General features: G+C 37.5%; 7 protein-coding genes across 7 annotated transcripts in view; 3 read left to right on the forward strand and 4 right to left on the reverse strand.

The window, feature by feature from the left end:
- Nucleotides 1-18,817: 18,817 nt before the first annotated feature.
- shcbp1 (SHC SH2-domain binding protein 1) lies at nucleotides 18,818-36,228 on the reverse strand. Its single transcript, XM_079867394.1, has 13 exons — nucleotides 35,885-36,228; nucleotides 35,457-35,642; nucleotides 35,258-35,373; nucleotides 34,919-35,127; nucleotides 33,271-33,366; nucleotides 32,557-32,787; nucleotides 32,033-32,210; nucleotides 31,049-31,169; nucleotides 27,029-27,160; nucleotides 25,850-25,968; nucleotides 25,512-25,598; nucleotides 24,677-24,818; nucleotides 18,818-19,664 (listed from the first exon to the last, which is right to left on the reverse strand). The coding sequence occupies exons 1-13, from the start codon at nucleotides 36,084-36,086 to the stop codon at nucleotides 19,318-19,320; spliced, it is 2,166 nt and encodes a 721-aa protein (XP_079723520.1). The 5' UTR covers nucleotides 36,087-36,228; the 3' UTR covers nucleotides 18,818-19,317.
- A 2,018-nt stretch (nucleotides 36,229-38,246) lies between these two features.
- pop4 (POP4 homolog, ribonuclease P/MRP subunit) lies at nucleotides 38,247-43,250 on the forward strand. The gene is made up of 7 exons (XM_079866856.1): nucleotides 38,247-38,334; nucleotides 38,521-38,573; nucleotides 38,891-39,111; nucleotides 39,221-39,298; nucleotides 39,401-39,462; nucleotides 39,673-39,774; nucleotides 41,410-43,250. The coding sequence occupies exons 1-7, from the start codon at nucleotides 38,328-38,330 to the stop codon at nucleotides 41,544-41,546; spliced, it is 660 nt and encodes a 219-aa protein (XP_079722982.1). The 5' UTR covers nucleotides 38,247-38,327; the 3' UTR covers nucleotides 41,547-43,250.
- A 1,215-nt stretch (nucleotides 43,251-44,465) lies between these two features.
- On the forward strand, nucleotides 44,466-46,088 carry plekhf1 (pleckstrin homology domain containing, family F (with FYVE domain) member 1). Its single transcript, XM_079867400.1, has 2 exons — nucleotides 44,466-44,607; nucleotides 44,823-46,088. The coding sequence occupies exon 2, from the start codon at nucleotides 44,832-44,834 to the stop codon at nucleotides 45,702-45,704; it is 873 nt and encodes a 290-aa protein (XP_079723526.1). The 5' UTR covers nucleotides 44,466-44,607; nucleotides 44,823-44,831; the 3' UTR covers nucleotides 45,705-46,088.
- A 9,130-nt stretch (nucleotides 46,089-55,218) lies between these two features.
- Nucleotides 55,219-58,489, reverse strand: LOC307155585 (protein C19orf12 homolog). Its single transcript, XM_079866336.1, has 3 exons — nucleotides 58,355-58,489; nucleotides 57,875-58,057; nucleotides 55,219-57,124 (listed from the first exon to the last, which is right to left on the reverse strand). Exons 2-3 carry the CDS (start codon nucleotides 58,032-58,034, stop codon nucleotides 56,856-56,858), a joined length of 429 nt encoding a protein of 142 aa, XP_079722462.1. The 5' UTR covers nucleotides 58,035-58,057; nucleotides 58,355-58,489; the 3' UTR covers nucleotides 55,219-56,855.
- A 1,837-nt stretch (nucleotides 58,490-60,326) lies between these two features.
- LOC307155584 (protein C19orf12 homolog) lies at nucleotides 60,327-61,951 on the reverse strand (the record flags this gene model as incomplete). Its single annotated transcript, XM_079866335.1, has 2 exons — nucleotides 60,327-61,685; nucleotides 61,792-61,951. 2 exons carry the CDS (start codon nucleotides 61,949-61,951, stop codon nucleotides 61,420-61,422), a joined length of 426 nt encoding a protein of 141 aa, XP_079722461.1. The 3' UTR covers nucleotides 60,327-61,419.
- Nucleotides 61,952-65,058: 3,107 nt separating this feature from the next.
- Nucleotides 65,059-69,339, reverse strand: LOC307155196 (protein C19orf12 homolog). The gene is made up of 4 exons (XM_079865742.1): nucleotides 69,266-69,339; nucleotides 66,412-66,576; nucleotides 65,883-66,076; nucleotides 65,059-65,591 (listed from the first exon to the last, which is right to left on the reverse strand). The coding sequence occupies exons 3-4, from the start codon at nucleotides 66,040-66,042 to the stop codon at nucleotides 65,311-65,313; spliced, it is 441 nt and encodes a 146-aa protein (XP_079721868.1). The 5' UTR covers nucleotides 66,043-66,076; nucleotides 66,412-66,576; nucleotides 69,266-69,339; the 3' UTR covers nucleotides 65,059-65,310.
- The window catches only part of LOC307155195 (tumor protein p53-inducible nuclear protein 2), a 6,819-nt gene continuing 1,689 nt past the window's right edge, over nucleotides 66,960-72,089 (forward strand). Inside the window, exons 1-3 of the mRNA XM_079865741.1 lie at nucleotides 66,960-67,036; nucleotides 69,261-69,456; nucleotides 70,745-70,909. Coding sequence (XP_079721867.1) covers nucleotides 70,780-70,909 — 130 coding nt within the window. The 5' untranslated portion in view covers nucleotides 66,960-67,036; nucleotides 69,261-69,456; nucleotides 70,745-70,779. The remainder of the gene's footprint in view (nucleotides 67,037-69,260; nucleotides 69,457-70,744; nucleotides 70,910-72,089) is intronic.

The following is a 72,089-nucleotide window of genomic DNA, read 5'->3' on the forward strand; positions in this document are numbered from 1 at the left end:
AGGTAGATTTAGGTCATGTTTATCATAAAACAAACCAAGTTTGGTAAGAATATGCTAAAGCATTGCGGAGATATAGCCTCACGCCCATTTTGGCATGCTCTTTGATGAATTTGTTTGTGCGTTATTCAAGAACAGTTTGACGAATCAACTTGAGTTCCATAACTTTTTGTTGGCATGGTCTTCTAGGAGGAGTTCGAAAAAGTAGGTTAACATAGGGTCAAATTGACTTGAGCCAAGGAATCAGAGGAAAAAATCATTTTGTTTCTAGCCTTTACGGTTAAAATGTTATTAGCAGAATCGTAAGTGAAACTTTGGACAGTTTGTGGCGCTAGAGTTATTAAGTTAGAGACTAGAAAATTGCTGCTGTTAATATTCAGACTGTTTTCCATCTGTGTGGCAAATTTTATATCTTTCCTACAGCAGTTCTACGGGCTTCCATAGACTTTCAGAGCGGAAGAATAATAAAAATAATAGGAACGTCAACGGATACAATAGGTGCCTACGCACCTTCGGTGCTTGGCTCTTAATAAATATAGCCAAAAGAAGCAATTGGGGTCCAAGCACCAATGGCCCATGTGGATGATTACATGATACAATTGAAATGTATCTTATTCACATGGTTTTTTAGCAAAGTCCAACTTGAATCTTCACTGATAGTGTGATGAAACGGGTTAAAGCAACACACATCGAAAGGTGCATCTGATTTCCAAAATAAGTAATTAAATAAGTAATTAATGGTTATTATCCTTTAATAGAGTGTTCTTGCTCTCTCTCAATTAAAAGTGTAAAAAAAAAAGTAAAAAAAAAAACCTTTTGTAAAAAACATTTACTGTCGAAAGATATGTGATCATACAATATATGTGGTGTACTGTGTGTGTACTAAATTTAAATGAATCGTATGTCATGATAGGACAATTTACACTGATGCGAATGTGAAGATATTTTCAGCACGAAACTTTATTTATCTAAAGAATTTATTATAGAAGATATTTTTATTTATTTATGTGTGGCCTTCTGACCTTTTAAATTGTGTATTTATGAGAACTGTTGTGCTTAAACTCTCTAAATTTTTGTAGAATGAATCTAAAACCAACATTTGTTATATATTAAACAAATATATAAAACATGAAATATTTTTGTACAAATGATTATATATAATATATATATATATATATATATATATATATATATATATATATATATATATATATATATATATATATGCTAGAACCATCCCTAGATGCTGTGTGCATAATTTGGTGAAGATTGGACTAACGGCTTATAAGAGAAGTTAAAGGTGCTCTAAGCAATGCTCGGTGAAGTCACTTCTTGTTGACGTTCGAAGTATTGTCAAACAAAATGGAGGCTAGCTCGACCCTCCCTCTTCCTCATCCCTACATACAGAATATACTGTACATCTTAACGTTAGTCGTTGTCTAGGACATCTCTCCTCTAGCTAACTTCCCTCTTCATGTTTCTCCCCCCCCCCTCCCCACACCCCACACCCCCCTTCATGTGCACGCGCACTAACCCCCCCAACCCCACCCCCAAATCATACTTGTCGGTTATTGGCTGGAACACTGTTTGTTATGTTTCGTGGTCCAGGCTGAGCCAGTTTGTTTTTGTTGCCGTTTGTGGAGCCTGGGCTGTCTACAGAGACCATGTTTTTTTACAGTGTGTTCAGGGGACAGGCAGCTAGCGGATAGTGAGGAGATGTTTGCTGGATGTGACAAAAAATGTTTTGGCATGTTAGATCACCTTTAAAAACTTAGGATTTTAAGAACTTTGTAAATGGTGGAATATATTTGTAGGCCTTAATTCAATGATTTAGGAAAAAAAAAAGAAAATGATTTTGTTCCTAGCCCTTAGGGCTTCAAAGTTATGATCCAAAAAAGTGGTGCATGATTGGGGCCATCCAGTCTAGTATGGGGTCTCTACGATTTACGGTCTCTGGCGACCATTCCCTTTATAGGTCATCAGAAGAAGGAGAATGAGAATGAGAATGAGAATGAGAAGGAAATGGAAATGGAAATGGAGAAGAAGAGGAAGATGATGGTCATCAATACAAACACAATAGGGTTTCCAGTACCTTTGGTGTTTGGACCCATAGATATATACAGTAGATTCCTCATTTGTGTCTGTTTCTATTGGCTGCTTTACATAAGCCATCCGCCATATTGGAATGGCCAAATTCGGTCCATGACCACTTGAGAGCAAGTCGACTGTGCATTTGCAACCTACTTATTCACATGTATGAATATCTATATCTGCAATAGTCTTTAGCAGATGATTTTCACATTTAGTTTATCATTAATGTGACAATTATGCATATAGTTATAGCATAAAGTTACACAAACACACAAACCAACATTCTCACCTCTGAAAAGGTTATCCCCTATCCATCTGGAATTTATAGCTCAGTGGTTTTTTACAGCCATAGGCTGCGTTGTGCTGTGGCATTTTCATTGACAATTCATTAATTTGTTAGTGTGAGTGATAAACAGCATGAATGTGGATCTACATATACATATCTATGCTTTGACCCCTAATAAACCCATTCGGGGTTTTTTTAAAGCAGGGAATCCTTTTTTTTTTTATTAAAATTTTTATTAGAAATTCAAGTAAAATTATGTAATCACATGTCCATAAAAATGCTGGAAATTGTGCAAACTTGAAAGTAAAGTGTAACTGGAGCATGTAGCTTTCTAAATTCAAGTTAAACTCATATTCAGATATTTAAATTATTTCAGTATCAATATATAATTTTTTTAATTGTAAATGCTATTTTTGATCAAGACAGCAAAAACTAAATTAAAATTGCAATGCATTTATAATACAATATTTTTAACCACATTAAATAATGTCAAAATAATTTTTTTTGTATGTGAATGTGTGAAAAGTGACAATCTGAAAGCTGACACTTTGTTCTGTTAAAAAAAAAAACTGTTTGCTTATCGCATTTCTATCACAAATGATGTGCTCCATCAATTTTGGCTTTGTTATCTCATGTCAACTGGAGAAACTACTTCTACAAAGATACGCCTGACATTTCTGGTTATTATTAGACCTGCCAAAAGAAGTTTGTCATACACAGACAATATAGCTGGCAGAGCAAACCCCCCTGTGTGTTTTACACTTCTGACCTGAAAACGCTGGTGTAATTAGCCAGCAGCATCAAAAACTCATCTTGAAAAGATGGAGCTGCATTGTGAAGCCTGCCGCCTGATTCCTGACATCTAACAGCAGTGCACGTGTCAAAGAGGTCTCTTTATTGGCAGATACACGTGTCAGAAGAAGAAACCACAAGCTCATAATGATAATTGCCCCTTTCACTGTGCCACATGTCTCCTTTTCTAAGTGTCAGAGCTATGTTCTTCCCACTTACAGTACACTGCCTCAAGGTAAGAATAGAGTAAACTGGGGTAAGACCAGCATGAAGGTTAGCTGAGGGCCGGAGCCAAACAATATGGCTAATAAATGAAGGTATAAGCACTCACTGCTCAACATGATGTTTGCCCACCCAGTGTTAATAAGCTCTGAAAGAAGGACATCCGCCCTGGATTCAGTGGGACAACAAGAGACAAGTAGAATAGTAAAAAAAAAAAAATAATTAAAGACTTGTTCACAATAAGATCAATAACATTAATTTAAAAAAAAAAAAAATGTTTAACATGCTCAAAAGCATCACGAAAATATTCCACCTCAAAATGATAGATGAATTATAAAGTCTATCGTTGTTGTTGATTTGGCTCTATTTCACTTGGCCATGGTCTTTGGTGAGAAATTTGTTCACAATTTTTTACTGGCTATTTTAGATTAACTCCTGGGAGTTCATGAAATAGACTACTAGATTTTATAGAATATACATTTTGTTTACTTTCTTTCAGAAAAAATAATCTGCCAAACTGAATGTTTCTGCTTGCATTACTCCTACATGCTTCTCTTCATTCTGGATGCTGTGTGTGGAGCACTACTACACAGAAGTTGGCGGAGTTGGTTGTGTTTCCACACTGTTCTATGCCCGGCAAACAAACGTCCAAGCTCATAGTCGACATTAATAAGACACTGAGGGATTTTTTATGGTCAGTCTGTCATATGCACTGAAACTAACAGATACTAAGATTGGAAAAAAAAATTTTTTTACATTTTGATCAATTGAATGCATCCTTGCTGAATAAAAGTACTATTTTCTTTCAAAAAAAGATCTTACTGACTCCAAATGTTTGGAAAGTAGCGAACATCAAAGTTAATGACTTGAATAGAAAGTGTTTACATGCCTGTGAGCATACTGAAATTGTCTTCTTTCAACAAAAAAACTACAGTATTTTCTGTTACTTTATAATAATAAGCCTAATTTGCAAAAGAGTGTGTGGATAAATAGATCTATAGTGCTTTTTCCACCATATTTTCTGCTGAGTTCAGTGCACTATGGCTCAGTCCTGAAAGTCTACTATGTGCTCGTTAATACGTGTACCAAAATAAACATGCTCTGCTTTCACATACTGTGTGATAAACGCCTTATCTTTAAGGAGCACAAAATGTGTCAGAATGGAACAAAAGCATGAGCGCATTGAAGTTAAAAACCAAGAAGTTGTAGTCATGTTGGTAGGATTTTTAATTTTTCTCAAGGCTCATATTTCACTGTTGTGTCTGAGGGCATGTCCAAACAGAAGGTGATGATTTTCTTACCTCAGAAGGGGACTGTGGCTGTCCTCCACCTCAGGCCTTTGAGTCTAGATCCAGCAGATGGTGACGGACTCGGGGTGTTGACACCTTAATGAGGGCAAATGGAGGAAAATATCAGTGGGAACAAAAAACCCTGCCAGGAGACAATCTGCAACAATCAGAACCGAAACAGCCTGGAATAGAGTGTTTGTGCCACAGTGGTCCTTGCTTGAGGGCAATTTGTAGAAAAAAAAAAAAACATTAGCTAAAGTTTAAAAGAATTGTGCATTGCTTATTCAAGAAATAGAAACAAAGAAATGTTACCATTAAAGACTGGCATCAATAATGTATGTGTTTACATGTTGTTTTAGATTGATTAGAGAGGTTTAAATAACAGTAATGCAATAACACTGTGAAAAAGGAACACAATCCTGAGGTTATTGTATATAAATGCTGAATACCACCGGAGGCAAAGAGGCCTGCAATAGGTTGCACATAAGAAGAATCCCATGGCTCACAGCTTCCCCACACTGCATGTGTTGTGGACAAAGTCCAAACACACAAACACCAACCCAGCAAACTTGGATTTTTATCAGCAGCTCTGCAGGCCTAGAGATATTCAATGTCCTTTTTAGTGGTAAAGCAAATGTTTTACTATTATGGCCCGTGGGTATGTAAGACCCTAGGCGAGATCATGAAAATGGGTCCCACTGGTAGATAGCTATACATAACTGCCCAGCCAGCAATGACATGTGGGGCCCAGATGAGGGCTTCATGGGCGGCAAACGTGGGCCCCATTATGGGCTTGCACCCGGGATCCACATTGGGGCCAGCCGTGGAAGCCCAGACGTACTAAAAGTGGGACCTCTAAGGGTACTGCATGGGTCTTAATTGGGCAATTCATGTCAGACCCATTTGGGCCCCACCTGCCCAATGGGGTCCAAAGTGGGCTTTGCAACATGGCTACACAGATGGGTTTTAAGTGGGATCTGTAAGGGTCTTATGTGGGTCTTAACTGGGCAATTCATGTCAGACCCATTTGGGGCCCACCTGCTTAAAGGGGTTTAAAATGGGCTTGCACCCGGGATCCACATGGGGGCCAGCCATGGATGCCCAGATGGGTTTTAAGTGGGATCTGTAAGGGTCTTATGTGGGTCTTAACTGGGCAATTCATGACAGACCCATTTGGGGCCCACCAGTCTGAAGGGGTTTAAAGTGGGTTTGCACCCGGGATCCACATGGGGGCCAGTCGTGGATGCCCAGATGGGTTTTAAGTGGGATCTGTAAGGGTCTTATGTGGGTCTTAACTGGGCAATTCATGACAGACCCATTTGGGGCCCACTAGTCGGATGGGGTTTAAAGTGGGTTTGCACCCGGGATCCACATGGGGGCCAGCCGTGGATGCCCAGGTGGGTTTTAAGTGGGATCTGTAAGGGTCTTATGTGGGTCTTAACTGGGCAATTCATGACAGACCCATTTGGGGCCCACCAGTCTGAAGGGGTTTAAAGTGGGTTTGCACCCGGGATCCACATGGGGGCCAGCCGTGGATGCCCAGGTGGGTTTTAAGTGGGATCTGTAAGGGTCTTATGTGGGTCTTAACTGGGCAATTCATGTCAGACCCATTTGGGCCTCACCTGCCCAAATGGGTCTAAAGTGGGCTTGCACCCGGGATCCAACCATGGCTACCCAGATGGGCTTTAAATGGGCTCTGTAAGAGTCTTATGTGGGTCCTAACTGGGCAATTCATGCCAGACCCATTGGGGCCCCACCTGCCCAAAGGGGTTTAAAGTGGGTTTGCACCCAGGATCCAGCTGTGGATGCCCAGATGGGCTTTAAAAGGGACCTGTAAGGGTGTTATGTGGGATCTTAACCGGGCAATTCATGACAGACCCATTTGGGCCCCACCTGCTTAAAGGGCGTTTAAAATAGGCTTGCACCCGGGATCCACACGGGGGCCAGCCATGGATGCCCAGATGGGTTTTAAGTGGGACCTGTAAGGGTCTTATGTGGGTCTTAACTGGGTAATTCATGTCAGACCCATTTGGGCCCCACCTGCCTAAAGGGGTTTAAAGTGGGCTTGCACCAGGATTCAACCGTGAATGCCCCTATGGGCTTAAAGTGGGCTCTGTAAGGATCTTATGTGGGTCCTAACTGGGCAATTCATGCAAGGCCTATCTAAGCCCAAACATGCCAAATGGTTTAAAGGAGAACTCCGGTCAATTTTAACATTGAGCTCATTTTTTTGTACATTTGGAGTGCTGTCAGTACAGAGAACAACGACAAAAATCGGTGTTGCCTACACCGAGTTATCCTCTTTTTAAAATGTGCACCCTGTTGACTTCAATGGGGCAAGTTTTAAACCTGCTTTTTGCCTCTTAACATCCTTGATGTGTCATTACAAGTGCCCAGCTAATGTGAGTGATTCCTTCAGAGTGAACACGGGTGAATCTGACTGCAGTAGATGTGAAAGATATGAATAAAAGTGATGTTATTTCAGCAAGCGCACATACCTGTATTTACATCCTGTTTTCGGTCAAAGTCCATAGTAATCGATTGTCGAGTTCACGCGCATTGGTTTAGTACCTATGATCATGTGCGTGAACTCGACAATCGATTACTATGGACTTTGACCGAAAACAGGATGTAAATACAGGTATGAGCGCTGGCTAAATAAATATCATTTTTATCCATATCTTTCACATCTACTGCAGTCAGATTCACTCATGTTCACTCTGAAGGAATCACTCACATGACCTGTGCACTTGTAATGACACATCAAGGATGTTAAGAGGCTAAAAGCAGGTTTAAAACTTGCACCATTGAAGTCAACAGGGTGCAAATTTTAAAAAGAGGATAACACGGTGTAGGCAACACCAATGTCGTTGTTCTCTGTATTGACAGCACTCCAAATGTACAAAAAAATGAGCTCAATGTTAAAATTGACCGGAGTTCTCCTTTAAGGAAACAATCTAAGAAAACACTTTGAACTGCAAGAAATATATTGTTAAATTGAACAACAAAAATGATCTTTAAAAAACAATTTAAATGTCACAATGTAACGGGTACCGTAGCAACGGCACCGTGGATAACAGATTAATTCCTGTAAAACAGGAGAGAAACGAGGAGACAGTATTATCAGTTTCGAGCTCTCTGCAGTAATTTATTTTCTGAATTTTCTTCAGCAATCACATCTCTATTGTTAAGTACCATTGTATGTTTCACATATTACATGTTCAGTGTCTTTTTAACATTACAATTAATTTTCAGTGTCCATGTCAATGCAAAATCCATATTAAAATAAACCTCTTTCCACCAAATGCATGTTCACTTACTCTTCATGCTTGTATTTTATACTATTTATCAAAATGAAATGTAAAGACAATGGTAATATTCACCAGCTTTTTTTTTAGATACTTAGAATATTCCATTCACAGTATTTTATCAGTATCATGTTAATACAGTACTGCAAAATCATGCTCAGAACTCATAAAGTGCTTAAAGCCCATACACAAAAGAAATATATTTTCAGGATATATTTTGGAATATATGCAAATATTTGAAATTGGCCCAATAAATATATTTCATACTTATATTTCATATATTTTTGTTATATTTCAGAATATATTTCAATGTATTTTTTTCTGTATGGGTCCCCAAAAATGCCAAAAATATATGTGGCATATATTCCAAATACATTGAAATATATTCTGAAATATATCAAAAATATATGAAATAATATAAGTATGAAATATATTTATTGGGCCAATTTCAAATATTTGCATATATTCCAAAATATTTCCTGAAAATATAATTCAAATATATTTCTTTTGTGTATGGGAGTGTAACTTTTAACCTCATTTTAAACTGTAAACATTTTTGTATAAACTCATTGAGCAAAAAAACATTTCCAACAGATGGTGGGAAACTGACATACAGTGAGCTAAACATATCTGTTAACATTACAAGCTCAAAAAAATATCATATACACGGGGAAAGTGTGTGTTGAGCTGACTTGCTCTCTAGTAATGTCTCTCGACCGTTACTCTGTAGGACTTTGCCCTCTCGTTTCAACTCATTTCAAACTAAATCAAAAACAGACCCTAACGAAACTCATTTCACTAAAAACAGTTCACTCATATCTCACATACATTTCAGCATAGATAAATGCTACTTCTGGGGTGTTTCTATACATTTACCCACCTGTAAAACAGGAGAGAAACGAGGAGACAGTGTTATCAGTTTCGAGCTCTCTGCAGTAATGAGAAACCCGCAACTCACGCAGCTACAGTAACTCGTCACTCTACACTGCCCCTACTGGCCTGGAGCAAACACTACACAATTCACTTTAAGTCACGAAAATTCACATTAAAAATAAAACAATTGGGATACTTGTTTTTTTTTTAAATACAATCACTTGTTTCAATTAAAAGACAATAATTGTGAATATTCTTAAAACACAAATACAACACTGTTGTGGTCGTCACAACAATATACCGGTAAACAAATCAAAAATATATTTAAATTTTTTAAAAAATCTCTGAAAAAAAAAACAGCTCTCCAAAAAATACAGTAATACAAAATTGTTACATCGAACAACAAACATAATCTTTAAAAAACCATTCAAATGTCACAACATACCGGTAAATAAATCAAAAATATATTTTTATATATATTATCCCAGTTCAAACCCATGGCCACTTGGCCCATAAATATGACATGCAAGACCCATATATGTGTTCCCAGATCAAACCCATGCCCACTCGGCCCATAAGTATGTCATGCAAGACCCATATATGTGTTCCCAGATCAAACACATGCCCACTCGGCCCATAAATATGACATGCAAGACCCATATATGTGTTCCCAGATCAAACCCATGCCCACTTGGCCCATAAAAATGCTATGCAGGACCCATATATGTGTTCCCAGATCAAACCCATGCCCACTCGGCCCATAAATAAACCATGCAGGACCCCATGTATGTGTTCCCAGTTCAAACCCATGGCCACTTGGCCCATAAAAATTCTATGCAGGACCCATATATGTGTTCCCAGATCAAACCCATGCCCACTCGGCCCATAAATAAACCATGCAGGACCCATATATGTGTTCTCAGTTCAAACACATGCCCACTTGGCCCATAAATATGACATGCAAGACCCATATATGTGTTCCCAGATCAAACCCATGCCCACTCGGCCCATAATTATGTCATGCAAGACCCATATGTGTTCCCAGATCAAACACATGCCCACTTGGCCCATAAATATGACATGCAAGACCCATATGCGTTCCCAGATCAAACACATGCCCACTTGGCCCACAAACATGACATGCAAGACCCATATATGTGTTCCCAGATAAAACCCATGCCCACTCTGCCCATAAATATGTCATGCAAGACCCATATATGTGTTCCCAGATCAAACCCATGCCCACTCAGCCCATAAATATGTCATGCAAGACCCATATATGTGTTCCCAGATCAAACACATGCCCACTTGGCCCATAAATAAACCATGCAGGACCCATATATGCATTCCCAGTTCAAACCCATGCCCACTCGGCCCATAAATGTGCCATTCAAGACCCATATATGTGTTCCCAGTTCAAACCCATGCCCACTTGGCTCATAAAAATTCTATGCAGGACCCATAAATGCATTCCCAGTTCAAACCCATGCCCACTTGGACCATAAATATGCCATTCAAGACCCATATATGTGTTCCCAGTTCAAACCCATGCCCACTTGGCTCATAAAAATTCTATGCAGGACCCATATATGCATTCCCAGTTCAAACCCATGCCCACTTGGACCATAAATATGCCATTCAAGACCCATATATGTGTTCTCAGTTCAGACCCATGCCCACTTGGCCCATAAAAATTCTATGCAGGACCCATATGTGCATTCCCAGTTCAAACCCATGCCCACTTGGCCCATAAATATGGCATGCAAGACCCATATATGTGTTCCCAGATCAAACCCATTCCCACTTGGCCCATAAATATGTCATGCAAGACCCATATATGTGTTCCCAGATCAAACCCATGCCCACTTGGCCCATAAATATGTCATGCAAGACCCATATATGTGTTCCCAGATCAAACCCATTCCCACTTGGCCCATAAATATGTCATGCAAGACCCATATATGTGTTCCCAGATCAAACCCATGCCCACTTGGCCCATAAATATGTTATGCAAGACCCATATATGTGTTCCCAGATCAAACCCATGCCCACTTGGCCCATAAATATGTCATGCAAGACCCATATATGTGTTCCCAGATCAAACCCATGCCCACTTGGCCCATAAATATGTCATGCAAGACCCATATATGTGTTCCCAGATCAAACACATGCCCCCTTGGACCATAAATAAACCATGCAGGACCCATATATGTGTTCCCAGTTCAAACCCATGGCCACTTGGCCCATAAAAATTCTATGCAGGACCCATATATGTGTTCCCAGATCAAACCCATGCCCACTCGGCCCATAAATAAACCATGCAGGACCCATATATGTGTTCTCAGTTCAGACCCATGCCCACTTGGCCCATAAAAATTCTATGCAGGACCCATATGTGCATTCCCAGTTCAAACCCATGCCCACTTGGCCCATAAATATGTCATGCAAGACCCATATATGTGTTCCCAGATCAAACCCATTCCCACTTGGCCCATAAATATGTCATGCAAGACCCATATATGTGTTCCCAGATCAAACCCATGCCCACTTGGCCCATAAATATGTCATGCAAGACCCATATATGTGTTCCCAGATCAAACCCATGCCCACTTGGCCCATAAATATGTTATGCAGGACCCATATATGTGTTCCCAGATCAAACCCATGCCCACTTGGCCCATGCCTGTCCCTTATGGGGCCCATGTAATTAGCTCATATGGGCTTCCTATGTGGGACTCGTACTACAAAACCTACATGGGACCCGCTGATTTCACCCAGCCAAAGCCCATGCCCACACAGTACCCATGGAACCCGTAGTTAACCCATCTGGGCCCCACGTGTCATTGCTGGCTGGGTGTGCATAAAGGTTTATTTAGAGCAACAAATTCAATGTAAACAAACAATAATTGAGGAATGTGCACAAAAGAGAATAACGGCCTCAATGAAAAACGATTTTGTCCAAGTAAACAGAAGTGAGCAGTTAAATCAGGTAAAATGACAAAATACAAAACTATATATACAAAGACCTCTTAATGAGCAGATCTTTGCAGAAAAGTTAATTGCTAATATTTTAAATTCTGTGTGACTTTGCATCTCTACATCGAAAGTGTTTTATTATTTCCTCTATATTATTCTTGAGAAAAGTTTTAACCTCTTCAATTCTTCCATGCAAAAGTGCCATTAAAGTACCATTAAAAAAAGAACAGCAACGACGACTAAAATAACCACAAAGTGTTTCCTTTTTTTTTTTTTTTTTTTTTTGCATTTCTGTTGAATGTGAAAACTGAGCATTTTTGAGCAAGGTGTAGATTGAATAAATAATACAGATTGCTGTGTTACTATTATTGTTTCAGTTTGCTGCTATTATTTATGCTGTTATTATATTTGCGGTCACTTTATATTCAACTAGGCTAATGTGTTCTCTGGTTGTGACTAATATTGTGGGTTATGTGTGAAATGTGTCTAAGCCATTCTGTTGGGTTTGATACGACCTCTAAAGAAAACATGCAAACACACAGCAAGTAGAACAGACAAGTTTTTAAGCTAAATATATTTTTAAATTATTGTAAACCCTTAAGAGGGTCACCTCATACACTATCAGCAATGGAAAATGTATTCTTGGTTAACTTCCAGTGTTTCCCACACATAGACTATTTCGTGGCTGTGCGCCACAGAATCAACACCGGCCGCCAAATATTGCGTTTCGTTCTAAAAAAGAAAACGCTATTTAAAACACGCAGCGTATTCATTCAGCTGCATTTCCTTTCCCTGCTCTCCCTCCGTCTCTCTGTCACTCACGCGTCGGATATTTTTTCCTGAATTACCGCTGGGTGTGAATTGTGCTAAAAAAAAAAAACTAAATAAAAAAAAACTTTTTTACGCCTTTACGTGTTCTTCAAGACATCTCAGGTATTTTTATAAGGATAATATTTACTGTATAGTATAATGCAATGCCAGTCGACATAACCTTTATCACTGTATGTGAGGAAAAGGTCAAGTGACTGAATAAATAAAAATAGACCATCTTACAAAGGTCCCCAGAATGTTGGGAGCCCAAGGTGACCACCAATAAAACGGGCCGGTCTTGCCTGATTGCCACAAATTACACTACATGGAATATTAATACCTCTCAGTACTCATGTCTAGACATTTAGCTCTGTGCTGGCCTGTTTCTATGCAGCCAAACATTTAGTAAAAGAAGAATCATTACTTCTCACACAACTCAGGCAAAGGCTATTAATTATTAATGAGCTTAAATCCTGCAATCATGAAAGAGTGTAAATTAATATTGGTGAAGCATTTCTTACACAATGCCATATCACTTGGACAGTTAGCCTATTGGGACAAAATTTTGCTTTTTGTACTACTCGATGTCTTAGACGTGTTAAATGCACCAGTATTTTTGCCACCATTATGTAAAAACAAAGCTAGACAAAATCTAAGACCATTACTACATTAAATCTGCACAGTGTGCTTTAACTCTTGTATTCTTTCAAAACAAACAGGGAATACAGAATAAACCTGTTAAAATGGTGCAACAGTGAGAGGCTAGATTTTCAAAGAGCATGAAACACAACCTCGATTTCTGCTGTTTGATATGTCAAAAATTATATTTAGGTTCTTCAGACAGCAAGGCAAGGAAGAGAATGAAAGAATTTTGTAAAGATATGAGACGAATGAAGATAAAGGGCAAGTGATTCGGTTTGGTTAGGTGTACAACATCCAAAATCCAGTAAAAAGATCTCTCTCACCTGTTACACAAGATTATTTTCGTATTCCTATGCTGAATTGATTAATCAGTCTAACATATTTTTGAAACACTGACAACAATGTAAGTGCAACATTGGTTGGCATGTAAAAAATTCCTGGATACAGAGATCTGTGGATATGCAGTCATGTTTTTACTTGCTAAATCACAATTTCCGGGGGTTCTTAAACCAGTCCTGGTCTCCTAACTCATATTTTCTTTCAAATATTGAATTATTAGATCACATTTGCAGCACCTCTCACAAAAAGTCACAGCTTCAATTACAAATATATGAGCACAGGCATCAGATCTCTCAGGAGCCCATCAATATTTTTGTTAAATTTACACCTGACGCTGACTAAGCTGACACTGACTTGACAGAAAATTGGTAAAAGATTAGTTATAAAAGAACTCTTCATTCAAAAAATATTAGGACCCAGAATTTGACAGACTTAAAAAGTCATCTAAATAAAAAAAACTAAAAAAAAACTTTAAAAGGGGTCAGCTCAGAAACTGAGAACTTTATATCACTAAAGACAGCCTTTGAAGGGGAAAAAAAACAGTAATTTGTGGCAGGATGGGCTCTCTAGATTCCAGAGCCAAACTCATTGAACTCACAGCGTGAGCAGTAATGGAAGTATACACATTTTTCCGCCATCCCTGGCTGCTGTCCCTCCTCGGAGATGATGAAGAGAGGGCTGATGGAGAGAATGGTCAGGGCGGTGGTGTTGATGGGGGTGGGGGTGCATGTCGATAGCATCCAAAACACACTGGCAGGAAAGGCAGACTATGAGCTGACAATTACAGCCTTTAATCCTGAACAACAGAATCAGACCTCCCACCTCGTCCCGTGCAGAGTGACAGATGGTTTGAGATATTGCAGTCATTAAAGCTCGGAAACTCTGGCAAAGCGATTCTTGAAGAGTGCGCAGACTTTATTGATCGGAGCACGTGCAACAAGCTCATCCTCGACACCTTACACCTGACCCCCCCCGATCTAATAATAGAGAGTCAGCGGTTATGGAGGGCATGAGAGAAGAACAACTTGAGCTTCTCATGAGGACATTAATTTATTATTATCTCTTGCTGTTCACATTTCTCTAGCTGGAAATGTATTATATTCAGAAAAGATATTCAGATGTCTGGCGGATTAGGGTGGTTGAGAAATGTTTTCTTTTAAGACCTTCAATGGTGTTATTGCTTTCTCTTGTACTCTGAAAATACTCTGACTCATTAATATAATGGTGTGAAGTCACTTATCTTGAGTGGCCAGCTCCTTTACAGATTTGGCAATAACAGTCTGCTGACTGGACGCTTGAGCCAATATGGAGATTTAAATGAAGGAGTCCATAGAGGATTCAGACCACTCATCCACTTTGGCCTGGAGATAATGGGCCACCATCTGTGACAGGTTTTCTCAGAGCTCAAAGCTGATCGCACCAAACATTAAATGAGGAACTGATGCCCCATTTTATTTCAAGCATATTCCACATGCTTCTGCCACTTCAAACAACAGGACAAATGGATTTGGAACTTTTGCTATGACCAGTGTAAACAGCCTCAGGCTGTTGCAGTGCCTATTGTAGACACACCCTGGCTGCATCCAAAAGCTGAAAAATACTGCCTCCGCAGGCAGAATGCGGAGGTAGAAAGGCAACACCGAATCCAATGACCCTGTCACATCCTGTCTCCTGAGAAACCTTCATCTGATGAATTTTTGAAGGCAGCATGGATGTATCCTTTGATATCCCACAATCCGGTACATTCTATTTTGTGACGGTTGAGCTAAAAAGATATGGCATCTGAAAACTGCGGTTGGTGGTCATTTTGTGTGTGTAAATGTAAATTATTTACCTACTTTTCCCATGTTTGATGTCATTTCTTGTGAGAAATTAGGCTATATTGTAGTAATTAAATATTTGCTTAGTTTTCACCAAAGCTATTATGTTGTAGATCATTAAAGCGTCATGTTGCCTCACGAGTCTGTCGGAAATCAGTGAAGTATACCTTTATGCACAAACGCTGCCTGCAAATTCATTGCCTGATAAGTCAGCTGCTTTCGTATGCAGTCCCTGTATACAAGTTAAACAGGGATATTTTTTTTTAAATTCTCACTTCAATAAAATCTGTTAGCTTTCCCACCTGGTCACTTCATGCATTTTCTCTGATAGGACAGAGACCACATGTAAATGTCCTCCGAAGCGCTTTCAAAATTTAAATTCAATCACTCAAACCACTTCAGAAGAACACATTCCAAACGAAACTGGACATGTGTAATGCATCTGGTTGATGAAACCACATATGTAAATGTTACTGCCCAATTGGACAAAAAATAAAAATGTAATAGGAATCCTAATTTCAATTAGCTAATTTCAAAATTAGCTAATTTCAATATATAACATAGGACTATCCTATTATAGGATAGTCCTATGTTATATATTGAAATTAGCTAATTATAAATAAAATGCAGCCTTCGTTGGCGTGAACTCCATTAAATTTGCATAGCGCGTGAATTGAAGATCAGAATTAAGTTATATTCGTTTTGATACAGTCAGTGGACAAGTGTAACGTTAAATGGAGCAGTTTTAACAAATAAGATTGCAATACGATCAGTAAAAACACATGAAGTGACAAGTGTAAAAATAAGTTACATCTTTGTTTGGCACTGAATTACTGTTCCATATAACGTTAGCCTATGATTTGGCCAAGTGCAAGGCCAGGTTATCAAAGTGGTGCAGATATTCAGACAAACAGCAGTGTGATAAGTTATAAAACAGTTCAATAAACAATGTTGATGCTGAGTAACATACGAACACAGTCCACGAAGATGTCCTCCCTGCAGCGGTAGTGGCACTGTGTCTTTATATGAATCTGAATATTTGAATTATATGAGTGTCACTTTTCGCCACCTATTGGTGCAACATAATAATCAGTGTAATCAGCAGAAAGACTCAGAAAAATAGCTACAAATACAGACTGACTGGAACACTCAAATATAGACAGTGAAAACATTCGGTGAGATGCATGCCTCAGTTCACATTTGAGGACTGGAACTAACTGTTGTATAAAATGATTTGAACTACTTACAGTGAGCATCCTTCATATAATAGGCTACTAATAATTAAAAAGAGTGAGAATATTCATTTGTCTGACAAACTACAATAGAGTGGTGCAGATATGACATCAATTTGCAGGCCAAAACAGGACTGACTTACCTGTAGCATTTTAGCACTTCCGGTTCCATTCCGAAGTCAATGGGTTATTTGAATGGGATTTTGGTGGCTGAAATGTCTGTGGTGAAGACAAGCTCAAGACACTTTCATGTTTTATTCTAAGACAGAAAATACATCAATATTACCTTACACGTGATTTTTTTAAGCTGTTATGTGTCTTGAAAAAGGCGGTTGCTAACAGTCCACTTTTACAGCCTCATCATGCATTTAATTGTGCTCTTATAAACTATTCTAATTCAAACTTTCTGGGAAACTGTTTTAAAATAAAAACTGAAGCTTAGTAATGGTGACGTTGATGTCGTGGGACCGTGGTGTAGTTTGTTTATGGCCTACATTTAGCTTTTTACTTATGGCGACTGCATTTAGGTTTCAAAATGATCTTGGACAAAACGTGCAAGTATCATAAACTTATGTTGATCACAGAGCTTGTTTTTTGCGATAATCCAATGGCCTATAGAAAAATCCTATTGTTTTTTTTGTTTTTTGTTTTTGCTGAGGGAACCAGGGTGATGCTAACTGCCGATTGGCCTACAAAGACATCATACCTGCACCACTTAGGTCAAGCAAAAACACACAAAACAAAAAACACCTGACAGAATTTTATTTCTGACTTTTTCAGATCTGTCACTCATATCCACACTTCTTGAATCGAAACTTGGTCAAAACTTTGCAGCCTCTCTCACTGAATGTTTAAATAGTGAATCCTAAAACTCCAACCTCAAGAGAAGGACGATGCTCCTTGACGTTTAATAAACAGACAGCACTGCTAATTAACAAGGCTGTATTCACCACTATCTTGTATTTAAAGTCTACACGGGCAGCTTGTTACTCTAGCATTCAAATGCAGCATCACAAACTTTGCAAGGTGAAACGCTCATTGTCATAAATTAATGAGCTACTGGTGGATATTGTAGGTCACCTTAGTATTGAGGCAGAAGACAAGGGAGAAAAACAAAGAGAAGGTGGTGGTTTACAGTCATAGGGGACGCTCAAACTAACTGCACCTTCAATGGCTTTGACAGTCACCCTTACCCCGAACAATGGATGTTGCCATTGTTCCCTGGACCGCTCTGAAGGACACGACTTCAAAATGGGACACTTTTTAGAGTCCTCCATGGCTGCAAGCTCTTGCTTTAGTCTGTCCAGAATGTGACACTTCACTTGAAGTTAAAACAATCGCCACAAAAGAGCCCGTCACTTCTTTTCTTTTCCCCTCCATTTCTGTTGCATCTAAAATATGCCAGAAGAATCAGTAGAAGGAAAAAAAGAAATCAATACACCCAGGGTCTTTTTTCTCCTTCAAAAAGAAAGGCGTGTGTGTGGTTGTGTGCATCTCATCGATTCCGCTCAAAGACTTTGACCTATACAACAAACACAGATATCTTGTGAAACTAAGAAAAACGTATGAATGGGTTATAAACAGGAAGAGAATTCCTTAATTCCCATAAGTCTCCTTAAATAGAATAGGACTTAACTATACGCATGCTTCTATGTTGCAGTTTAAAGCGACAGTTAATTAAGATTCATAAATAAATTTGGTGTAATACTGAAATTGACAAGGAGGGTGTATAAGGATGGATAACTGAACAGACAAACCATTAACATTCTTTAATTGTTCTCCATCTCATTTTATTCAATTAATTTGTATTGTTATATTTCACATTAATGCAGTTCAAAGATATCATAATGATTTTTTTGTGATTCATTTATTTCCCCATTTAAAATAAATTAGCCTCACTGCTGGTTTTAGAGAACAAGTTTGGCTAATGCAGGTCAAACCAGCTCCTTAAATCAGACTTAAAACGTAATAAGGTTTACCTTTAATTTCTGAGAATTATTAAAAATGTTATTAATATTAGAATTCTTTAATTAATGGGAGTAAAATTTTTAGTCACAAAAGGAACCCCTATACACCAGCAAAACCAGTAATTAACTCTTCTATATATATATATATATATGACAACATAAAGCAGATTTTTGCCATTTGGAACAATAACACTTTATTTCTACAAAATAATTGAGACAAAAAAAAAAAAAAACCTTCACTTTTCAGAGACCAAATGCTTTTTAGAGCTTATTAGTAACAATAGTAACCATTAAACTAGAGTGTGGACAAAACATGAACTGTGTGAACTCTCAAGAAAAAAAAAAAACAATTATTTTGTCTGTGAACATGTTTGTTCTAAAACATGAGATAGTGTGAACAGAAAATTACCAAGGTGCTGCTCTTTTTTGTGTTATTATATGTACAAGTGTTTCAATGTATGATAAATTAAATCCCCAAAAAATGCACAGGTTAAAAAGAGACATTTTTAAAAGCCTACACATTTTAGCATGCATTTAATTCATTTTGCATTTCACTCACACAATGAAATGAATAAAAATCTCTCAAAGTAAACTTGTAGCAAAATTGAAGAAATAACAGAATAAATAGTTCAACAGTAAAGTGTGTCTGTGCATGTCTGCCATCGAGAAGCCTTCAATACAGGAAGGTACCAAAGCTGCCCTTGCCATTGAGCTTGAATTGATTCCCATGAATGGAAATAAACATTTCCTGTGAGAGTAGATTCTCATCAGCCTGCATGGCCCCTAATGCTTTTATCCGGCTCTTCTGAAGCCCATGTTTTTTGGCCGACGTGGCAACCAACTCTTGCTTGATGGCATAATTTCCCTCCGTGAAGTCTGGAGGGATGGAGTGGCTATGTTTGATGGCTGGACACTCTTCCTCCACCACAATGATGGGCACAACACAATCATCATCATCGTCCTCATCCAAATCTGCCTCTGGTTTTACTCCAGTGTCCTCAGATTCTTCCTCTCTCTCATCTGACAAAACAGAAGAGACAGGCTTCAGAATAGATCTGGTTTTAAATTGTTTTTGGGGATAGCATTTTTAATCTAAAACCTTAAACTTTAAAGAAAATGTGATTCGCTATAATTGGAAAAAAAGTGTGAAGATGTATAGGTTTGAAACAACATGAGTGAGAGTGAATGATAGAATACTACTTTTTGGGCAAATTATTCCTTTAATTCTTGACCAAAAAGCAGGCAGCTGAGAATGATGCATCCACACAACATGCTCTCATTCAACTTTACAGCGGAAAGCAATATGAATGGTTATAGTCAGCCCGAAAATGATAGGGTACAATAAAAGGATGTGTTAGATACATCTACGACTCTCCTCTAAATGGAGGGCTTTTGCACTAAAACTGAACCCTGCTGTTCCTGGAAAAACAAATGACGCAAGGGACAATTGTAGTGTAATACTAGACAGAGAGACTTTAATTTCATATATTCTAGGAGAAAAAAGAAAGCGTCTTTAGGAAAGCCAGCTGTTAGCAGTGTAAAGCTTTTCTTAACGCATTGCTATATACATACATACAACTATAACATAACCTACCTTTTCCTTCCAATATGTTTTATTTCAGCTGGACTGAATAAGATAAATCTATTAGTTCTGAATTCCAACTCTCAAAAAAAAAAAAAAAAAAAAAAAAACACGTCGACTGAAAGTGCTATTTAAACAATGCAGAACAGAAAGTCAGTATGCCAAAGCGCCTATTAGACAAAGGCAGATGGTTAGAGGCAAAACATAAAGGAGCCAGAGGGAGAAGTATGGTCTACTTGTAATTTGAAGCCGAGACGCCTTCTGCAAAGCATATTTCAGAAATTAAGCACACTGCGTTCACAGCTGCCCTTCACTGAATGTCAAGCGTATTTCCGTTCTTTCCTTTTCTCTAAACGGAGCTGGCTGAGAGATGGAAAAAAAAGTCAATCTTGCTGAAGAAAAGTACCGTGGGGATGGCAGTCATTACGGACAGGCCTTCCAACAGCCCCAGGGGGGCATTTTTAACAAAAATTTTATGCAAGCGAATATATTTTCACAGATATTACCGCAGGAGAAAGTAGAGCACTTTTCACATAGTCGGACTGATTCCTGCGGGTTCCTTCATGAGCTAAAAAGGCTTGTGGCGTATGCAGGCACACACAGAACCATTTACATTAATGGGGAGACTGGTCGTGGCCTATTTAATTTGTGGCAAAGAAGATGAGATGTGTGAAAGTAAAAAAAAAAAAAACATCAAGGTTACAGTATTGCCCATACAAAAACACCAAAGACACGAAGCAGAAAAAAAAAAGGAGTGGACTGGCCCTGGACAATGGCCCTGAATGTATTATTAATGTACTGTATTATTAGTTGAAGCACATTTTCATATATTTCCCAATAAATTACAATAATTACTGTATTTCAAAATTCAGCATAAAAAACATGTGAATGAATCGCGCCCCTATTAAGATATTTTAAAAGTTCCTAATTTTGTTGGGGAGGTCAACAGGTTAACATGCATTCAAGGTAAAAGAAAACACTTTAATTTTCTCATAATACTTTGCACCATCAGCTCTTTTCTCACAGTGCCTGAAACGGTTCGATAAAGGAGAAACCTCTCTTTTCCGAGAGCCTACACTGCTCAGATCGACCGCTTGCAGTGCATGCTGGAAACGAAACGCTCATTACCAAATCTGAATTTCAACTCTGGAGGCTTAGAATAGTAACGATAGCATTGGTTTTTTCGTGTCAATTCAAGCCAGAGTCCTCATCCTTTGGAAGCGCATGCAAAGTGGATTTGCTTTCACAGAGCAGGAATCAGCATCTTCTCAACATGTAAACAAACCAAACTCTTCCAGGCCTCAGCTACAACTACAGCGTCTGATGGCGGGTCAAAGTAGACATTGTTTGCAGGCAGCCAATGAAGACCATAGAATGGCATTATGCATATTTGTTACAAACCTACATAGAGCAGGGCCGAGAGCTGTGGGAATGGAGCAAGGCCGGTGGCATGAGTGATAATGGGCGTAACCTGCGCACCACACCGGTCTCAACAGAGCAGGACCAGGTCTGGGACATTTATGTTGTGTTTTATTATGTTTATATGCAGTCATCCATGAGGGTCTGCCGCTTTACTTTCATTTTTTTGTTTGTGTATTTTTTGATTAAAGTTTATGTTTAACGTTCTCTGGTTCCCACCTCCTCCTTCCCTGAGCCTTTAACACTCATGTCACCTCATGTTGTTTCAAAATCAAATGCGGTTATATTTTGTTCTATGGAACTAAACAAGAAAAATCATCTATACAATGACCACTTCTATGAAAATCCAAAAAGGACAAAAATTACCAGCATTATAAAAGTAGTCCATACAAGTCATACGAGTCATTTCTGAAGCCATGCAGTTGATCTGGTTCACGAATTGGACTGGACCCAATGACCAGTTGCAGTGATCTGCAAATGTATTGTTCACTTGCTTTGGTCCGGACCAAATACAATGTTGATTTTTTGTTTGGTGTGGTTCGCTTTCACACTGCCCTTTTTGCAAGTGAACCAAAATTTGTAAACAAAACCACACGTGTGCTAAGGTCATCCATTCATTGGACAGAAATTCTCAAGCAGGGAAAAGCAGCAAGTGCAAAAAAAGGCTAATCATGGAGATCTTTCGGAGTGCAATTTTTATTCTTTTACTGATTTGGTGTTATCAGCAACTACCGCAATATGAAGAAACTTATGAGCATCATATGATACAATGTCATATACACAATGTTGTAATTAGGATTTTGCAAAGACGAAGATGTGCTGCAAGACGGTTCTGGCGGTTACGTAACTTTGCTTTTCATTTATTACTTAAAGTTGCTGTAAAACATCTGGGAAAATGCTAACTTTAGCCTGATAGCAGTAAAAGCGTATGTCCCACCCTCCCTGCAAATCGCTGTCCAAAGCCACGCCTCCTGAAAGCATGAACGCGCACAGCCAAGAAGACCGGAGACAACGCTACTGCAATACATCACGTGTCATTCACCGGTGAGAAAACTGTACAGTACAGTGAGTAACACTACAATACCAAACGTAAACAAATTCTTAAAAACGGAAATAGATGCAGCAAGTTTTCGGTTTGTTTAGCTAGCGAAACTTGTCTGTGTGTAATAATATTTCTTGCATGACAGGGTTTCCACGATGAGAGTGAACGCGCTGATGACTCATTATGTCTGCGTGAACTGGATGCGCAGTGTGTATCCAAACACATTTACCGACAGGGAACTCATGCTATAGGCCCGCTCGGAACTAACGCAACGATTGAACGAATATTTTATGGTCCTACTTCTTCCACAGACGACATATTTATAAAAATACATTTAGACCGCTTAGAGCAATTGCTATCAGGATATGAGGAGACTTTCAACCAGCATAACAAAAAAATTTTTTTTTTTTTTTTATGTGTTGTACCACATAAAAAATAACTACTAGCCTAACTGATAAAGTTCAAACATTATTAAAAACAAGTGAACAGTCAGTAACAAAATAAGAACAAATACAAAAATTACAAGCAGAGATGAATACTAAATAACAAAAATGACAAAGTCTAACAGTAGTATTCAGGTACAGAAATCTATAATTAAGCCTAAATGTAAAACACTATTTGTTCACTGTAGAAATTAAATATAGTTTCATCTTTGTTAAAGCTGTATTTTGTTGATTTATTAACATTAATGAGACAGATAACAGTAGGAATATTAGGTGTCTGCTGTCAAAACTTTTGGGTTTTTTCTCAACTGTTCACTTATGACATAACCGAGAGAATACATGCTGAGACAGGTATTTAGACAAGTTTTTTTTAACATAATTTTGTGTGCATGTGTCTGTTCAAGAGCAAGGAAATGCAAAAGATGAATCAATTCGGTTTTGAGCGCTATCTGAAACGCGCCTCTCTTTCTCTTTCTGTGCGCGTGCTTTGGGTGTGTGGCTGTACGCACAGATAACGTGCGAGTCCCGACTTTCGCCTGTTCTTCTGCGTTTAAAATTGTTTGAATGTGTAAATTGGCAAACATCCAAATTATAAACTTTCACTCAATGATGGTTAAATTTAGCAGTTAATCCGGCGAATCACATGCGTGCCGAACCGTGGGGCAGCTGGCCCGTACGGATCATAGATCAACTGCGATCCGTTGCACCCCTATTGTATAGGCATTTCATCACCCCAAATTACATAATAAAAATCTGACCCAGCGCAGTGCTTTCTGCAATTGGGTTGGGTCATGTTCACACCTTAAACAAACCGTACCAGAGTTGTTTGGTCCGCTCCCGAGTGTTATTGCTGTATTCACACCTGCCCAAAAGATCCGCACCAAGGGGGGAAACAAATTTGAGTTCAATTTAATCGAACCAAACAAAACGGGTGTAAATACACCCTTAAAATCTCAGGGGGTACTTCAAGTCAACAGTTTAGGTCAAAGGTGTTACAGCTGACAAAATAAAAAGTTTGGAAATTATTGATGGAGTTTGAAAACTTTAAAGATTAACTTTAAGTGAGCTTTTGATAATGGCAAAAGTAATTAAATGTAAAAATTGGGGAAATGAGCATGTGTACTATTAAATATGCAGTATTGACCAACACAAATCTCTAATATCAGCTAATAATTAAAATGTAATCTGTTTATCATGCTTCATTCAGTGCTTTCATTTTTTAAGCTTAAAAAGCTGGACTCTAATCAACAGTAGTTGTATAAAAAGAGCTGTGAGAAGATTCTTCAGAATTGTACTTTTTTGTTCTAACTCTAAGACAGAAAAGTAACACTACTTTAGAACCAAAAAAGTGGAACATTTTAATTTAATGCTTGCAGCAATTTGTCTGCACAAAACCTGGAGCAGATGTTAGTGTTTCTACATTTCCAGGTGTTGCTAGGTACTTCAAGATAACCGCTCTTAATGAACTAGCTGGTGTTAATTTGAGAATATGCCCTGCTTCTGTTGAACTGAGGCGGCGGGAGCAGACAGAAAAAGAGAGAGGCACCTGCGGCATTGGGCTCTGGGGGCAGATCCTCCACGGTGGCGTCACCTGGTTTGACCAAGATAACGCCGTAGCCTTGATTGTTGTGGATCACGTTGTTCACCATGGTGATCTTAGGCATGGCATCCAACTCATCTGCAAAATCCTGCCAAAGGGGAAGCAGGGGGTGGTAAACACGCAGCATGCCTACACAAATGATCATGCACGCACACACTTGCATCTCTTTTTGGCCAAAGCAACGTGAGGAAGAATGAAAGACTGAGGTTGGGAAGGCGCAGCATGTACACAAATGCACAAAAGCATTAGGAAAGGTAGGTAAAATCCAATTATTCCACTAGAGTTAATTACAGAAAAATCTTTTTGGGATGCTGCTACACCTGTGTGTGAATCTAATTTGCTCTCAGGTGAAACACTAACACTGACTTGAGAAAGCCATCAGATAATACTTCAGCTCATGAAACACTTTTGAAGCCGATCTGCAAAATTTTCCACAAAGACGTGTCAACAACTGCAGGGTGCTCACTGGCTTTTCTGAGCTTTCCTCTGAACTGTGTGAGCGTACTGACCTCTGGTGACACAGCTTAGAGCTATTACCATCAAAGACGCCCCATGGCAGCCAGTGAAGTCCCACTCCACTAACGCATTAAGGGGCTAAATTCTCTGGAGGTCTTCTAAATGCATTAATCCACTAAGGACATTAATACGATACCAAGACAGCTCTACAGTTTGCCCAGGTAAAATACTTGCTGTTGCCTGGGCAACGATTAGCAGTAACCAGGAGCTAGACGGGCTAATCTATAGGCATTTAGAAGAGCAGAAGCTCATCCATCTTGCTCACCTTAATCAGGATCCCCTCCTTGCAGTGATGGATGCCGTTGCCCACCAGACAGCATACACTCCCAGGATAGATCTCTACACCGGCCCCCTGAAGCAAGCGCACAGCGACCATCAGAACAAACGATAACGGTATTAGTAAATGAAGAAGAGGCTCTTCAGTAACATGGTTGTTGGTAAATCAGTCAAAGAATGCTGCTGACGTGATCTTTCACACCTGTATCTCATAGTGTATTAACCATCATAAAGGATAGATGATGGAGCTATAAATTCAAATGGTAATACCCATTTCAAAAGTCATTTTAGAATTTACGTGAGGTACCGTGTGCCAGTGCAGCTTACCTTGGAGCCGTACAGGTCACACATGTTCATTGAGAGCTGGGCCGCCGATCGCACTATCACACCTGTGGTCTCACACTGCATCACACAATTTTCCATTTCCAGCTTCCCCTGGCGAACACCTGATGAAAGATAAAGGGTGACAAATTGAAAAGACATTGGAGGATGGTGGCAGGACATGCAAGGAGGAACAGTTTCCGGTCACATACAGTATAAAGGCTGAAAATAGTGCTGGACTATATTGAATATACACAATATAAAATTAAACAAAATTGACATCACAATGATTTTTAAGACGTTAGATTAGATCCAAGATCTTGACTTGTGAGTATGAAAGTGTTAAATTGCATCTTTTATTTACACTTTAGCTGCAAGAATGGCAAGTTTTATTCATATATGGGAATCAGTTTAGTTTTTTGATAAAATAAAAAAAGGTTAAAACATCAGCATTTATTTAAATCAGCATTTATAGAATTTCTATGCAATGTAAAAGTATTTACTGTCACTTTTGAACAAATTGAATGCATCCTTGCTGTGTATTAATTTATTTGCTGTGCTGTATGTATATATAGAAATAAATAGAATGTTCCTTCAGTTAAAGACGTATAGAAAACATGCCTTGATTACTTTCAACTAGATTTTTATTGCATTTTAGTTCTTGCATTAAAATGTTTAAATATCCAATTAGGCAACAATGCCTGTTTGATCAAAATTATATTTAAAAGCCAATTTAAGCCACTGCAGACCAAATACATAAACAGGATACATATTAAATATTTATACATAAAAGTCTGAAAAATAGTGAGTTTTTTTTTTTTTTTTTTAGCTATCGCACTGCCTTAATACTGTAGGAAACATTGTTTTGGAAGCAAGCAGGATATCTAGTAGATCATAAACATAGCTATTTATCTGACCAGATCAGAAATCCCACAGGAAACAAACCTTTAGTGCAGCTCCACACGGGGATACAGATTTAAAAGCTCCCTAGGCTAGACATGCCAGAATGGCTCACCAATGAAATGACAAGGAAAACATAAGATGACTTGTCACTGGCCAAATGAATGCACATCAGGTCTCGGGTGGATATACTGCGGCCCATTCAACAGCAGCAGTCCCTCAAGACTCTTTGACAAACAGCTGGAAAGAGGGGAAAGGGACAGGCCAATTTCCTTTAAGACTCACACAAGATGCCTTCAATGGCGTCGCGCTGTATGAACTTTAGATTTGAGAGTTTGACGTTTGCCCCAGTTGACTCCACAAAAGAGTCACCCTTGTTACGCTTCTCGATCACCACCTCGTCCGGCAGACCGTATCCTGAGGGAAGACAGGGAGAGAAATGCCTTTGGAAAAAGTGCTTTTAAAGGGATAGTTCAGTATTTTAGACATGAATCTCTATAGCTTCCCCATAAGCAGTGTGGTGCATTGACCATGACTTACCCCCGACAGCGTCCTGTGAGCCGAGCTCCGGTCCAGTTTTGGTCAAGATGAAATTAGTCCGGCAAGTTTGCTGGGGTCACGGCAATAAAGCTTTTTTCTTCTCAAATCAATATGTGTTCAAAAGAGTGATATATTTGCAGCACAAAACCGCTGTCTATGGAGAGGTCAGACCTCGTAATGGCTTGGCACTATTTTCTTCCCCGTCATATCACTGCGCGCTGCCGCTACCTACAGCCAGCTGGGAGCCGCGCACGTGTCACTTTGTTTACAGCTCGTAAAGAGAACGATAACATGTCTGACTACAGCAGCGACGATGACAACATTGACTTCGACACACAGCCAAAAGGATATCTTTACGAACCTGAATACACAGATGACGAGTTACGTCAAAAAGCGCCACATCTTTGTTTGTACAGTCCGGATAGTCACAAGTCCGCACCATTTTCTACAAAGCTTGTACAAACTGATCGCTCTTGGTGAGTAGCTATGTTAGCTCGTTCGTGTAGCTGTTCTGAGCACGTAAACACTGCTGTAAACACTGCCGAACAACTGAAAAAGTGGTGTGCGCCTGCGCAGCTCCCAGCTGGCTGTAGGTAGCGGCAGCGCGCAGTGATATGACGGGGAAGAAAATAGTGCCAAGCCATTACGAGGTCTGACCTCTCCATAGACAGCGGTTTTGTGCTGCAAATATATCACTCTTTTGAACACATATTGATTTGAGAAGAAAAAAGCTTTATTGCCGTGACCCCAGCAAACTTGCCGGACTAATTTCATCTTGACCAAAACTGGACCGGAGCTCGGCTCACAGGACGCTGTCGGGGGTAAGTCATGGTCAATGCACCACACTGCTTATGGGGAAGCTATAGAGATTCATGTCTAAAATACTGAACTATCCCTTTAAGACCAACCCTTATCCAGACACTTTTATCCAAAGCAACTTACAAAAAGAAAAGTATTATACAAAATAAAATAGAACCAAACAAGATGAAGAAATGAAGTAAAAAACAAACAAACACAGCGAGCTTTTAATGTTGTTTATGTCTCTTTAAATAAAATAACTCTAAACTACCCTTATTATAAAACAAGCCAGTGATGGCATATTTTCGATAGTAACAAGGACCTGTTAAAATTGCACTCTTTGAATAAAACATTTTCTGAACCTGCATGACAAAAACGCAGAAGGGAAATTGACAGGCCCTTAACCCTGATGGATCACTGTCATTTACCACTATGCCTACCATCCAGCAAAGAACATCTCATTATAGCAAAGCCTCTCCATAAAGGACCTAATTTTCTATGGAAATTAGACCGTCTCTCAGTCTAGACACATGGTTTCCAAGTAACAATGTGCCTAAATGACCATCAACTATCGTGTTGAGTCTATAGCAGACTGATGACTGAGAGGTCAGCTTAGCACCATGTCAGTTTGAGATAGTGGTGGCAGGTCAGCGAGAGCAGCGGTTCAAAGCCGCAGAGTTTGACAGCCCGGCTTCATTACACACTGCTCTTTGACAGATGGTCCTGAAGCAGGTTTCTTCCAGAGTTTTCTAACAATGCTCAGATGAACTTCAGCACCCTGGTCAGCTCTCACACACTTCTTTCAAATGCCAAAGGCTGAATATAGACCAATAAGGTCACAGCACCATCCTCACTTCTATGCCTGCAGGTAACAAGAGTGGATTTGGTGGAAGATCTCACTGTAATTGACAGCAGTGGGATGCTTTAAATGGGGGAAAAGACAGAATCACACATCCTACTTCCTGCTCTACAAGACGCAACACCGTCCGTTGCAGGTCTCAATGGATCTTTTTCACATTTCCAGGATTCTAAGAAGCGAAAGTAGTCATAGTAGGGTCAAATTCTATAGTGGTGAGTGGAAACAAACATAATCTCTGCATTCATATTTGCTCCAATAGCAAAAGAAAATCTACTCTATAACTTTCTAAAAGAGGAAAAAAATGCCAAGAGATTGATTATGTTGGCCAGAAAACTCCATCAGCCGCTGTATTAGATACACTCACGCGGCAGCGTTAACTTGTTTTCTGTCATTTACAAAAATAAAAAAGTGATAGTGTTATAAATTTACATTAATATTTCTAAAAATATTATACAAAAATATATTAAAAAAATAAATATTTTATATACACACACACACACATATATACATATATATGTATATATATTAGTGTTGTCAAAGTACCGGTACTTCAAGTCAGTACTGAAAATATGACGATACCAGCATTTCTGTAGTACCGGGTATATTCGGTACCCACTAATAGGCAGCTGCTTTAAGTCTTTAAGAAATTGACAGAAATAATTATATTAGGCCACTCTACAGTAGATTTAGCTACGTCTCCATGGGAAGCAATATTTACGTTTAAACAGCATGTAGCCTTTAATGCTTATATGTATTATTTACTTATGATTACCGTCATAAATAAAGTCATTGAATTGAATTTAATATTTTTTTCAAATAGTTAAATAAAATAGAAAAAATCATTCCAACAGATTTTGCTGTGGTACCGAAATTGGTAACACACAGTTTGTGAAAATGGTCTTTTATACTCATAAAACATGCAAAACAATTTACTGCTCCTTCAAATAATCTCGGCGATAAAGCCGTAGCCTGAGACAGAGGCACATGTGACATTCTTTTATGGTAATCTGGCAGTGGTCTAATTGAGTTGCTCTTCTCCTGTAGTAGAGCCTGCAGCCGGCTGTGTGTTATCTCCTCTTCCAGGGCTTCCCTGACTCTGCAGGAGGGAATGCCAAGCACACAAAACCTCCATATTTAAACAGCGGCCCCCAGGCCAACTTTCCTCTTCCTCCTTCTTCACTATCTGACTTTGCAGGTCATCCATTTGCATAAAGAGACTCGACCCTGACCCTGTGCTCTCTCTGCTCGCTTGCCTCCACATTCCTCATGAATTAATTTCCGCCCCCCATCATTGGAAGATGGTTATTGTTCCATCAAGCTCAATTACCTCGGAAGGCTTCCTAATATCACGCACCGATTGCGGTGTTCATTTTATACACGTCCAGGGAACCATTTTGACAAACAAGGCATGGTGCCAGACTACTGACTTACTGTTATGAAGCATGCTGTTTCACAAAGCTTTATTAAAGGGAAAAGTATAGTACAAAACACAGGTGGTTTCCTCTGAGTTTTAGATGGAGGAAGATGCAAAAAAAGTAAAGTACCAACTTCCAATCAATTTGGATGATAAAGGTAAATGTCTCTACATCACTGCAGCTAAAACTGGCCAAACCATTGATTTAGACATCACAAATGTCACTACATTTTAAAGTGATGGTTCATCCATAAATTATTATTATAATTTTTTTGTAACTGTCCTCATACAAAACTATCATAGAGATTCAGAATGCTTGAAATTTGACTTAAGAAAAAGTCTTAAGAATTACTTGACTTTTCTTTTTTTTTTAAATCATTTTGGAACTTGACTTTCATTGAACTTCAATTTCATTTAATTGATTTTCAAATTAACCCCTATTAGTTTCCATGAAATTTGCCAAAAATCAACACTATGAAAAAGAAACGTACAACTGAAAACGTCTATTGTGGCTTATCAGATTACTAGAGAAGTCTTGCACACATCACCAGAGATGTCAGTAGTTTTCACCAGAAGGCCCAGTTATGACATTCTGATAAAACATTACTAGGTCAAAAGCATTTTTAAAAACTTGAATAATTCATCTGTGAACATGTTTCAAAAAGATCTATAACATGGTGAGTCATGCGATTACCTTCAACCTCAATAGAGTCGACGAGACTGATGGAGCTGGTGATGATGTAAAGGCCTGGGCATATGATGACCACATCGCCCTCATAGCACGCACTGACCGCAAGCACCGGGTCACTGTGAAACTGGGATCAAAACACACACCACATTAGTCCAACTCATCTTTATCCTGAAGAGAAAGCAATGAAAACAGAATTTTAAATCACACTGAGTAAAAACAGTCTGACACACACACAGAGGCATGCGAGCACACACATTTGCACCAGTTCTAGAGGGATAAACTGGCTCACAGAACAAGAGAGATCAAACATGAGCTAGTACATGAGCACTGCGCTTTACAAATCCTACATTACAGCACCTTGACACATCAGTGATCATATCGTCCTAACAACTGCTTTCCGCACAAACCGCTCTTTAATCGCACTACTCGAGCAGAAGATGGAGAAGAGAGCACATGTAAGACTTTACTGGCCAAACTATTCACTGAGACCTAGCAGGCATAGAATTATACTAGCACAAGTGAAATCAATGATACTTTTTTTTTTTTTTTTTTAAGAGCTACGAGGCGGCCAGAGCGCTCTCACCCAGATATTAACCTTTCGGAGGTAAACCCAGGAAATTAAAAGACAGTGATGGGAGAGAGGGGGATTAATATCAGCATTTGTGCAGGATTTGTGCTCAACCTGCCTTGTCTGAAACTACTTTATTTAAAATGATCAGACCCTCCCCCATCAGGATTCAGCTCTTGGATAGGGGAAGTGACCTTTTCCAATTCAAATACCATATTTCCCAACCAAATGTCCTGTCATGGCTTAAAACAAAGAGCTTCTCCCATTCTTTCACAGTCCAGATGTCATAAACCCCTCCTAAAATCCCCATTTACAAAGCCAGTACAGCTGAAAACAATACCCTTATCCTGAAAAGCTGAGTAAGGCCTTCTGACCAGCATGATAACTGCACCATGAAAAAGAGAAAGGGTTATACACACCTGCACTTCAAACTCTTCACTCGAATAGTGGGGCATCAGTTTGTCAGTTATCAAGCTTTGAAGCTGGTGAACTGTGGATGAGGCAGATACCAAGTGGACCACATGGCCGCCAGCAGGACGGGGCCCCTTTGCCCTGCATGACTGCTGACCAGAGTTCACCTTGTAGCCCAGAACATACCTGCAATTGATAAGCAGGTGGTGCGGGTAAGCAAACCAAAGAACTAACAGGCACACATGCTCAAACACAGCTGTTCAGATTAACACATCTTTGATCCCAGTGGATCTGAAATCTGGTAACTAGGAAAGACTGATGGTTAATTATGGAGCAGCGTGTATTGATCCAGAGGTTTGGAAAACGTAAAGAAGTTAATACTTCAAAAACCATGAATGCCTGATAGCAATATTAATCACATTTACACTCATTTATGTTTCTCTCCTGCTTAACTTGGGGGTTGAAGAGCAAATGTGGGCACGAATATACATGGCACCTCTCAATCTCAAACACACACAGCAGTAATAATAACCTGAGCAGTGGGTTTTCAATAATACGCAGCTTGCGCTTAAGTGCTTCCAGCTGCTCGTACATGCGCAGCCCTTCCACCATGGACACGTTGTCTTGTTCAGACTCGGAGTCACTGTTCAGGTCACTTCTCAGGCTGGAGAACTCCTGAAACTTCCCCGAGCAGAGCGCCAGTACCGAGTGATACTCAGCGACAAGACCAGCTGGAACTCGATCCTCCAAGATATCATAGTAACTGTGGAAAATACATGAAGGGACAGATGGGGGAAAAAAAATGTGAGAGACAGAAAACCATGATCTTGTTAAGGGTGATGACGAATTTCTCCATTACTAGGGGCACCATAAGAATTGCACTCAAACTTAAGAAGTTCAGTAAAATAAGTCTCAGGTGTGCCATTAGACTCATTTAATTTGTCTGACATCATCTCCACTATTGTTTATGCCAATGTGAGTTTAAAACTATATATCCCATGCTTAAATTAACATCTAATTTTATAATGACTTTAAAAAAAAAATCCAAGAGTAAATAGATTTGGATTACTCAAGCAATTTAAAGTGTTGTCTTGTAATGAACTGTTCATTACTGAGTACACACTGCCACCTGGTGGTCACAGCTCTTTTATAACTAAACCAGTGCTTAGGATATTACTACACATTGATGAACTCTGTGTTTGTTCATGATTCAGGGGAAGAGACAGGACACACAGAGGACACTTACAGCCTAAGACGAGGCTCCACACACCGAACAAAGTAATCAAAGTCATCATCCTCATCTTCCTCATCCCACTTCCTCCAGATATGCTTATAGAAAAACCTGCAAGAGTGAATGATGGGAGGGGAGGGGGAGAGAGACAGTGTGGGGGGAGATGTGAGTAACAATGTAACCAGTCAGTTCGGTATAACAAAAGGAACCTCATCAGAATCACAAACCAAACTCGTATACAACTGCATCAATGTTCGGGTGCACACAATATGGCAGATTTGAATATCAAATGGCACAGTCCATTAAATATTTAAATGTCCCTTTTGCCTACAGTACCTCACCCACTCATGGTCACTAAACCACACATGTTTGCAATATTTCAAGCTGTATAATTAACATTAGTTAATGGATTAAGAACAGTGCTGGGTAGAAACTGATTAGCCTACATGTAATCTGGATTACATAATCAGATTCCAAAAAATAAGTACTTGTTATTAGATTATAATTCATTTTAAAATACTCGTAATCAGACTAGTTACTTTTCTACTGATGTTTTTCTCAAAATGGCAATAAATTATTCATAATTCTGTGTTATATTTTAAAATTTCCTTTCTAAAAAAGCCTACTGTTTATATGTTCAGAAGGTCTTCTAGGTTTGTGGAATTGCACACACAAGATAATAGTGATGTGCCTATCACTGAAAACTGAGACCCACACAGCATTTGATAACTGATTTACAGAAATCATTTCACTTTTAAGAAGTGTCTTCTCAACATTGCATATCTAATCAACTCCTGACACACTAATTATTATTTGAATTATCACTCAGTGAGTCATTTAACCATGTATTACTGTCTTTGGAAGGCATTCAAATACAAATTCATATAATTTCATATTTACATGCCATTTACATCCAACTTTTTTTGTCAGCTGAACCTCTTTGACCTTAAATATTTACTTGAAGCAAGACCTTATATTGCAAGTTAATAAGTTAGGTCAATAATAAAATAAGTCAATAATAATAATAATAATAATAAAAAATGATAATAAAATAAAGTTCACGGTTCTCTGGTGTCGGTTAAAGGGATAGTTCACCCAAAAAACAAAAATTTCATCATTTACTGACCTTCAAAGTGTTCCAAACCTGTATACATTTCTTTGTTTGTTCTGCTGAACACAAAAGATGATATTTTGAAGAAAGTGTGTAACCAGCCCGCTTTGGGGCACCATTGACTTCCATAGTAAGGAGGGAAAAAATTTTACTATTGATGCCCCAGAAATATTTCCCACATTCTTCTAAATATCTTCCTTTGTGTTCAACAGAATAAATAAATTATACAGGTTTGGAACAACATGAGGGTGAGTAAATGATTTTTTTGGGTGAACTATCCCTTTAATAAGAAATATTTATAATCCTTTTTTTTTATGTTTTCAGTATTCACATTTAAGCACAAGCAGATGCGAAAGAGAACTCAATCCAGTCCTCGCAAGCTGTTTTCTGCACTCATTCGCACATGGGGAAAAATGTGGGTGGGAAAAACACATGCAAATGAATGATCAACTTTCGTGACAACGCAGCACAGGCCCAATCTGGCAGTCTTTATTGAAGAGCCCTGAAAAAAAAAAAAAAAAAAAAAAAAGTACATTTAATGGGTTAACTTACCTGAGGTGTTCCAGGGCCAGAGCAGTCTGATCAAAGTCCCCAGACTCATCGTAGACAACCAAGAGCTCCAGAAGAGGAACTTTATGAAGTGTAGCTTCCAGCAGGGACTTCATGGACTCTTCAGTAAGATCACAGCTTCTGGTCTCACACTCCATTGGAAGAACCAGCTCCACCTTTGCCTTTAGCTCCTTACAATCAACGTCAACAACCTACAACAACAATCCTTAGCCTTTTAAACATCCTTTTGTGTGAAAGCTTCAATCATACACATTGACCTTTTTGTTTCTTGACAGTAAATACCCAAAAAGCACTTGCCACCACATGCTTCAATGAACTTACTTCAACCAGCACGTCAAACACATCAGTGTGCCATATGGCCTGCCAATCACATGGCTCCACTATCTTCTCCAGGTACTCAGCGGTGAAGGCTTTTACTTCAGACGTTTTACAGTCACCTGTCAAACATTTCAGGTTTTTAAATACACTTATTGACTCGTGTATTGTTGTGGATGACTTTCAAAAGTGTTTGAATGGTTACCAAGCATGTAATCTTGATATGCCTTGAATCTCTCATAGTACAAAAGATGATCTGTCTGGAAGGTGTCCAGCAGTTTTCCATGTCCTGGTCTCTCTGCTCGCCTTAAATGAGAGCAGGGTCTTTCATCACCACTCAGATAATGGGTGCCGCTGTCGTCGTCATCATCTTCTTCTGTCTGAAATAACTCTGAAAACATCAGCAATGGCAGTTCAGCAATTTGCCCTATAGACCCACACAACCAAATGTGTTTTGGCATATGTGATATTGTTAAAATATCAATGTCAACGTCAAACGCGTGACAATTTTAGGGGTGTGTGTGTGGCACATGGTAACTTGACATAATAATGGAGGAGTTTAAGACTAATGCAAATGACAACAAACCTCACAGTCATAGTCATATAACACGTTAGCGTATAAACATCACAAACCTTTAGAAACTCGATTATGGTTTGGTCTGATCTCAGTACAGAGAGTCTCTGTGTCTCTTTCCGTCTCTTGGCTGACATTATGATCATGATCGTTCAGTGAATTTTCGCTGGTCAGTTTGATGATGATTTCAACGCTGTTAGTGTTTTCAGTCTCAGCGTCTCTCACCTCCTCCGGCTTTGAACACACAAGCTCCTCCGACATCACTAAAGCTTACAACTTTAATCTAGCTACAATAAAAGAGGTACAGATATCAATAAAATGTATTTTGTTAACTAGCAGCTAGGTTAGCAGCCAACTGACGGTCGGTCTCCACCCTTCACTTGTATTTTCAAACGCTACCCGGGCTGAGCAAAGAGCCCAATAAACTCACAGGGCGGGGCCATCCGAAACATTCTTAAAGGGACAGTGCACAGTTAAAACCTCCAAATCACCATGAAATTAAAATTGACAATACTTCTTTTTTATGGAATATTGCATGGAATATTGCTTTTTTTCCATTCATGTGCCCTCATAATGTTTATGATTAACATAAACTTAAGTTATTCATCGCAACTTTAAGGCCGAGGACCTCTTGGTGAATAAAGACATATAGCACTACACTACATTTAAATGCATTTTAATATAGCGGACCAGTGAAACATAGCTGAGCTTTAGCTTCTTAACGCTCTCTTTGGTTGTTAGCTAATTCATTTTTATTTTAGATTGTAATTTTTTCTAAATGAAATGTTCATAAATAATATTTTATAACCCTTATAAATCCTCCTTTTCACAGTGTTATCATTGTTTGTTATTTATTTTATTTTTATTTTTTTATTGCAGAATGTAGGCTACATAAGACAGGGAACAATCAATAAAGTAAGACACTAACACGGAGTTTGAATTTGAGAAGAAGAAAAAAAAAAAGAAAAAAAAGAAAGAGGAGCAAGGGAGAAGACAAACAGGTACATCGAAGAAAAATATACTAAAATAGTAAATATTTTGACAGAGAGAAACATAGAGTTTCAGACTTTTATGTCTTTTGAAACATTTGCAACTTTGGAGCAACTGGGTGCCATATATAACAGGTAAGCTTGATCTATTACTGAGGTTTCAGCATCTCCCAGAAAATAGCGCTGATAATTACCAGTGATAATACGTTTAAGTTCTTTGTAAATAAGTTTGTTGCACTTACTGTCTAAGAGGTCTACATTACATTTTTAAAGAGGAAAGACAAACAACAGGTCTAGATAAAGGATCAGAAAAACTGCTTTGGATTATTCTTAACAATCCAGTGTATAGCATTGCATACCTTATCATAACCTTTAATTGTAATTGTAATGGTAAAAAACTCTGTATTTGTTAATAAAATCATTATGTCATAAGAAATACCCATTATCATCTAATAAATCATGAATAAAAAAAAAAAGCCTTTACTAGCCTACCAATCACTTTTGAAGATTTCCTATTAATGACTACAGCCCTAAAGTACTTCTTCCTGCCTCTATGTATTAATGCTCATGGGTAGCCTAAATGGGTTCCATTCAGACCTTAACATCAAGTATTTTACTGTTATGTGTCAACAAGATTCAACAAGACATTTTCACCTGGCAAGACCCAATGTTTAGACCTGTTGTGGTATTTATGCAAATTATACGTAATTAGATTATGCACCATTTGTCCATGTTAACAAACAATTTAAAAAACAACTTGTAATACAATTTTTGTTTGTCTTGATGTAATCAACTCAGTAATTTTCATGGTGATATCTAAAGGTACATTTTTACACTATTCACGTAAGAAAAAGAATGAATAGGCTACATTTGGGTCTTTTTCGAAACTTTCCCCTAATGGGATTCTTCGGGACTTTTTTTTCCTTACTCAGGACATACTGATGATACAAAATCAAAATCTCAAAAATCAGTTGAGTTTGCTTCTGTTGCAATTTGTTCAACCTTTTTTCATAAAATGACTGGACTAATAGGCCTATAGATAAGTCTTGAGATAACCAGTGATTTAAGGATTTGGTCATACTTTCTATTTTAGAGTTAAAATTTGAAAGTTCTCTATTAACAACATTTTTGGTAATCATAACCCCAATAGGTACTTAACCTAATTTTTCACTTGAATGCCCTCTATATCTTCTAAATCACAATTATGTGTTGTCATTAGGCTAATTCACACTTTTTAAAGTTTCAGGTCAGGCCTGATGCCGAAAAGATAGAAATGTTATCAATAACTAATGGAAGCACCTCTTTATTTTTAAGAAATAAAAGAGTGTCGTCTGCAAATTGGCTAATAATAAAGGTCCTACCAAGTTTTGTTACATTTATTTTTCACTGTAATTATGTGGTGAATGATGCCGTGCTCGATTTCTTCTGTCTTATCGGTGATCAGCTCGTCTTCCTGTCACATGTGATTCTAGCCGCAGCATTTTTTGGAGCCTGTGTTACTGTGTTTTGAACTATGGAACGTAAGTTTTATGGTGGTATTATATTGATCAAGATCCTATTAATCTTATATTTTTTAATGCATTATGTTGTGACCATCTTGGATCCTGTTTCTGTGTTAAACATACATACAATTAAGGTAATTTATCAACGAAAACAAAATGAAGGACAAGCGTAATATGTTATTTGATCTGTTTTCACGTTCATAGATGTGGTGCAGTCCTCGATACCGTCAAAGGAAAGCGCTCTTTTGGGAATTGAGGTGACTGTTCACTGTCATTAACATTAGTTTCTTAATTCAAGCTGTTCCGTGGTTTAGAGCCAGGGTTTTCCACGTTCTAATTAATGATCAGTTAAGCATTTCATAATGTAGAAATATTATTAATTCTGTTAATTCTGCTAATGTGTAAACTGTTACTGAGAAAGTCTAGCTTTTTTGGAGGGTCTCTGGGTGAGCTTGGGGGCTCTCTGGATCATGGATCATGAAACATGAAACAATTCATTGTTGCAGATCGTCTCACACTGTATGATGTACATAAACTTTACAAACTATAAGATTTTGAATGTCACTTTTCACAGTCTTCAACTACAACGAAAGCGGAGGCTTTCACCAAAGCGTTCCTGAAAAATAGCCTTCCCCAAATGAAAGATGCAGCCATTGAGGATATGATGTTGCGCAAGGCGGTAGTGCTGGAATTTAAAAGACCGAAAAAGAAGGGAAAGAAAAGCAAGGCCAAGGGACTGAATGCCAAAGAAAGAAGACAGCTGAAAATATTCCAGCTCAAACCTGAACATCAAAAGTCTGTATTCATTATGTTTACTCTTTCACCTTGTATCATGCACTACATTATATCAGCGAAACTTCAGCTTATCACTAAAATCATATGTCTTTGTCTATGGATATCATAGGTATGAACTCTTCTTGCCTCTGCATGAGCTATGGAAACAGTACATTGAGGATCTGTGCAATGGATTGAAACCAGAAAGGTCATAATTTTAGGAAGATGCTCTTCAGAATTTCTGGCTCATGGGTATAATTTCAAGTCTTGCTAACGCTCCATGAATGTGCTGCCTGTTTCTTTTGAACAGCAACCCACAGATGATCCAGCAGAAGCTCTTGAAAGCTGATTTCCATGGTGCTGTCTTAACAGGTACAACGTCATGCATATTTGAAAACGTCTGCACACAAAGGCACACATTTTTGGTTTAGTGGCAGTATATCCAGATTTCTGATTTATTGTTGATATTTTGAGCGTAAAGTGGAACCTTATGTTCTCTCTCTCTCTCTCTCTCTCTCTCGCTCTCTCTCTCTCTCTCTCTCTCTCTCTCTCTCTCTCTCTCTCTCATTTGTTCCCCCATAGTTGTCAGATCTAAGTGCCCTTCGTATGTGGGTCTAACTGGCATCTTGGTACAGGAAATGAAGCACATCTTCAAAATCATTACAAAAGAGGACAAACTAAAAGGTATATGCGAAAATATAAACTATAGGTTTCACAGCATTTCATGAATATGAGTGAGTGTGTCAAAGATGCCAAGCTTTCTGTCCACTAGATAAAGGAAGGAGGAGCTTTTGAGTGCAAAAAAAGTCAAATAAGAGAAATTAGCAGCTATTTTTTCCCCTGTGCCTTTATGCGTTGTGGTAATCAAGTCAAAATAACATTATGTAAAAGTTTGCTATGCTCATCAATTGCCAGTCTTTTGTCTTGCATGCAGCTGTCGGGCTATTTTAGCATTGTCCAGACTGTGTGGCACAATATACCGGTACTGACAATAACTGTAGCTATGTTTCCATCCATCTAATTTTACGTAAACATTTGGATATCGCAATGAAAAATGCTGTATGGAAACACTAAAATGCACTTAAATTCTAAGAATGTGCATAAAAATGTATTGAGGTGTATACGTTTTTTTATCTGATAAGAAGACATGCACACGAACTATGATAGAAACACATTTATAAGGAATAAATCCCTCAATGCGCAGCAAAGAACTCGTGTGACTTTGTGATTGGATAGCTGGAAAAAGCTGCAGACCAATTTCATTAAACTGCATCTCAAATGCAGAATAACTAAACCAACATTTAGTCTATCATCAAAATGGTTTATAATGCCCACCCAGAACTGTCTCTCACATTTTCATTTCCAAACACCAGGTATGTAAACACAAGATAATGCGACAGACAGTGTGTATTGCATTTCGTCTGCATGCTCTTATGATGTAACAAAAAAGATCCACAGTGGATTCCCTGATTGCAGCAACTTACATTTTTATTAGAGATATTCCCAGGAACTGACGATTTTGTTCTCTTGTTTATTTGCAAATGTTTTATGCAATATTCCAATTTTGCATTTAATTCACAACTTTAAATAGAAACATAATGTGTGATTTTTAAAAATGTAATATTGATATCATGTTACGCTGCACTTATTATTGTAAATAATCCAGCACCAGTAATGACCTTGTTGACACCTACACCGGTGGGGTCCAACATAGTATGGTTAGTGTGGGAGTTTTTTGGGGGGGTGGGGGGGATTTGGTAAAATGACGTAGACTTAGACAGCCCAGTCTGCCAAAAAAAAAAAAAAGCTGATCAACTATGTTTTTGTTGGTTTGTTTTTTTGTAAAGTTATGGTGACAAATTCTCTCTTCCCTACACTCATGTTTTGAGTGATTCATTGGCTAAAAAAGAGAAAACACAAAATAAACAAAGTTAAATATGTATTTGTCTGGTAGCATCATCATTTTTTTTGCAACATTTCTGTAGACGCTGCTATAATATTGTTATTGTGAATTATGTTGGCCACGATAATAGTGTTGTGAAAATCTGATAAGACAGCCCTAGTCTAGATTTAAGTCAAATCTTCTTACTGTGTCATGAACGCACTTCTCACTACTTCCTCACAACAGTCATTAGCCACCTCTCAGAACCCTCTTTTCCAAATGAACCTGAGAACAAAGTCCATTTTTTTTGACAGTTGCTTTACAGAGGCCACTTTCACCTTTCAAATAGTGTTGATTATTCATTATAGAAATATGCTCTTTAGTAATTCCCTCTGGATTACTGACATTTTTTCCCTCCTCTCTTTCTCTCTCTACAGTAATACCAAAGAGGAACAGTGTGTTCAGTATGGAGATTGGTGATTTCGTAACTCACATCTATGGCAGCAAGTTTGAACTGCGCTCTAGTGAGCGCTCGGCAAAGAAATTCAAAGTAAAAGGAACTATTGACTTGTAATGGAAAGTCTTAAACATCGTGTCAGTTTTAAATGTGAGCTGTTACTGGAGCCTGTGAGACTATGAAGAGCAGATGCTCAATCATTATGGATCTGGCCAAGCATGAAACTATATTGGGGATTTAGGAAAATCTGTTGAAAAATGAAAAATGCATTTGACTGTCCACCAGAGGGAGACCTTTTTTTTTTTTTTTTTTTTTGGAGAAGATAGGAATTATAAATCTGGACTTTGTCATCGCTCTCTCTCTCTCTCTCTCTCTCTCTCTCTCGATCTCTCGATCTCTGGTACCTGCCACTTGCCACTTCCTTTTATTATATAAAACTCTTTGGTTATGACCTCATTTAGTCAAAAAGTGTAGTCAGCACTGCGAATGCAAAATGTCCCATTACTTCTGTAATAACATGGTACGACAATAGATCCACAAGTATGTTTAATTTGCTCAATTATTTCCCATGTATTTAAGTAAGTTCTAAAATGTTAAAGTTGTGTAAAATAAGCAAAGTATTGTTAGTTGATTGAGCAGGATCTCCAGTTCAAAGTGTATACTGAGGGGAATTGGTATGATTTTGAAGTTATTTGGCTCCGTTTCAGTGGTGTATATTTTGTAGTCTTTGCCTGCACACAAAACAAGGAACTTGTTTTCCCCTCCTCAAAACAAAACCTGATTCTTGGAGGCTTGGTCATGTTTTTTTTTCCCTTAAGTGACTGTCAATGCCTCTTCTGGGTAATGCCAGGGAATCTCCACATTCCTAGACACAGAACTGGTTTTGCAAATAAGTACGTAAGAGTTTGTTACTAACTATATTGTCTTAGAGAAAAAAAATCTAGATTATTTGGCATTTAGTGTTTAGAACTTTGTACAGATTTTGGCAACAGTGTTTGAGTTAAAGGAAGCTGAAACAACATCGACTGCTTGTGTTCCAAAAAACGACAATGATGTCACCATTCTTGCAAATACACACGAAGTCCTTTCATCATTCTGATGTGCAATGTATTTTATGAGAAAAGAGGTTCTTTACACTTAATGTCTCCTCTGTGTTCAATATAGTGTTGCGTCATAAGGATGTGCACTTCCTTTAAACCACATTTTACAAGGAAATAATATGTAGCCTATTAATTGTCACAAATACAATTTCAGGTTATATGTATTAAATGGCTGTGCCATGCTCATATAACAAGCCTGTTCTTTGCAGTAACTTTGCATATTTTTCTGTTAAAAGAAAGAAAGAAAAACTTGTTAGACTGGTTTTGCCACCCGATTGGTTTAAGGGCCAAAGTTCTGTTGTTGTTTTGACGTGATTGTGTAAAGAATCAGATAAGGAGTTCTCTGCTATCTGAGCCCATACTGTTAATCAGATGAACAACATGTGTTTTTACTCTTACTCGTTACTCATGTGTTTCACTCCTCTTCACATACAGTGGCCAAAAGTGATGTTTGGCCTAGGAAAATCATGCTTTTGTAGGTTTTTTATTTATTTATTTTGTTACATGTTGTAAACATGATTACCCACTACACTATATTAATGCTTTACAAATGTGTATAAATGTGTTCTTAGTGTGCATGGTTTGTTTGTGCGCAACAGAATGACAGTGATGTGGAATTTAGATGAAACAGCTGGGCCATAAGCACACATGTACAGGTACTATTATTTAGAATTTTAATGTGTATTTTAAATATACAGAGATGCTTCTATATCTACAAGTATACCTATGGCAGCCTCGTGTAGAATAATTATCTTTTCTTAGTTTTAGTGTTTATTTGACTTGTTAATTACTTGAGTTCATGTCATTATTGTTCTGTAAATACTACGGGACTTTTTACTACGTCATGCTAAAAAAATCTGCTAATGCACCTAAATCTGCATTTTTTTTTAATACCTTGTGAAATTGTAATACCTATCTCATATTATGTTTCTTCCACATTAACTTGATATTTTCCTCTCATTTGCCTATAATTTACACCTATTCAAGCAAATATTTTCCCCTTTTTTAACTGTTAATGTACAAAAGCCTCAGTTATGTATTATTTCCCTTTGACGGGATATGAGCAACACGTTTTTTTGTTTTTTTTTATTGGCTATGAAATATGTCATTGACTATTCTAGGATGTGAGTTATGCATCAGTGTTATTTTAATATTTCAAATACCTGTTTGCTTCCCAGATGTGTTTTTTTTTTTAGCTGCCCTTTTAATACAATTCATTTGTTTGACAGAAACTTTCCTTAAGTCTTTGACCGACCTCTTCTGTGCTCTAAATCACTCACAAATCTTTTAATAATTCGATCACCTCTATTCAGTTTTTGCAAAATATTAGTTATAATGCCTTTTGCAAGATATTGCACTATTTCATGCTTTTCTTCTTCAGAAAGAGCTTTCTTTCTCCCCATATTGCATTAGAACTCTGACTTGTGTAATAATGTGGAACAACCTCTTTCCATTTACCTAAGAAGACATGGCAAAATATTTTACAAACCTGTCTGGAATTGAGACCAGATATCTAAAAAAATAAAATATTTAGTGTGCTGAAATCTGATGTGTCACTTGCATGATAATTTGGAACAGTGTGAGTTCATGAAACAGATTTTAATAGTTTTCGTTTTAGTGAACAATATCAACACATTTTTTTCAATCACATGCACTGTGAAATAAATTAGGCAGGTGAGCAAAAATACAGCACCAATAATATCAGTAGTATCATAAATATTCCATTCTATTTGATGAACATGATGCCTAACAAATGTTATGACAGTATAAATATTAATTATCTTTACACTCAATACAGTGACTTGAATCTGACATTGTTCCAGTCAAGAACAAGGAAGGTAACACTTCTAAAATAGTAGCAGTTCTGAGCAGTTCTGGAATTTCCCCTTTTCAAACAGGAAAGACAAGCTTATGACACTATAAAAGCTCTGTCTCAATCAACCAGCAAAGAGAAAGAAGTGATTTGTCGTGCTGAACACAGAGGAATATTTTCATCAAGTTTTTTTTTGGAACGAGGGAGCTGCGAACAGATACAAAGTCTGTTTACCCAACAATTCACTGCTTTCCACGCCAATCAGGTATTTGGTAGCTCCTTGGTGAATTAATGTTTAAGATGTTCAAACATTTATTTTCTGTCTATATTGTATAATTTCATTTATTAGCGTAATCAGGGGTGAAACCCTGACTTGAAGTGTTGATTTGAAAGTACTGTAAAAAAAAAAAGCGTTTTTAAACAAACAACAACGGTACATTAAAATCGATTTGACCTTGTCAATACTTTGATATTTTACAGGCAGCAACAATGGAAGATCTGATCTTTACTCATCAGAACCGTGAGCGAATCAGGGCGGTGGCGAGCTCTTTTGGCCGCACTGGGAAGATGCTTCTAAAACCCGGGCGTATTCTTGTGGGAGAGGGCAGCTTGTTGAAGCTGTGCAGGCGTGGACCCAAACCCAAAGTGTTCTTCCTCTTCAACGACATCTTGGTCTATGGTAGCGTCATGGTGCCCGGTCGCTGGAACAATAAGAAGAAGATCGTTCCTTTGGAGGAGGTGCAGCTGGAAGATGCGGAAGACGGAATGGCCATGGCCAACCAATGGCTCATCCGCATGCCACACAAGTCTTTCTACGTGTCGGCAGCCTCGCCTGAGGAAAAAATTGCTTGGATGGGGCACATTGAGAAGTGCAAGACCCTCTGCATGCAAACTAAGGGCCTCCCCACTGACAATGATGCAGAGAAGTTTGCTACCACCTGGATCCCTGACATGGCTTCAGCCATCTGCATGCGCTGCGCAAAGAACTTCAATGTCGCCACTCGGAGGCACCACTGCCGGAAATGCGGCTATGTAGTATGTCGAGCTTGCTCGAAGAGCCGGGCCTTGATACCAAACATCTCCTCTAAGCCCGTGAGAGTTTGCCGGAACTGTGTGAGCAGCACACAAGAGGGAAAGGTACAGGGACAAAAGAGACAAAAGGTAAAGCACTGGAAGAAGAACTCTGTAGAGGAATCACCAACGCTACCTGAGTTTGAGACGTCCAGCGATGAGGATCTCGAAGATGAGAACGGGTACCAGGTGCCCACCAAGTGGTTCAACAACCAGTTGGAAAAGGAGGATTACTCCCCATACTGCTACATAAAGCCTGGGCACATGAATCCTCCCCACACTGAACTCTGAACGTGATATGAGCAACTACTATTATGAACTATGCTGAAATTGAACATATGTTGCAGTTGACCACGGATGCACAGAGACGAATACCAGCAGTTATTAAGTATTTTGCACTAAAGTATGAGTCACTTCTACGACTTCTGTTTTGCACTTCTATTTATGTATATTTGAATGTATACTCATATGTATAAAGGGAACTGTGTGACTTTTGTAATCAATATAATAAAAAAAAGCATTTTTTAATAAATATTTTGGTATTGTATTAAATACTTGGTGGGAAACACACACACACCAGTTTTTTGTAAATGTTTGTTTATAAACCGAAGAAATAATTACAACATTCCGATATTCTGACAGTGTGGATCATATTAAATTCAATATTTTCAATAGAAGCATCCTCACTATCAGAGTGGACAGTGACTTAGCATACTGCTTCTCGGATGGATACAATTGCAATAAACATAAAAACATTGCAATCCTTTTTAGGGACATGATTTCCGTATTGTAGGCTAGGTCACATGACTGTACTTTCTAATGGACCCTTTTCACAGACGCATTTCCCAAATAACTAACTTCATTAATTTATTGAGCTTTTTAATATTTTCATTTAAAACAAATAATGTACCATATACTCTGCAATGCATTATATTACCCTGGCATTAAATTACAAAACATACTCACACATACAATTCTACAAGGTAAGATAGAGTGAGATGCCGCCCTTAAGAACATTTTTAAAGACAAGAATGTACAGAATGATAGTGAGACATCATCCAAGTTATTATTAGTGGAAATAAACATCTGCCAATTTATTTGCTAAAGCACAACAGACAATCATGAAATGAGGCCATCAACTTAATAGCACATAATATGATTTAGAGTATAAATAAAACTTGTAGCAAGACTCTTTTTACATTGGGCAATTGTAGCAAAAATATCAATGCTCTAGCAGCAATTGTTAACTGAACACAAATGATAAATTATTATAATTGAATAATGAACATGGATAAAAACATAAATAAATGTGTGGATTTAATACGCAGTTGAATGAGCAGAGCTTTACACATTAACCCTTAAATGCATACCTCGGGTCTTTATTGACACGGGAGGTTATTTACTCTCATCCTCATTATTTTATTTAAGTTTGACATCAACCCTCTTAGTATCCCTAAATCAATTCATTGTAAACAATATAACAAGAATTTTTTTTATTTTTTTATAAAATAATTACCTGTTTTCCCATTAATTTTTAAGTAAAATAGGGTCGCTAATGACCCGAGATGTGTAACAGTGTAAGTATATTGTTTCTGCACAACAATAATCGAATCTTTGATGACTGAATAAGTGCAATTCACCTTTATTCCACATTTGACTATGTCACACAATGATGAAGTGACGTTTCACTCATAGTTACCACAGGAAGAAAACAAAAGAATAGGAAGAATCATCAACAAAACTTGAAATGGCTCAGCAATTTACTGCAGAGCAAGTACTGAACACAATCAAATAGTGTCACTGTCCCTTGACGGTGGATCTGGTGAAGAAGCTGTCAGCGAACAAAATATTGATTTTGAAGATGTTGAAAATGATAGTTTTGATAATATGAGATTGCGAATATGAGCCAGATGCTGAATGTATGCCTACTGGAAATGAGCTCTGACTGAGCTCTTCTGGCAGACGGCCGTACACATCGATTTACGGCGAAAGACTAACCCTTGAACTTGACGCACAACGTAACGACGAACGCAGTTGCCCAGCCCTGTTTGTTTGAACCGCTAGATGCGTCAAAGCTTACGCTACTCCTACATTCTACGTCATACATCGTCAAGTGTTACTCTTTTGGTGCAAGTCGACTTGCGTACGTCTGTCAACCGGAAGCTATTATTTTCGTCGGTAAGTTTTAAAAGTGGATATTTTTCTTACACGAATGCATCGCTTCACTTCAGAAGGTATGTATTAACCAGCCAGAGCAGCGTGAACATTGTGTAAAGATTGCAAGCAAGCAAGTCTATAGTTAATGGTGTTAATCACTCAACTTTCACAGTTTGCTTCATTAGGGGCCAAGCACCGAAGGTGCGGAGGCACATATTGTATCTGTTCCCGTTCTTATTATTCTTCTTCCGCTCTGGGAGTCTATGGCAGCCCATAGAACCGCTTGCGGGAAAGTTATGAAATTTGGCACACTGATAGAGGACAGTCCAGTCTGTCACCATAGCAAATTTGATGTCTTAAAACCAATCCCTCTAGCGCCACCAACTGTCCAAATTTGCACTCATGTTTATGCTAATAACTTTTGAACTACAAGGGCTAGAAACAACATTCTTTTTTTTCCTCTGGTTCCTTAGCTTAAGACGATTCGATTGCACCCTATGACGTCATTTTCCGCCATGGAAATTTTTCCGCAGTTTTGAATTTTCCGAAAAAACTACTTTTTCGAACTCCTCCTAGGCCGTTGCTCCAATTTTCACGAAAATTGAACCAGATCATCTCAAGACCATGCCAACAAATATGTATGGAATTCAAGTTGATTGAATCGTTTTCAAACCGGTTTTGATAAACCCACGAACAAATTTTATGTAGCGCTTGCGAAAACAGACGTAAGGCTGTATATCCGCAACGCTTTATCGGATTCAGACCAAACTTGGTACATGTCATCACAAGCATGACCTGAGGCTACATGCTGTGTTTCGGCGCAGCGCCACCTACTGGTCCGGAGATATGAAAATTGGCTAATTTTGCTTATAACTTCTGAACAGTTTGTCCAAAAGTCAGAAGAATTGGTCTCGTAAGATTCAGGGCAACATGCCGAGTCGACTGATATCCAATTTTACCACATCGGCCATTTTGGCTGTCGGCCATTTTGAATTTTGTTCTAAAACGCTGTATTTTAAGAACGCATGAACGGATTGTTACGAAACTTGGTATGGGTCATCAGCACGTTGCCCTGAAGGAACGTGAGAAGTTTCGAACCAACGCCACCTAGTGGTCAAAAGTTATAAACAAATTTCCAAAAAGGCTAATAACTTTTGAATATATCTGGCTATTGAAATGTCACTGGTCTTAATAGATTCCTTGGGTCAATCTGCGAACATAGATACCAAGTTTTCCTTATTTGGCCGAAGTTCCTGTCCGCCATCTTGATTTTCATTCAAAACCTACTTTTTCGAACTCCTCCTAGACCGTTTGTCCGATTTTCACGTCGATTTCGTGTCGATAGATGAAACCGTTTTCGTATACCGCAGCAGCAAATTTGAGGCATGATGCCAAAAGGACTATTCAGGCTTTATCTCTGCAATGCCTTGACATATTGACACCAAACTTTGTATGTGTCATTGTCACTTCACTCTGACCACATCACATCAGTTTTGTAACTTATTGGTCGAAAGTGATAGTCCATTAAATCATATCTTAAATTACTTTAAAGGGGACCTATTATGCCCCTTTTCATAAGATATATAATAATTCTCTGATGTCCCCAGAGTGTGTATGTGAAGTTTTAGCTCAAAATACCCAACAGAATTTTATTTACAGCACGTTTAAATCATCATTTTTTGGGTCTGTGAAAAACACACTGTTTTAGTGCTTCTCCTTTAAATGCTAATGAGCTGCTGGTTCACGGGACAGGGGGCGGAGCCTAAGCAGCCGCGATTAGAGCCAGAACAGGGAAGATGATAATAATGAAACAGACAGTGACAGTAATGGTGTTCATTTCGACCATAAAAATGCCTACAGAGTCAGAGAATATATGCTGTATGGAGTTGGAACAGGTATAGTTTAGTTTAATTACGATTATAACCTATTTGGCATTGCTTGTATACACTATTAATGCAAGCCTGCTGTAGGACTCCGTCTGACGATCTGAATTGTCTGAATGATGACACAAAATATACTGATGAGTTTAATAAAGTTTACTGTATGTCACACAAAAGATGAAGCATCAGTTTTTCTTCAGAAAATCACTGTTAGAGCTGAGTAAACAGTATAAGAAGTGCATAAGTAACTTACATAAATTTCTGTTGAGTTGAGGGAGGATTTTCTTTGAAAACAAAATGAATCCACCTCGTCTTCACTGGCTAGCAGATTTCAAGAGAAAATAGAGAGAGCTATGTGAATGAATACATCCAGCTACAACACCTTCAACGCTTGGGAGATGCTTCGACGCTTCTCGTGAGTGCATTGCTGCAGCAATGGCTGATGTGTACAACTCGCAGTGAACGGGTCTAAGTTATAACGGCAGTGTCAGTCAACACTCGGGGGCGGGGCCTGTGGCTTTAGTGATGTCACTAAAGCCACATTCTGAAAACGGGTCATTGGGAGACACTGCTGATGATTTATGGGGATTAATAAAAAAGGAGTGAGTGGATTTTTATCACTATTGGGTGGTTGTGTACACTCACTGCCAACACACATTTATGTCCAAACACCATACAAAAGTGAATTTTGCATAATAGGTCCCCTTTAAAATGAATTATTTTTCAGCCATTTCGCCTAAAATCATCTTTAAATGTCTTTAATTGCTCATTGTTGCAGTTGGTCTGACACTTTCAGCAATGTTGGCATGTCTTGTCATCTTATTCTGCTTGGCCCCGATAATTGCTGCTTGCAGGTATATTTTTTAGTTGTGACATGTAACGTTATACGTGATCAAAATAAATATTTTTCATTATTTTGAATTCAAAGTATGTGTAGTTAATTAACATTACTCAGTACTTAAATGCATTTTACTGTAAAGGACACCCTAAAATAAAGTGTAACCTGTTTCTTACTTAAATGTGTGATGTTTCATAATAAGTTTCCCAAGGAGCATAATCTTCAATGCAAAGAAACATTTCAGCATAAAAGGGTTCTTCGGGATTTGTAAATAGAAGTTTTATATGAGTAAAGAAGCTCTACAGAATCATCTATTTTTAGAGTAAGCCTACTAACAATTGATTGGTAGAACAAGTCAAACAAAGTGTGTGTATTACAAAACAAAAACAGCCATCTTGAATAGGCAATTACTCTGAAAGTGATCAGAGATAGCATCAATTCAGCATAATTTGATGAGAGCTGAAGAGTCATACAATAGTTGAGTTGTGACGTGCACATACAAGCTGAGCAAGTTTTCTGCTCTCATAAGGGAGGAAACAATTCTTAAAAAAAAAACACTTTTTTTTCTTTTGCATAATTTCCATGACAGACTTTTTGGCACACTGTGTGGAAAAATGAGAAAAATAGAGCTGCTTATAACTGAATTGAACTCATTTCGTAATTGATTAACTTTAAAGTCAACACTGACTTCAGCAGAATAATGACATTATTGCCTTTTTCAGAGATGCTTTACAACAGAATTTAATTATTTGCATCATTGATCATTATTTTCCTGTTTATCACTGTATTGCATAAAGTGCTATATAAATGAAAGTGATTTGACTTGACAAAGGGCAGTAGGACAGACAAATACATAATAAATGTGACTAATGCCCAAGATGGGACAGTAAATTAGGTTGCTGTAATAGGCAAACCCCCATAATTGAATACTGTCAAAACAATTAACACAGACATTAAAAAAAGAGTAACATACAAAATCACAGAATGCACCCACTTTGGATATTGTCATGTGTGTGGGACACTAGTCAAAACTTGAAGAAAGAAAAAATCAAACAGTGAAAAAAAAATTGATTTGGAATGTTTTGCTAGCTTACCCAAACCGGATAATCCTGTCTTCATTTGCTCACCCTTATGTTGTTCCAAACCTATGACTTTTGTTGTTCTATGGAACACAGGGTGAGCAAACATGACTGAATTTTCTTTTTATTTATTTATTTTTAGGTGAACTACTCCTTTAAGGTAAGGTCTTCATTGAGTGCATGTAGATCTAAAAGGGTTTGTGTCTTTTCATGTTTTGCCTGAAAACATGCAATGTGTCCCATTTAGACGACAGACAGCGAATGCATACACACCTTAATATGAGGAAGTAGCTGCATTTTTCTTGGCTAACAAGAACTGATGTTATACAACCACCTTCACAACCCTTTTGTACTAAAAATAAAACACAAATGTGCTACCAAATAAATGACATGTCAGCACCGAGGGTTTCACTGCATTCTTCTGTATAATTTGTTTGCACTTACATTTGCAGTGTGGTTTTCACCTCTTAAAGGGTTAGTTCACCCAAAAATGAAAATTCTGTCAGTAATTACTCACCCTCATGTTGTTCCAACCATGTAAGTCTTTCGTTCATCTTCGGAACACAAATTAAGATATTTTTGATGAAATCTGACAGCTGTCTCACTCCTCCATAGGCTTTCAGAGGGACTGAAACTCGCCGGTCCAGAATAGTTATTAAAAACATTGTTAAAATAGTCCAAGTGACTACAGTGGCTCTACATTACGTTTATCATGCGACGACAATACTTTTTGTGCGGAAAAACAACAAAAATAACGACTTTATCCAACTATTAGTGTTCTTTAATGTGGGCCTCTGACGAGAGTTCACGGGAGCGCCAGGACGCATGCGCGAGAACTGAGATTACGGCGTTCTTCTTCTACTACTACTTGTTACTGGCTGCTCACTCCTTAGGAGTATTACCGCCATTTACTGTACAAGATCATAGATATCATATAATAATATGATATCTATGTACAAGATGACGTCCCGACATTGCCGGAAGCGCAAAACGGTCTGTTTATAAGCAGAGGAAGACGCACGCTGTAGAACGAAGAAGAAGAAGAACGCCGTAATCTCAGTTCTCGCGCATGCGTCGTGGCGCTCCCGTGAACTCTCGTCAGAGGCCCACATTGAAGAACACTAATAGTTGGATAAAGTCGTTATTTTTGTTGTTTTTCCACACAAAAAGTATTGTCGTCGCATGATAAACGTAATGTAGAGCCACTGTAGTCACTTGGACTATTTTAACAATGTTTTTAATAACTATTCTGGACCGGCGAGTTTCAGTCCCTCTGAAAGCCTATGGAGGAGTGAGACAGCTGTCAGATTTCATCAAAAATATCTTAATTTGTGTTCCGAAGATGAACGAAAGACTTACATGGTTGGAACAACACGAGGGTGAGTAATTACTGACAGAATTTTCATTTTTGGGTGAACTAACCCTTTAAGTCTTGTTAGTTCTCATGGTGTGTCAGTGTGGTCTGTAGCTTATCACATCAGATAGGCTATTCTAAGAAAAGCAAAGACCTGCTGCTTTCCAGCAAACCATATGAACTGTACCACAAACTATACAGAGCAGTACAAAAAGAGACACTGTTGTTCAATGGCCAACCTCTTTTCAGTTTAAAATAAATTTTGTAATGAGAAAAATGAATAGCATTTTCTAAACATGAAAACATCCCCAATTTCTTGGCAGTCCACATACCTCTTAATATGAAAAACTCAATACAACACCCACTAGTAGGGCCCTATTTAAGGGTGTATTCACACCAGGAATGTCTGCTAGTTCACTTGCTTTGGTCCAGACCAAATACTGTTAATTGATTTTTTGTTTTTGTTTGGTGTGGTTCGCTTTCACACTGCCCTTTTTGCAAGTGAACCAAAATTTGTAAACAAAACCACACGTGTGCTAAGGTCATCCATTCATTGGACCGAAATTCTCAAGCAGGGAAAAGCAGGAAAAGCAAAATCAGGCTAATCATGGAGATCTTTCGTAGTGCAATTTTTATTCTTTTACTGACTTGGTGTTATAAGCAACTAACGCATTATGAAGACACTTATGAGCGTCATATGACACAATGTCATACGATGTTGTAATTAGGAGTTTGCGAAGACGAAGATGTGCTGAAAGACGGTTCTGGCGGAGAGAGCATGCTCTTAACTGATAAAGTTCAAACATTATTAAAAACAAGTGAACAATCAGTAATAAAATAAAAAACAAATACACAAATTACAAGCAGAGATGAATACTAAATAACAAAGTAACAAAGTCTGTGTCCGAGCGCTGTCTGAAACGCACCCCTCTCTCTCTCTCTCTCTCTCTCTCTCTCTCTCTCAGCAGTTGTGTGCGATTTTCGGGACCTCTTCAGCTGGGTCTCAGTACGGTTGTTTGGTCCGCACCTGAGTGAGATTGCTGTATTCACACCTGCCCAAAAGATCCGCACCAAAGGGGGAAACAAACTTGAGTTCGATTCAGTCGAACCAAACAAGACAGGTGTAAATACACCCATGATCTAAGCGCATGGTCTAAGCGCTAGGGCAGAAGTGCACTTAGGACGTTCGGATGTTTTGCTGTTTGCTGTTTTGCATTGCAATTTAATGACGGGAAAAATGGTCGGCGTGCCCAGCGCATGATCTAAAAGGGTTGTCCCTATTCTCTTAATGAGTAATGGGTGTGTTTTGGGTGTAAAATGCAATAAACCAATCAGAGTCTCATCTCCCATTCCCTTTAAATGCCAGTTGCACTCGCCCATGGCGGATTCGCTATTTATATGACGGAATTTGCAAATGGAAAGACTTAACGTCTCTCCAGAGCGCTAACGGATCTGCTTGTGCGCGAGGTTAAAGGAACACGCCGACTTTTTGGGACTTTAGCTTATTCACCGCATCCCCCAGAGTTAGATAAGTCCATACATACCCTTCTCATCTCCATGCGAGCTGTATCTCTGTCTGACGCACACACCGCTAGCCTAGTTTAGCACAAATACAGGAGGTAAACGGCTCCATCTAGCATTCTGCTCCCAATAAGTGACAAAATAATGCCAACATTTTCCTATTTACATGTTGTGATTTGTATAGTCACAGCGTGTACAAATAACAAGGTCACATGAGACACAGCCATCTTCTAACCGTAACATGTAAATAGGAAAATGTTGACGTTATTTTGTCACTTATTGGGAGCAGTATGCTAGCTGGAGCCGTTTACCTCCAGTCTTTGTGCTAAGCTAGGCTAGCGGTGGGTGTGTCAGACAGAGTTACGGCTCGCATGGAGATGAGAAGGGTATGTATGGACTTATCTAACTCTTGGGGATACGGTGAATAATCTAAAGTCTCAAAAAGTCAGCGTGTCCCTTAAAGCGTGCAAGCATACCATATACGGGACAAGCCGGATTCCACCATATATTTATGTGCACAATAATAATCTTTTACATTGTAATCCTTTTATTTTTAATATTTGGCATGTTTGTGTACTGCTGCGCGTCCCTGTGTGTGTAATAAGCAGAGTGTACGTGCGTTGTGCACCTGCCTATAGTACTGCCTGCTCATAGTACTAATTTTATTTTTTATTTTTTAAATACTGCTATTTTGAGGCAACTGAAATAGACTGCGCCATTGACCAACAAAAACCTGGTCTAAAGTCAATGGCGCAGTCTATTTCAGTTGCCTCAAAATAGCAACGCATCAACAATGCACCTGAACACACCTCGTTTTCAGACCAGCACACACAAATTCATTTGCTATTTAAACAACGTGGCGCAGGACATGAAAATGATTCCTGTTCCGGGCTGAAACTAGCAAAAAACACTTGCGTCGCGCTGGGTATGTGGACCCATAATCTCAATAAAATCAAACATGACATGCATTGTGTTTACATTCCTTTATTTTTTGTTAATTACTTCATTAAGTACATTAATACTCTACCATGCAAAGGTTTGGTGTCAGTGCGATTTAAACCATTTACGGTTTACAATTTTGTTCCTACTCTGAATCCTGAAAAAGTATTATGTTTTCCACGAAATAAATATTAAGCAGCATAACTATTTTTAACATTGAAAACAAGAAGAAATGTTCTTGAGCAGCAAATCAGCATATTAGGATGATTTCTGAAGGATCATGTAAAAATATATTACTATATTTATATTACCTTTTAAGAGTTTAAAAAAAAACACATTCAAAAAACTTGCCGCCCCAAACCTTGATTGATACAGTATATGACGTGCTAGGTAAAAACAAATGGAAAAATAAATTAAAGATCTTAAAAGAGTACATGTGATAATGGGTTATTCCTGCAGCCATGAAATACCGCTGTGTTAATCATGTTACAATGAGTGTTACATGTGACAGCATGAGAGGTTCAGGATCTTTACTTTGTGCAAGTTCCCAGTAAACACCGCTTCAACAGTCTCTTCAGTATGCAGGTGTGTTTAATAATCAAACAAAAAGGTTTACAACTTAAATCTCTTCAGCTCAAAAAAAACCTTATCTTCTTTGTTTCACAGAGGTACATGTCCTTTCCCCAGCCACACACACACTATTAGAGCCTGCTGCCAGTCTTATTAGCTGCAGCTGCTCTCCGGCAGCCTGGGTTTTGTAGTCCTTAAAAGGCGGCCATCTTGCTCCAGCCATCTGAGGGCAATGTATATCTGCCCCCTAGAACACGCCCTCTCCTGATGTCACACATGTTATATATTGCACAGAATAACATTGAACTATTTCATAATTTTTGTGTAAATAGCTATTATTAAATCAATAAAGACAAGAGTCATTTAAGTCACTGTTAGTGATTAGAGCTCTCTTAGGTAAACCCTGCTCAGTTCATCCAAATTCTCTATACTAATGCTAATACATAGTAAACAAATTGATTTTTAGCATTAATGATAACAAAAAATGCTGACTATGATGCAGGTCATAACTTCGCAAATTTCTCTATCCCATGTTTTTATATTAATAGCAAATCTAAAAGTTAAACCTACTAAAAGATTGTTCACCAAAGAATGAAAACTCTGTCATCATTTACTCACTCTAATGTCATTTCAAACCTGTATGACATTCTTTCTTCTTCAGAACACAAAAGAAGATATTTTATATTATGTGCTTTCGATCCATACAATGCAAATCAATTGTAAATAAAACTGTTTGCTTACCAACATTCTTCAAAAATATATTATTTTATGTTCCACAGAAGGAAGTCAGATGGGTTTGCAAAAACATGAGGGTGAGCAAATGATGTCTTATTCTTTTAACTATTGAAATGGTACATCAGGTGGTTTTGATTTCACATTTCGGAAAAGATTTGCTCAATTTCTTTGAGTATTTTAAACATTTTAAGGTTCACTGTGAAACTGTTACTCTGGTAAACTGGATTAAAGAACAATGAGCTCACACCTACAATTTTTATAGTAAGGGAAAATAAAAGTAAAAACACAGATTTCAGAAACAACAACAAAACCTAAACTAAAGAAGCTTCAGTCAAATTTGGCTTAGACTAAGCAGGTAACATTAACCCACTACTTTTGTCCATACTCCACTTTGGCTCCAAGCTCTTTTGTGGCAAAAGAGATTAAAGTAGTAAGCACTCGCATCTGCAGAGAGGAATTACCCATTACTAGAAAAATGAGTTGAGCCAGGTCAACCCAATGCAGATTGCCCAGTACTGCCATGACGTCAGAGTACAGTTTCTTCTTTTGTTGAGGAGGCATCTCTATTATGATCTTATGAAGAGGCTGGAATTTGTCATTAGTCATCCACCATCCCATAGCACCTCCCAGAGCACCACCTACATAAGACAATAGAAGATCAAATTTTAAGTTGGTCTCACTAAATGGTCTAAACGTTTACTGTATTTTTTTTTGTTTTGCAATTCAACTTTTTCTACATGCTTTAATCAAACTTCATTAATTTTCCAAATAGGCCTACATTGTGTTTAGATATTATTACAAAAAGATCAACATTTTAGTTATTTTAGTATCATTGATTAATAATTTGAATTAGTTTTGAATAATTGTTACTTTTTTTATATTATAAATGTTATAAACTAGAAATTATAAATTTATATTATAAACTATTATAAAATAGTTCCGGAATTCCATTCCTTGATTCTGATTGGTTAAGCCACGTTGTAAAAAAAACAAAAAACAAATTGAGCAATGTTGTAAATTACTGTTCAAACATAAATTACAAATGTGCATTGAGGAAATATTAAAATAAATATCTTATGGACTAATCGTTTTATAAAAGCAATAAGCACAGAACAGCTAAGGGTGTTATTTATTGTTTTATTTTAGTAGCCTACGTGAAGTTAAACTATAGCCTAAATAAAAATGATTGTATGAAAAATTAAAACATTGCAGCAAGTAGCTGAAGTAAAATACGTTTAGGTTTTGTTTATATTTTATTTTGTTTTAGTTGGCACCAGATAACCATAGACAGTTGTTAGATATTATACACCACCGTCCTTGTGGTTAAGAACTGCAGTAAGTCAAAGTTTGTGGATGACAAGAAATCAAACACACAAGCCAATACATACCAATAAATATACCGGGTGGCCCTCCGAGTAGCCCCCCTAAAAACGCCCCTCCGCCCGCGGTAGCAGCTCCTTTGGCTGAGTTCTGCACTGCTGCTTTAATCTGCCTGCTATCTGACATTTTACAGCAGAGCCCCATTACATCGTCTATTTGACGCTGCATTGTGTTGTGTTCAAAATCACTGCCTGGGGAGGAGAAAATGTAATCAAAGAGCAGTCTATTCTCAAATGTAAGTTTAACACTGCGGAGATTGTATACAATGTTTGATTAGGCTACATTTGATAATATAGTATGCCTAAACGGTTTCTATCAAACAAATAGACCGTAGCCTAACTGCAACTGTCGTGATTTAAACAAAAAGTAAAGAATGTTAAAGCTAAACAAGTTACATAAAATGGCCTACATCTGCTTTTGACAATATTTAACACTATAGGCACGTTTTGTAAACTACATTACAGCTTTCATAAAACTTTTGGTATTACCTCCGTTTCTTCTGTTGACGTTACTTTAAGATTGAAAAAGTGAAAGTGACATCACTTCCGCTCTTTGCTCAGCTGCTATTTCTTTATACTTTTAATTTGATATCGAACGGAGCATCACCTCAACATACAATTGTCGAAACAACCAGCAATAGGCCCCAATAGGTCCACCTGTTGGACATAGTAGAAATTACAGCGAACAAAAGGCGTGTGTGTGTGTGTGTGTGTGTGTGTGTGTGTGTGTGTGTGTGTGTGTGTGTGTGCGTGTGTGTGTGTGTGTGTGTAGTCTTCATGTTTTTCTATCCCAGTGGGGAGTGGGGGCTTAAACCTGAATGCACACTGACTCATGGACTCGTGTCACTGCGTGGGGACCTAAATTGAGGTCCCCATGGGTACAAAAGCTTATAAATCATACAGCACAAATTTTTCTTTACTTTTCTTTTTTTTACATGTAAAAAATGCAGAAAGTTTTGTGTGATGGGTAGGTTTAGGGGTCAGGTTAGTGTAAGGGGATAGAAAACAGTTTGAGTATAAAAACCCTATGAAGAGTCCCCACAAAGAAACCGAACCAGACTGTCTGTGTGTGTGTGTGTGTATGTGTGTATGTGTGTGTGTGTGTGTGTGTTTTCATAGAGGTTTAGTCAGCCATTGAAAGACATCTATCCATCCATCAATCCATCCATTCCCCAAACCGCTTGGTCACAGGTAAAGACATTTAGCATTTATATAAAAAAATGACAGATTGACCAAATGTTAGACTTCATCTAAAAAATAAATAAATAAACGAAAAATAACAGACTTTGTTTTCGTTTAGAATTATTTTTGCCCAAGATTATTTTAGATATTGTGGCACTTTGGCTGGTGATTCTATGTTGTTTTGTAGGCATTTTAACAAATAGTTAGGGACATCCACCTATTACAAATATCAGTCTAAGAGATACTGATTTTGAATACATTGGTTTTCCATGGTTATAGCCTATATTACGAAAGTGAAGGTGACATTTGAAGGCCAAGTATGGTACCCCATACTTGGAATTTGTCCTCTGCATTTAATCCAAGTTAGTGAATACACACACCCAGAGAGCGTTGGGCAGCCCAGGATCAATTGGGGGTTAGGTGCCTTGCTCAAGGGCACCTCAGTCATTCCCTGCCCATACTGAGATTCAAACCCTCAACCTTCGAGTTACCAGTCTGACTCTGGATGAGCCAAAAGAAACAAATATCAGTTTTTTTTTATTTTGATGGAATATTTTGCATCTGTCTGGCTTGGGATAAAAAAATACTCGCATTTACACAATCGACATTGTGTATTTCATGCATGTATGTCCATTCAGCAGTGACACCTAAATTACACATTTTGCATTGTGACAATAAATGATCTACATGGTCATGTGTGTATTTACATGATTGTGTATTATTACATGTTTTAGATGCCCATTTCAGATTTGTCAAAAATGTAAACTGTCTGACCTAGGCCTATTGCAAGTTCTACTTTGCCACATCCTTATATAGGCCTAGTGTTTCATCCTTTCCTTGCACGTTGTAACAAATCCTTTCCTCTCTGGTCAAAATGCAGAAGGCCTAAAATTGTACTTATATATATATATATATATATATATATATATATATATATATATATATATATATATATATATATATATATATATATTATATTATATATTATATATATATATATATATATATATATATATATATATATATATATATATATTATAATATTATATTATATATTATATATATATATATATAATTTTTGGGGAGTTTTTTTGTTATTTTATTTATTTTTATTTTTTCTTTACGTGTTACTGTCCTTTTCTCGAGGCAAAGTATTTTTTGATTAAATGCAATACATTTGAATATGTATTCTCTCGTTATTTCATCTGACTCCATAAATGAAAAGGTTTTAATGATATCTGTGCATCATTAAATGTGAGCAAATGTTTGACTATTCTTTTTAACTCTTTAATGAAAATAATGTCAAAGTCAGTTAGAATAATCAAATGTAACAATTTATTATGTCAGGTAAATGTATCATGCCAATTTCATAATCAATTCAAAGATAATCGATACAAAACATCAAATGCTCTGGAATAAAGAGAAGAGATGCAACCCAAGGAGAGAGACCATTTGTCTAGAGAGACCACATTCCTTTGTGTGTCAGTTATCCCTAAACTCTTAAAAACCGTATTACCTTTTGTTTTACTTATTTGGAAATGAGAAATTTGTACCAGTCGCAATGAGACATTTTAAATGATACCAAACATGAAAAATACTCTGTGATAATCATTCACATTAAACCATACATTTTCTTGGGTGAATTCAGGTGATCTGAGCATGAGAGAGGAGGGGGTGAGGGAAGAGGGCATGAAATGTAGATTAGGATGACTCGGAGCTGAGACTTTCGTCTCGATAGAGCACGAGGGCTAGTTCAAATGTTAATTTCCAGAGAGGTCCTTTGTCCTCTCAGGGTCTGGTCGCTCTTCAAACAGACTGTCCGGCATTTTGTAATTTCTCAATTCTTACAATTGTAAATGTGTTCAAAACAACTTCATATCTGTGAGCAGTCTGCACTGTGACTGATTGATTTATATTTGAAAAAACTGAAGAAAAAAACATTGCCCCCATTATATGTTCATTTTAATGGGAATTCCTAGGTGTGTGTGTGTGTGTGTGTGTCATGCCTTCATTTGTGTATGTGTTTATTCTGGATTGTGCCAGATTCTTTATATTTCTTTTGACAAAAAAACAAAAAAAAAAAAAACAGTCCACACATTCCATTAATTCTAATGGAGGTCAAATTGACCCACGAAGGAAAGATAAATAATTGCTCTTTTTTATTATTATTTAAACCACGCAAACTCCTTGAATCCAGTAAATGTTCTGTGTGTATTCCAAGTTCAATTGTAACAAAGCTCCTAAGGTCTTGACCACTCCCATGAACACTCAATGTTTAAATACAAAATATATATATATAATAATTTTTGGTCAAAATGACCTGAGGGAAGGCTGAGGGTTAAAATTTGACATGTGACATTCACCCTCAGTGTTCAATCTTCATACGTCACATCAGCTTTGAGCTGGGTTTTAGTGTAATTGAGTATAGCAGCCAGGACCTGCTCATGTAGAGCGGTATTCCCATTAACTAGAGCTATTAACTGAGGGAGGTCAGTCCATTTCAGTGTACCCATTACTGACATGATATCAGAGTACAGTTTCTCCTGCTGTGTAGGAGCCAACTCCATGATGATCTCAGGAAGTGGCTTGAACTGGCCACTGGTCATCCATCCTCCCAGCGCACCTCCCAAAGCAGCACCTGTAAGCAATATACATAAATAAAACCAATCTATAGCACCATCTTGTGGTTAATAAGTGAACTAGACGACGTTTGAGGATAGCAAGAAATCACGGATAGACATTACCAACAGCTATTCCAACTGGACCTCCGATCAGACCTCCTACAAAAGCACCTCCACCAGCAACTGCGGCTCCTTTCGCTGAGCTCTTAAATGCTGCTTTTATCTTCTTATTTGCGGAGATTTCACAGCAGAGTTTCATAATATCATCTTTTCGATTTGCCATTTTGAAGTGCTGAAAATATCAATAAACAACGATGCACACATGTATAAAGGAAGAGGAAAAATTGCAAACGACACACAAACTTATTTAATCATTTCCGCTATTTTTGAGGCCTCGCTACTTTTCATGTTTGAGAAAATAGGATCGACGCACTGCAATTTAAAAAAAGTCTCTGCTCTCTAGCTACTTTATAAACTAGGACTACATATATGAATTTACTCAAACGAGGCTTTGCAGTTCTTACCTTAGTGTCTTTCTTTCAACTCGAGCAGGTTTTAATGGTAAAGTTACTTTCGGTATCACATTCATGAATGCCTATTTAAATGCACTTCCGCGCTCTGCTCAGCTTATAAGCCTATACCTATTGTCTCTGCGCTTTACATTCGACTGTGGTTGACTAGTCAGATGGACACACTTAAAATAGGCTACGTGTCACATACGGTAATCTATTTAATTGATTTCAGGTCGTTGTAGTACAAAAATAAATTAATTATTAAATAAATAGCCTAATAAATGTTAACATTCTGTAAAATTGTGACACCCAAGAAGTAGAAACATTGCAGGAAAGATAAGTAGGCTGACACTAAGTTAAAAGTAAAAGTAAAAATGTTTGCATTCGTCAAGCTGAGTCATTCAAACCTTGGCTGATGCATGTGGATAATTATATTTTACATTTTCAGCCAAGGTTTGAATAGCAGTCAGAAGTTTGGAAACATTACTATTTTTAATTTTGAAAGCAGTCTCTTATATGCTCATGAAGCCTGCATTTATTTGATCAAAATACAGAAAAATAATAGTAATATTGTGAAATATTAAAATAATGGCTTTCTATTTTAATTTGCTTACAATATAATTTATGATGCAAAGCTGAATTTTTATTACTCCAGTCTTCAGTGTCACATGATCCTTCAGAAATCATTATAATATACTGATTCACTATCAATGTTGCAAACAGTTGTGCTGCTTAATATTTGTATTATTTTTATAACATTTTAATTTTATATGGCATTTATTTTTTGGCAAAAAAAAAAACAAAAAACAGCATCTATTTAAAATATGAATCTTTTGTAACAATATACACTAGGCTACCGTTCAAAAGTTTGGGGTCAGTACTGCCGCACTAAGGCAAAAGGTCGTAACTTCAATTTTTGGCGAAAATGAGTTATTGTAATTTTTAGGACAATAAACATAAGTTTTATCATGTAGACAAACATCAAGTTTCAATTCGATTGTTTTTTGGGTGGAATAAGATTATGTTTTTGCCGTAACTTCAAAAAGCCAAGGGGAAACTATGGTAGAAGCCCGTAACGTCAGTTACGGCTTTATGCCTGCGTTTCTCGCTGCTCCTGAACACTCGAATGAAGTTACGGGTGCGCTGCCGTGAAGTTACGGCACTCTGCCTTGTTCTAACCGACCATCAAAGTATTGCCGCGCTGGAGTTACGGGGTTATGATGTAGCAATTAAATCACCTCAGACACACACGTACATTTTTCACAGTGATTGCTTTTGTTAGGTTTGAAGAATGGCATACTCTCGGGGGAAAATGAATGGTGGAGATGGCTTTGAATCTTTAACATCCAATAATAGCTAGCGGTAGCCTTAAGCTAGCGATACTACTTCACAAACTAGACAAACACTTTTCGAGCCATAATCAACAATTTATCCAGTAACAAGCGCTGAATAGAGCAGGCTTGTATGATATCACAGCCCGTAATACAAAGCTACATGTACAACTGAAATAAAATATGCTTCATAGCTAGCTCTCGCCTGCCAATGACAGTCCACTGACTGAAAACTACGCGAGTTGGTTGGTTGGAGCCGCAACGACACACCCATTATACACCAGCAACAGGAATAATTTAGAGCCTACCTTTTGTTGAACCTTGGTTTAAATCCATGTCAAACAACCGACGAGAAGGCAAATCCATTACATCCACCACGAGTTTTTAAAACTTGCTACCGGCTTTAAAACTGAAGTGTGTGTGTGTGTGTGTGTGCGCGCGTGCGTGCGTGAGAAAGAGAGAGAGAGAGGCGCGGACGCTGTTCGACACACACACACACACACACACACACACACACACACACACACACACACACACACACACACACTTCAGTTTTAGAGTCAGTTTTTTTTTTAAAAAACTTTAAATGTTCCACATAGTGATGTTAATCAACTTTGTTTTATGAAATTCATGTTAATTAAAACCATTCATACTTTTCCAACTATTCTCACTACTTTAACTTCTTGTTGATACATGTAAAGCCATTTTTATCATAGTGAGTCCAATTTTAATATTGCTTACATTTTAAGCATAACATTGGCTATAAAATAGAAGTTAAGGTCTTTTGCCTTGGTATGACCGATTGTCATTTTGTGGGCAATGCTAAGGCAGAATACAGTAACTTCCGAAAAAGGGTCAAAGGTCAAATTTGAGTTCAACATTTTTTTGTAGATGGGTTAATAAAGGTATACACTACAACATGTGAAAATTACAATATTATACCTATAACTCAATTGCCAGGACATTAAGATAACTTTAAAGTCATTTTTCTCAGTTTCACACTCTGGTGAGTTAAGGTCTTTTGCCTTAGTAGGGCAGAGTAGTTCTTTCTTTTTTTGAAAGAAATTAATACTTTTATTCAGCAAGGATCTGTTAAATTGATAAAAAGTGAGAGTAAAGATTTATATTGTTAGAAAATATTTCTACTTTGATTTATTATACTATTATTCTGTTCTTTTTATCTTTTTATTCATCAAGTGAATCCAGCATTGCATCAAAGAAATACATTACATTTTAAAGTATATTAAAATAGAAAACCATTATTTTAAATTGTATTAAAATTTCACAATATTACTGTTTTTTTTTTTTTCAGAATATTTTTTGATCAAATAAATGCTGGCTTGATGAGCATTAGATACTTCTTTCAAAAACATAAAAAATAGTTGTCAAACTATTATTACTATTAACTAATACGTTTCAAAATTTTGACCGGTACTGTATATATATGTTAGAAATAAAAGTTTATTGGTTTAAACTCCATATAATTTACTAATGATATAAAATATAATTAGTAAAACATAAAATGAATAAAATAAGAATCCATCCCAAAGATGAGATATATATTTATTAGAGAATATATTTAGCCACAGAAACGTTACATGCGCTTTATTAGAGTAACCTGCATTATACAGAAATAGCTAATGGTTTAAATGGCACTGGTATAGAAAGAGAGAAGAAGAAGATTAAGAGGAGCCTGAACAGGAGTTGCAGAAAAACATGAACATGAGTACAAAAGCAACAGGATTATATCAAATACATAACCAAACATGACCAGGACTTGGAAACCCTGGCTGTTGACATTAACCCTTTAGTGGTAATTTTTCATACTGCACTTCGGCCTTGAGCTCTTTCGTGGCATAATAGAGTATAGCAGCAAACACTCGTTCTTGCAGAGTGGCACTGCCCATAACCACAGCAATGAGGCTAGTGACGTCTGTCCAGTCCAGTGTGCCCAGTGCAGCCATGACGTCAGAGTACAGTTTCTCCCTATATTTAGGAGGCAGCTCCATGATGATCTCAGGAAGAGGTTTGAACTGACCACTGGTCATCCAAGTTCCCATGAGACCTCCCAAAGTACCACCTAGAGTAATATATCAACAGATTCATACGCAGAATATAATATTAAAGCTCTACTTATAAAGCTTAATAATAGTGTTAAACTTAAAAAAAATTAGGGCTATCAATTAATCTTGTGTTTATAACATATGTCTATAACATAGGCCTATGTGTTTTTAACTATGTTTTGGAGTTGATGGTGTCGCCTGAAAGGGCAGCGAGAAAAAAAGATCAATTCAAGATATTATAACACCACCCTATGATGAAAGTAGATGAAAGTTCGTGGATTGCATGGGAAACAGAGGCATGATCCTACCAACAGCTATACCGGCCGGGCCTCCAACCATTCCCCCGACAAAAGCCCCTCCACCAGCCGCTGCAGCTCCCTTTCCAGAGCTCTTCACCGCTGCTTTCATCTCCCTGCTGGCCGAGACCTCACAGCAAAGCTGCATAACGTCATCCACTCGCCCGCTCATGCTGATGATGTCAACAGAAAAATAATAATTCCCCCTTAAATGAGAAGAGTTGAAACACATTTCAAATGATTTCATGATAGCAAATATTATTACAGACAGTACTACATATTTATATTTCACAATCTGCAATTGAATAATGGGAAAATAATAGATTACTCTTAGGACAATTGTGAGATATTTGACATTATGGATTACACAATATTATCTTTAAAATCTAAAATAATTATTAAAATGTCATTTTAAAACAAAACAAAGTCTATTTCATTGACTATATACTGTTATCATTTTGACACTTAGGATACGTAATGTGGATTAATATGATAACAAAAATTGAACTGCATTAATGCAACTCGATTTTAAAGAGCTTACCTTTAGTTCTTTAAAGAGGAGCTGTAGCAGACGCCTGTTACAGTCACTTTGGGTGAAATCAGAGTGGGATTGCTCAAGTTACTTGCACAATTCTGCAGTCTGCTCATCTGATGTGGAGCCGAGGCGACTGCCTTCCTCTCGCTTTAATTTGTGTTATCATTATCTCTATGACAATATCAATATGAAAACACGACACATGAGGCATCTCACACTAAGATTGCAACATCCTATAAATTAGTTTATGCATTTACTCTTCAAGATCCAGTCAGATTACTGCAGGCCTACACTCTAAAAACTAATTCAGAGGACCTTTAGTCATTACTTAAATATATATATTGTTGTGAAATAAAAAATCAAGTTCTGAGATACTGTTAGACTTTTTACTTGTAATTGTTATTTTATTGAGCTGGGATGACACACAAATTATGCCTATTGATTAAACATACTATCATGACTTGTCAGAGTTTAACATTTTCAGTTGATCAAAAATTAATTTAATTTTAAGTTCTGTTAATGTAAAAAACAATTTGATGACGTGTAAACGGTCCACAGTTTCCGTGCGCATGTTTAAGGCCAGACGAGTGTGGCCACAGCTGAAACTCGCTGAAGCGTAATGTGGTGAATGGTAAGTAATTTTATGCTTACACATATTCGCATTCGCTCAGGATTCTGTTGGTGATAGCCTACTGTAACCGAATACCGAAATCTGGAAGTCCTTACTCTGAAATTTGAGCAGTGTTGATAGTAGGCTATACGTTAGTCTGTGTGCCGAGGTAAAGTTGGCTAGTAGCTACGCTATTTGTTCAGATACTTTGCTCAAAACAAGTCGGAGTTATGTAGGGCCCTATGAATTCCGTTTTAGTTTTCCAAATTTCGTTTTTATTGTTTACAATTGTGACAGGCGCCCGCGCATTTTACTGAGAGAACGAGCAGAGAGAGAGAGAGAGAGACCCTCCTCCGGCCGCGCGCGCTCTCTCACAGTCTTCAAACTGTCTTGTTCTCCCTCCCTTCCTCGCGCATATTAACGTTAATCAAAACTGATATTACCATCAAAATCAACAGAGAATTGACACGATGGTAATAGGTCGGAAGACCGAAGTTTCACGTGAAGCATTCAGAGATGTTTTCCCCTTAGCTACCGCTGGGTGTTAATTGTACTAAAATAACGTTGCCTTATCTTCTCTGAAAAGCGTTCCGCACATTCAGCTGACATAAACCACACTTTAAATAAACGAACGAAACCTATCCAGTGATAGAATGTTTTCTGTGTTCCTGTCCAATGACAGTGTAGTGACCATACATTTCAATTGAATGTTTGATTTGAAGTGATAAGTCGGCTATAGGTTGATTTCTAAGAAAATGTATGCTTTACGTTGTATTAGAAAGGACATGGTAATACAGTTCATTTAAATCTTTTGAAAGGGAAATATATTAAAAGATGAATGTTACATGGATGTTTAAAAGAGTAATCAACTTCAAATAAAAACAAAAGGGCTCAACTTAACTCTTGCAGAGATCAACTTAATTATTAAGTTCATGTTACTTAGAAATGTGTTTTATTGTGGCCAAAAAAACTGCTTCACCTAACTTAAAACATTATGTTGGATCAACTTAATTACTTGCATTCATGTTGAAAATTATTAAGTTCGTGTTACTTAGAAATGCGTTTTATTGTGGCCAAAAAAAAGTAATTAACCATACTTAAAACATCGCTTTGAATTAATGTAATTCTGCCAGCAGTCTTAACATAAAAATTCTAGTGGAAAACGTTAACATATTTTTTTTTGTTGACCCAATGTTTTATTTTTTAGAGTGTATATAGCCTAAATCATTTGAAAATATAATGTTTATCATAAGGTGGGTCTTTTCTGACATTTTGAGATTACATAAATGAGTAAAATAAGGAACTAATTGGCTCAGGTTATTCAAAACTGTCCCATACTGTTTTAACCTCCCACATTAAAGGGACAGTTCACCCTAAAATTCTGTCATCATGATTTTCTCACCCTCAATTTGTTCCAAACATGTAATGAGTTCCTTTCTGTTAACACAGAAGATATTTTAAAGAGTGTTAGTAACCAGACAGTTGACGGCACCCACTGACTTCCAGTATATTTTTAGAAGTCAATGGGAGCTGTCAACTCTCTGGTTAACATTATTCTTCTAAATATAATCTTTTGTGTTCAACAGAACAAAGAAACTCATACAGATTTGGCACAACTTTTAGGTGAGCAAATGATGACAGAATTTTCAATTTTTGGTGAACTATCGCTTTAAGTCACACTATACCACCTTTCAAAGAGATTGTTAAAAACATAGTTTGTTTGAACAACTTCTGTCCCCTTGAAGGGGGGTATAGTGTGACTTAAAGCGATAGTTCACAAACAATAAAATAAATAACAGGAGCAAAAGGATGATGCAATAAAGTAAAACTAGTTAATCAAAAACATTCAAAATAAAATGGGAATTTTGAAATTAAATGGGGATTGGTGATGGGGATTGCATAATAATTTTGAACAAGCAAATTATCACAATAAATGAATGCACTAATCTCTGTGTTTTCAGTTAGTTGGTTAAAAAAACTGCTCTTAGGCTACTTGACACTAATTTACAGGAATATTAGATTAGTTGAGACAGCGCTAAAGAAAAAGAGTAACAGACTTGTGCATTTCACTTGTGTTTTATATGATCAGTCGATTTGACATGTGAGCAGTTAGGAGATAAAAATCTTCCAATCAGCGTCTGCGGCTTTGAATATATGCATGTTTTTCTATAGTATTGTATATGAAAGCCTATCTGTGTGAACACCTGTGAGACTTCCGATGTAAACAAGAACGAATGTCATGTAGCTTACGAATGCAGTTGACGCCCCGCCTCATGGGTGGAGCTTGTTGACGTCAGGTCGAGTACAGTCAATAACAAGGGGGAGGAGCCTCGGGCACATAAACAAGTCCACACTGTACACCGACGGCAGCGACAACAACACAATTTAGATCAAGCAGAGGCATTGAAGCTGCAAAAACGACTTTTCTGACAGCCAATAAGGTGGGCAAAACTAAACGTTGTTATTCAGTTTTACCGCATCTTTTTGAAATGTCAAATTTGTGAATGTGTTTTGTTTCTTCGTAGTCTATAGATAACTTAAGCTAATTGTTTTGTAGGCTGTTTAAACACTCAAATCTATTTAGACAGTTTATTAGTTTATCCCTTGAAAATGTCTGAAAGAGAATAGAATAACTTATATAACCTATACAAAAAAGCAGTTTGCATATTATTATTTTGTTGTTCCTTTATATCATTAGTTTCTTCGATAATCCGAAGAAACAATAATTGTTGTTATTATTGTTGTGTTTATGGTAGAGCTACTTCAGTTGCTTTAAAAAAATGTACAGTACATTCAGTGCTTGACTGTTAAGTCTAGATGCTTTACATGGTCAGGGCTACAGCTGATCACTCCTTCCTGTCCCACACTGACGTATATTAGGGATAATTTTAGTATATTCAAAAATAAACATAACAGTGTTGAAAGTAGGCTAGCTTTAACTGATATCAACTATCAATACACATAGTAAAGTCGTAAAAAATAAACATTATTACTAGCATAAATAAACCAGCTTCCTTTTCTTTGGAAAGAGTTAAAAATAATTTAATTGTTTAATTGTCAAACAAAAATAATCATCACTAATATTTCATATAACGTTTAACTGTGGCCTATTTAAAATGGAGCTACAAATAAATACAATTTTTGAAATGTTATGCTGTTGTGTACAAACAAGTTATTTTTGTAATGAGGATGCAATTCAAACCTGTAGAAAAAAATATCAGTTCTGCGTCTGTACAGTGGGCTCTCAGAATTCAGTTTGCAATTTATTTATTAATTTGCCTTTAGCAGAGTAGGCCGACATGCCTGGACATATCTGATCCTGTACAAGAATCTATTGATGATCTGAATCATATATGAATTTAGTAAAAAAATAAATAAATAAAGAAGCTAAATTTAGAAAATAATTCCAGACAGTGTTAAAAATAAGTGATCTGTGTAAAGGAACACCATGTCTCAGTTCAACCAGCTGGTACATATCAAGTACATCAGCTGCACCAGGCTAGCAGAACATGACCTTACATTTATTGTTACATAAGGCTGTCTAAATTGACACCTGAAACATTCTGCACGTTATTTTCCACCAACAGCTTATATAAACAGCAACAGCAGATATTTGCATGCTAAATATGCTCATTACTAAATCTTTTAGGATTGCAAAGGGAAAATATTGCAATGGAGGTCGATTCCTCTAGAGGGCAACATAACTCTTTATTGATTTTTTTTTAACAGGTAGCAGTCTGGCTAAGGCTAAGCCATAACAGAAAATGATCAGCAGAATCCTTGCACAGCTGGTGGGAAGAGAAGAGAAGGACTGTGATGTTGCAGAGGAAACTGATAACTGTGCAAACCTTCTTGAGTTTGATGATGGAGAATGGGTTATCATAAAGATACATGGTAACCAATTATTGATAAAAGTGAACTTTTGTCAGTTCAGTAGCCTAACCCTTCTATTGATGTTTATAGTAATCACATCTTATAATGCTTAAAGTGTGAGAGTCATTACTTATATTTCTAGTTATACCAGTGGTTCTCAACCATGGGGCCGGGGCCCATAGCAAGCCTCAACAAACTTCCAAGGGGGCCTTAAGATGACTTTATAATTTAAAATAAGACAAAACGAGCATTAAAATAAGCTAAAGCAATTAAAAAACTAAATATTTCTTAGTAGTTTGTTTATTTTTATGTGGATGGGGGACCTTGAAGTCAAAAAGGTTGAGATCCACTGTAATAAACGATAGAGACTGGGGCAGTTCACTGAACACACATTGACCTTTTGTAACATTTTAAAAGCATGTCATGTTGTCGCAGTGTATGGGGTAAACTGTCAAAGAAGCAATTGGCCATTATACAGCCTATTTGAAATATTCAGCATAATTAAAACAGTAAAACAATTATGAAACAAAACAATTCATGAAAAATGCAAACGTTAACATTAGTCAAGATAAATTGTAATAAATAAATTATATAAATGTGTAATGTTTAAAAAACGTGACAAATAAATACCATTGTACAGAGCAGTTAGGGTCAGTTCAGTTTCAATTAAAATCAACCTTCATTATCTTGAATGCATGCTAGTGTGGTTGTATTGTGTTCAGTTCTTTATCCAACAGCTATAGCAAAAATGTATAGAAATGTTCATAATAAATTCCACTGACAGAGACTTATAGGCCTGGTTTCACAGACAGGGCTTAGATTAAACCAGGATTAGACCTTAGTAAAATTAGGACATTTAAGTAGCTTTTATTAAAGTGCCTTAGAAAAAAACATTACTGGTGTGCATCTCGAGACAAAACAATGGCACTGACACATTTTGAGACATGACCTCAGTTAAGACAGCTGAAACATGCATTTTAGTTTGAGACTAGGCTTAAGCCTTGTCCGTGAAACCGAAGGATAGTTACTGAGATATCATCTTTGTGGCAAACATCCCTGTGAGACAACTATAGCCTCAGTATCCCTTATTGTATAGGTTACTCATTGGGCCTGTGCAAGAAAAGAAAAGAAAAATTAGCCCCATGAATTTAGGTGCCGACAACTGCTTTGAATCATGCCTAATTGGATCATTAGTAATGTT

The sequence above is a fragment of the Squalius cephalus genome (assembly GCF_949319135.1).
Source record: "Squalius cephalus genome assembly, chromosome: 3".
NCBI lineage: Eukaryota > Metazoa > Chordata > Actinopteri > Cypriniformes > Leuciscidae > Squalius > Squalius cephalus.

Bases quoted from the DNA above. Each gene is read 5' to 3' on its own strand.
- pop4 (XM_079866856.1), top strand. The intron at 39,112-39,220 runs GTCTGTATTCAT...TGGATATCATAG, and splicing joins CTCAAACCTGAACATCAAAA to GTATGAACTCTTCTTGCCTC. The intron at 39,463-39,672 runs GTACAACGTCAT...GTTCCCCCATAG, and splicing joins CCATGGTGCTGTCTTAACAG to TTGTCAGATCTAAGTGCCCT.
- LOC307155196 (XM_079865742.1), bottom strand. From the start codon at position 66,042: ATGAGCGGGCGAGTGGATGACGTTATGCAGCTTTGCTGTGAGGTCTCG. The intron at 65,592-65,882 runs GTAGGATCATGC...ATATTACTCTAG, and splicing joins CCCGGCCGGTATAGCTGTTG to GTGGTACTTTGGGAGGTCTC.
- LOC307155585 (XM_079866336.1), bottom strand. From the start codon at position 58,034: ATGCAGCGTCAAATAGACGATGTAATGGGGCTCTGCTGTAAAATGTCA. The intron at 57,125-57,874 runs GTATGTATTGGC...TGTCTTATGTAG, and splicing joins GCCACCCGGTATATTTATTG to GTGGTGCTCTGGGAGGTGCT.
- shcbp1 (XM_079867394.1), bottom strand. From the start codon at position 36,086: ATGTCGGAGGAGCTTGTGTGTTCAAAGCCGGAGGAGGTGAGAGACGCT. The intron at 35,643-35,884 runs GTTTGTGATGTT...TGATGTTTTCAG, and splicing joins CCATAATCGAGTTTCTAAAG to AGTTATTTCAGACAGAAGAA. The intron at 32,788-33,270 runs GTAAGTGTCCTC...TATTTTCCACAG, and splicing joins GTGGAGCCTCGTCTTAGGCT to TTACTATGATATCTTGGAGG.
- plekhf1 (XM_079867400.1), top strand. From the start codon at position 44,832: ATGGAAGATCTGATCTTTACTCATCAGAACCGTGAGCGAATCAGGGCG.